Genomic DNA, 72,089 nt, shown 5'->3' on the forward strand with positions numbered 1-72,089 from the left:
CTTTTATTGTGGCATAAAGACAACCAGTCATGACGTTTTCATCTGATTGTCAAATGATCACTTCAAAGGGTTCCTTTACTATGCTACCCGCGCACGTTCATTCACACGCAAAATATTTCCAGCTTCCAAACAGTGGCGAATGGAATACACAAAAAAAAAAATCTCATACACAAAAAAAAAAAATTGTTATTATATTTGGCAATTGTAATTAGGTCAGAATGTACGCGTCGACTGTTGTCCGCGCGTGTCTCGGGTGTTGGCCACTCATTTCTGACTTGGCAAAATGTCAGTGTTCTCGTCGAACCACATCGCATTTTGGAGCGTAGGTTACACCACTGGTTTTCATGTCCATTCGCAAATTTTTTCATGCCTTTGACATGCGGTAATGATAAATAATGGTATATTACCCTACCGTTTTCTTGACATTTTGTTTTAATTATTGTGATAGGCTCATGTTTAACGTACCCCCACTATTTATTTTGCCAGGCCACATACCAGACGGCACCACCTTAGTTTCACCCCTGTTTAAATGGAATGTGAAACCTTTGCAATCTGATTAAGTCTGTGTCAATGATGTGATAAACCCCAAAAAACCGAGGTGCTCAAAAACCCAAAAAAACCGAGGTGCTCAAGAAACACCTGACAATGGATAAGTAGGCCTACACATGTTGTCCTTTGCTTTCATAACCAGCCTTGAAGCAAAATGCAATGTGTGTGTATATATACAGTGGGGAGAACAAGTATTTGATACACTGCCGATTTTGCAGGTTTTCCTACTTACAAAGCATGTAGAGGTCTGTCATTTTTATCATAGGTACACTTCAACTGTGAGAGACGGAATCTAAAACAAAAATCCAGAAAATCACATTGTATGATTTTTAAATAATTAATTTGCATTTTATTGCATGACATAAGTATTTGATCACCTACCAACCAGTAAGAATTCCGGCTCTCACAGACCTGTTAGTTTTTCTTTAAGAAGCCCTCCTGTTCTCCACTCATTACCTGTATTAACTGCACCTGTTTGAACTCGTTACCTGTATAAAAGACACCTGTCCACACACTCAATCAAACAGATTCCAACCTCTCCACAATGGCCAAGACCAGAGAGCTGTGTAAGGACATCAGGGATAAAATTGTAGACCTGCACAAGGCTGGGATGGGCTACAGGACAATAGGCAAGCAGCTTGGTGAGAAGGAAACAACTGTTGGCGCAATTATTAGAAAATGGAAGAAGTTCAAGATGACGGTCAATCACCCTCGGTCTGGGGCTCCATGCAAGATTTCACCTCGTGGGGCATCAATGATCATGAGGAAGGTGAGGGATCAGCCCAGAACTACACGGCAGGACCTGGTCAATGACCTGAAGAGAGCTGGGACCACAGTCTCAAAGAAAACCATTAGTAACACACTACGCCGTCATGGATTAAAATCCTGCAGCGCACGCAAGGTCCCCCTGCTTAAGCCAGTGCATGTCCAGGCCCGTCTGAAGTTTGCCAATGACCATCTGGATGATCCAGAGGAGGAATGGGAGAAGGTCATGTGGTCTGATGAGACAAAAATAGAGCTTTTTGGTCTAACTCCACTCGCCGTGTTTGGAGGAAGAAGAAGTATGAGTACAACCCCAAGAACACCATCCCAACCGTGAAGCATGGAGGTGGAAACATCATTCTTTGGGGATGCTTTTCTGCAAAGGGGACAGGACGACTGCACCGTATTGAGGGGAGGATGGATGGGGCCATGTATCGCGAGATCTTGGCCAACAACCTCCTTCCCTCAGTAAGAGCATTGAAGATGGGTCGTGGCTGGGTCTTCCAGCATGACAACGACACGAAGCACACAGCCATGGCAACTAAGGAGTGGCTCCGTAAGAAGCATCTCAAGGTCCTGGAGTGGCCTAGCCAGTCTCCAGACCTGAACCCAATAGAAAATCTTTGGAGGGAGCTGAAAGTCCGTATTGCCCAGCGACAGCCCCGAAACCTGAAGGATCTGGAGAAGATCTGTAGGGAGGAGTGGGCCAAAATCCCTGCTGCAGTGTGTGCAAACCTAGTCAAGAACTACAGGAAACGTATGATCTCTGTAATTGCAAACAAAGGTTTCTGTACCAAATATTAAGTTCTGCTTTTCTGATGTATCAAATACTTATGTCATGCAATAAAATGCAAATTAATTACTTAAAAATCATACAATGTGATTTTCTGGATTTTTGTTTTAGATTCCGTCTCTCATAGTTGAAGTGTACCTATGATAAAAATTACAGACCTCTACATGCTTTGTAAGTAGGAAAACCTGCAAAATCGGCAGTGTATCAAATACTTGTTCTCCCCACTGTATATATATATATATATATATATATATATATATATATATATATATATATATATATATATATATATATATGTGTGTAGCCTAATGGAAGGCTACCCTAGATGGATGGCACCTTATTAAAAAGGATGCATTCAACCACATAGATACACTAAAGCAGACGCCTGGGACAATATAATGCAGGTCAGACATGGTTAAAAGGCAACAAGGCAGGTATATAGCTGGTCATAAAAGCCGTCCACTTGGTATTCTTGTTTGTCGGCTACATACCGATAAACTATTCGAAAAGACACTATTGGACCGAAAGTGGTGGGACGCACAAAGACTGGACCGCGTCAATAATTGATCGCTCTCTTTCGGTCAGAACGTGGGACGTTTCAGAAGGGAGCTCTACATGTGATTCAGTGAGTTGCTTCATCAGCAGCAGGCAAGGCAGCTGCAGTTCCCCTCGTAAACACACTCATATAGCCAGTGTGCAAGAAGGAGCAAGGACATACCTTTTTGCCAGGAAACAGGAGATGCTAGGCGTGTGCACTTAATATCATCGTCTGCCATTGAAAAAAAAAACTTCATTTTTGAGAGTCTTATTGTCGTTTTTGATAGATTCCAATCGCCGGACAGGTAATTATTATGAGCGCTGAAGAAAACCTGGCTGTCGGGTTTAACTATGTTGAAGGTTGAGGTAGGAGCTTTCCACCAGCAATGGTGCTGAAACCTGCCTTTGATCGAAAGGAAGTGTTTCTGTATCACCGCAATCATTTCCATGTTGCTTTCACAAATGCAACGCTTTTTATTAATCAGTTTTATGTTCAAATTGACTGATCATCTAAATACATACGCTATTTTTGCAATAGGCTACATACAATAAAAAAGGCATGGTTATTGTTCATGTAACAACATCGCAGGTTATGGGAATTAGGAACATTAATCGTTTCTAGATGGGTTGACAAACATTTGGAATCGTAAAAATAGAAATCTTCTGGTTTGGAAGTTTTCAATATGAGGAGGATTATTGTGTATTTTGGTCATCACCCTTCACCTCTGCTACTCCCGGGAAATGTGGAGACCTCTAAGAAATAGTTAAGTGTCGGTGACATATTTTAGACTTTGAGTAGCCTACCAATAAGAACACAAGTTTCGATATAATTCTCAATAACAAACCAGACATAATCAAATGTGATGTTTTAGGCTAAAGATTAACATACTGATAAGTGTGTAGGAAAAGTGTACAGCACCATATTGTTATTTGTGCTCGTGAAAAACGGTACATGCATGATTGTGCATGCGTCTGCGTTTAGGTTATGAGGTCTGATATATTGACGGCTGGTGTCCTTCCTATGGGCCCTAAACAGTCAGTCTACCTATGAGCTATTACCTGCTTATTTTTATTGGTGCTAAGAGGCATATTCAGTTACTTACATCAATGGATTCCTATGGAAATATGGCTGAGTAGTGTTTTAAAAGTTTCTTCCGAGTAAAGGGTTTCGGTCAGGACAAGTTACACGTTTCAGTGGGAACTCAACACCGACTGTTTTTCTTTTGACTTTAGATCTGCCAATAAAGGACTATTTATCCTGCTGGACCTGAATGTAAGATCGCGAGGATAAAGAAGTCAGGAATCAAAAGCCATCATCATGGATTTTGTTATGAAGCAAGCGTTGGGAGGTAAGTTGCTAACCTTATGCTACCACTGCCTGATGAGATCATGCAGTCTTAGGCTGTTGTCTCTATGGGGAGATACGGGAGCGTCCGAGTGTCTTCCAGTCTTCCAGACTATAGGTCATGACGAGGTCCGTTAAGGCGACTAAAACCACTTTGTTTATATTGGTTAATGGGTTTTTGGAGATACACAACTATCATGTTATTCTGTTACATTTATAGTTATGTATATATTCTGGGAAAGTAAACTTGGAATATTAGCTATGTCAGTTCATAATTGTAGGCTATATTTTTCTTGGTGAAATTTGAACACGCATAATTTATATATTTAGAATGTTTGGATGTTTATTGATCGATTATGTCGAAAATATCATAGTATTTTGAATATCCACTGTTTTGGTTGTGCGCAATTGCGCACTGCATCTCCAGCAGTTAGTCAGTCCCTTTGTTGCGAACTATTGGCAATTTTGCGCATTTCAGTATATGCACAGATGCATTGCACATGTTTTAAAGCCAGAATCCTTAAAGAGCCATTTACTCTTCCATGATGTTCATCTGGAGCGTAGGGGTTGAACAATTGTCCATCCCAAAAAACGAATACAGTGTAAGCCTACCTGTAGCTTTCTAATGAGCACCATTACAAACAGTATTACTGTGCAGTAGCACATCTTGACTCTGTGTTACTGCTCCTTATCTTCCAGCTGCAAAAGCCTATCAACACTAATTTCATCTTCAACAATTTTATTAGTGCACATTAAATACGCATGATTTTATTTTCATAATTACTTGAGCTGAGATGTCCCTATGTGGGATTAGCATATAAAGTAATGCATTCTTTAATGAATGTAACAAATTGATCCTATCATCAATATGCAAATCAATCTCGTGGATGGTGAAGTAAGTGTCTTATATGGAGAGGTGCTAAACCTAGAGATAGACTGTAATACAGTAAACCTTCTCAAATCCTTACACAGCCTCCTCCCTCCACACACACACACAACCTTGTCCCTTGCCATAAAACACGTGACTTGCCATGCATCCCTGTCATTGCTGGCTTTAGACAGCTGTGTGTTCTGAGACCCGATGATGGATACGCGGGAGAAGCCAACACTGACTGATTAGGGAGAGCAAGGGCTCAAAGAGGAAGAGATGGGATTCATTTCATTAAACAGCTGCTAGATAAGGCAGTTTGTCAGGGCCTGTGGTCAGCTGTACACAGCTACATCGATAAAGAAGACGAGTAGAATCCACTGAATTGTGTGCAAAGGGATTTCACACATGAGGAAATTGAGCTGTGGTGCCAAGGTCCTAACCTTCAGCAGTTTGGAGACATGTTCTTGTTTATTTCTCTCCTATTGATGTGGGAAATGTGTGTGTGGAAGAAGATTGCCTTTTGGTTAATGAAGTTTGGCTTGCTTCCCCATTGTAGCGCGTTACACTGGCGGATTTGGACACTGATACACGCCTAAATTGGAACGCAGTGGCTGTACAGTAACATGTTATACATTACGCCAGAGCTCTGACTCTGCGCTTCACAGCGATGTATGGGTTTTGACTGACAGTCGCGACAAGAAGTTGCCTCCCTCCCGCTAATTAGGCAACTTCAGAATTTTTTGTTGTTGTCTCAGTGAGGGAAATGCTGTAAAGTAAGAGGACACTATGTATTTTGAAAGATGAGAAGTTGAGGAATATAATAAATACTGCCTTGATGTCATACAAGCAAGCCAAACACCCATGAGACCAAATGTGCACTTAACTTTTCCATTTCATAAAACGCATGTCAAATAAAATAAAATAAAATTGTATTTGTCACATGCGCCAATACAACAGGTGTAGACCTTAGAGTGAAATGCTTACTTACAAGCCCTAACCAACAATGCAGTTTTAAAAAAGAAGAATAAGAAATAAAAGTAACAACAAATTGAAGAGCAGCAGTAAAATAACAATAGGGAGGCTATATACAGGGGGTACCGGTACAGAGTCAATGTGCTGGGGCACCAGTTAGTCGAGGTAATTGAGGTAATATGTACATGTAGGTCGAGTTATTAAAGTGACTATTCATAGATAATAACAGAGAGTAGCAGCAGTCTAAAAGGGGGGGATGCAAATAGTCTAGGTAGCCATTTGATTAGATGTTCAGGAGTCTTATGGCTTGGGGGTAGAAGCTGTTTAGAAACCTCTTGTACCTAGACTTGGCGCCCCGGTACCGCTTGCCTGCGGTAGCAGAGAGAACAGTCCATGACTGGGGTGGCTGGAGTCTTTGATATTTTTGGGCCGTCCTCTAACACCGCCTGGTATAGAGGTCCTGGATGGCAGGCAGCTTGGCCCCAGTGATGTACTGGGCTGTACGCATTACCCTCTGTATTGCCTTGCGGTCAGAGGCCGAGCAGTGGCCATACCAGGCAGTGATGCAATCAGTCAGGATGCTCTCAATGGTGTAGCTGTTGAACCTTTTGAGGATCTGAGGACCCATGCCAAATCATTTCTCCTGAGGGGGAATAGGTTTTGTCGTGCCCTCTTCATGACTGCCTTGGTGTGCTTGGACCATGTTATTTTGTTGGTGATGTGGACACCAGTTCTTAACCTGCTCCACTACAGCCCATCTATGAGAATGGGGGCGTGTTCGATCCTCCTTTTCCTGTAGTCCACAATCATCTCCTATGTCTTGATCACGTTGAGGGAGAGGTTGTTGTCCTGGCACCCCATGGCCAGGTCTCTGACTTCCTCACTATTGGCTGTCTCGTCGTTGTCTGTGATCAGGCCTACCACTGTTGTGTCATAGGCAAACTTAATGATGGTGTTGGAGTTGTGCCTGCCCGTGCAGTCGTGAGTGAACAGGGAGTACAGGAGGGGACTGAGCATGCAACCCTGAAGGGCCCCCGTGTTGAGGATCAACATGGCGGATGTGCTGTTACTTACCCTTAACACCTGGGGGCGGCCAGTCAGGAAGTCCAGTATCCAGTTGCAGAGGGAGGTGTTTAGTCCCAGGGTCCTTAGGTTATTGATGAGCTTTGAGGGCACTATGGTGTTGAACACTGAGCTGTAGTCAATGAATAGCATTCTCACATAGAGGTTTATTTTATCCCGATGGGAAGGGCTGTGTGGAGTGCAATAGAGATTGCATCATCTGTGGATCTATTAGGGCGGTATGCAAATTGGAGTGGGTCTCAGGTTTCTGGGATAATGGTGTTGAAGTGAGCCATGACCAGCCTTTCAAAGCACTTCATGGCTACAGATGTGAGTGCTATGGATCGGTAGTCTTTTAGGCAGGTTACCTTAGTGTTCTTGGGCACAGGGACTATGGTGGTCTGATTGAAACATGTTGGTATCACAGAGTCAGTCAGGGAGAGATTGAAAATGTCAGTGAAGACACTTGCCAGTTGGTCACCAATGGCATTGTGGTGTACTCCTCAATGGCATCGGAAGAATCCCGGAACGTATTCCAGTCTGTGCTAGCAAAACAGTCCTGTAGGTTAGTCATATACAGTGTCAACGTTTAGGATCACTATGTTTGATGTACAGTTACAAGATGACATGGCGTCATACCCTGGGTTGTTCTGAACAGAATGAGCCTATGTTTGTTGATTGTGAATAAAATTTGCCATGTCACATGCACAGTGGTGAAGCACAGTTTCGCGGCCCCTGCAAGGTCCGAGCAAGGCCCCCCCTCCAACCCATGTTTAATATGATACATATTTCTTGCCATGGCGCCGAGAGAAACATTTGCAGTTTTATAGCTAATCTCATCCTACTTTACATATCTTGCCATGAGGCTGTGAGAAAATATTGCTCTTTTAGAGCCCAGCGATTCTTAAAAGACAGGACAATCTTCAATTTTTTTCTCACAAATATTTGTCTTAATATTTTGATAGATCAAAGTATCACCATGTAAAGGAACAACCTCCTATTTTTATCCATAAAATCCCACTAACTGAATTAATGTAAACTCCATTAGACACCATAAAAGGCCGTTCATTTTTAAAATTATTGTCCAACAAGTGTTTAAAAGCCTTGATTGTTTAATTCTAACACTCAAATATGTTATACAAATCTCCAAATTTCTTCTTATTTTGTTTTATAGCACTGTTAAATGCTTCAGGGCTAATTCTGTTAGCATTTTGGCTTGTTTTTCTAGATTTACAACATAAAACAAATTTCTAGAGCAAACATTATCCCTTAGGTGTAGCACAGCAAATACTTCAAATGTTTAAGCATATGCTGCAGAACAGTGATTCCAATATCCTAAGGGGGTTAGCCATCAGTGATGGTGTTGACAAGTCACTGACGGAGTTGACAACAGATACTCAGAACAGACATATTATTGCCTCTAAAAAGAAAAGTTCAATGCAAAAAATCCAACAATAAAAACATCAGATCTTTTAGCATTCTGACGGAGTGCAAGTTGGACACAAACCTGACATTGCTGTTTTACAGAGTTGACAAAAATGATTTTAATCTGTCAGGCAGATTGAATTGTCAGTTTATGGTTGTGACCACGGTGATTCTAATATTGTTTGTTTAAATCTATCAAAAGTAGAGAACCCTACAGGCCAAGAGTGATCTTGTTACACTAAATGTAATGAGGACATGAATAAGGGGTCCTTATGGTATAGCTGACCATGCTCATTCCTGATTCATTGAGAGTTTTATACAAATCAGACAGAGTTGACCATATCTCCAGACACATATTTTAGGAATCAATGTTTTGATAGAAATATTCTTTCACAGAGGGCCATTGCAAGAAACTACATAAGATCGGTTTTCTTTAATATCCATTATTGCCAGTTGTTAGAATTTTAAAAACTTTTTAGGATATTTTGAAAATGGGATCCTTTACTCCGGACAAGGGAATTTTCAGGCATAGAGCCGACATGGAAATGAATAATATTTAAACTATTTTGAAAATTAAAAAACATATATTTCCCCTTATAAAATTCCCCTAAATGTAAACTTTAACCTAAAAAATGCAACAAAATGCTTTTCTTTTTTTTTTACCATGAAAATATATATTCCTTGCCGGACAAGGATTATCTCGACTTTCAAAAATCCCTGAGCTAATTTCCTGCTATTCTATGTATTTTGCCAAGAGGCTGAGAGAAGATGTTGCAGTTGTAAAGCTAATTTCCTGTCATTCTAAAATATTTTTTCATGGTTTATGACATATTCATATGCTATTTGGGGTCCCGACATGGGGGGGACGAGCTTTTGCGAGCCCCCAAAGCTCGTGCCCCTTCCCCCATGGGGGTGTGTGCTACGCCAGTGCACACGCACCTGAATGAACTCATGACATCTTTCTATGCGTGTCACGTATACTCCCTCTCCGGCGCTCGAGGTCGTCAGGCTGCTCGTTATTATGCACACCTGTCACCATCGTTACGCTCATCAGCGCCTCATCAGACTCACCTGGACTCAATCACCTGCCTGATTAGCTTCCCTATAACTGTCACTCCCTTTGGTTCTGTCCCTAGGCTTTATTCACTCTGTTCGTGTTTCATGTCTGTACGCTACTCGTGTTTCTGTGTTGTTTCATATTTGTTTATTTATTAAATAGTCACTCCTTGTACTTGCTTCCCGACTGCTAGCGTACATGTTACAATGCAGATCAAATTATGATCTGTTTCCCTGAATTGCATTGTGAAACACTGTAATATAACATAACTTTGCTAGTCATTTTGGCAATTAAACAGGCTTTCAAATGATGCCCACTGCGATTTATAATGGACCGTTTTTGGATTGCGTAAACAACAACAGTAATTGTGTGAGGGCGGGGATGCAGGGTTGTGTTCCAAAAGAAAAACAGCTACAAGTGTGCTTGCTCTAGCTCCTGAACGGCACAGCTAGGAGAGCTCAAAAAAGCCCCTTATAGTTGAAGACTCTTCTTTGAGTCAAAAAAAGTGCATTGATATTACTTAATAACTGTGCACACTTTGGAGAGATGTACTGTATGGCCACTTGGAGACACCAGTTAGTACTCTCACTCAAACCCTTGTAATTTGTTTGTCTTATGTTGCACTTACCCCACATTTCCAGGAATATTCTTATCATGTTACCGAATGTATCCAGAGTATTTTCAGATTTCGTTAACAAATGCGGCGAAAAGTACAATAAATGTCAAATGCACATAAAATCAACACTGTTCTGTTTGGATTCAGTCTTGTGTCAGGTGAACTGTTGTGTCCTCACCTTTGGTCAAATAATTTCCCCATGATCTCCAAACTGTTCCCTTTCAATTGTTACCATGGTTACGCATATGCTTTTCATATTTCTTCTGTAAGAAACATTTCAATTTAGGGCAGCAGGTAGCCTAATAGTGTTTAATTAGGATTAAATGCCTGAATCCCCTAGCCGACTACGTGAAAAATCTGTCAATGTGCCTTTGAGCAAGGCACTGAACCTTAAATGATCCTGTAAGTCGCTTTGGATAAGAGTGTCTGCTACATGACAGCATTTAAAAAAAATTTTTTTTGGGCCCTATCCATATACAGTGCCTTCGGGAAGTATTCAGACATCTTCCATTTTTCCACATTGTTACGTTACAGCCTTATTCTAAAATGGATTAAATAATATTTAACTATTTTTCCTCATCAATCTACACACAATATCCCATCATGAAAAAGCAAAAACATATTTTTTTTTTTATGTTTGCACATTTATTCCAAAAAATAACAGAAATACCTTATTGACATAAGTATTCAGACCCTTTGCTATGAGAATAGAAATTGAGTTCAGGTGCATCCTGTTTCCATTGATCATCCATGAGATGTTTTTACAACTTCATTGGAGTCCACCTGTGGTACATTCAAGTGATTGGACATTATTTGGAAAGGTACACACCTGTCTATATAATGTCCCTCACTTGAAAGTGCATGTCAGCGCAAGAACCAAGCCATGAGGTCGAAGGAATTGTCCTTAGAGCTCCAAGACAGGATTGGATTGTGTCGAAGCACAGATCTGGGGAAGGGTACCAAAACATTTCTGCAGCATTGAAGGTCCCCAAGAACACAGTGGCCTCCATCATTCTTAAATGGAAAAAGTTTGGAACCACTAAGACTCTTCTTGGAGCTGGCCGCCCGGCCAAACTAGCAATCGGGGGAGAAGGGCCTTGGTCAGGGAGGTGACCAAGAACCTGATGGTCACTCTCACAGAGCTCCAGAGTTCCTCTGTGGAGATGGGAGAACCTTCCAGAAGGACAAACATCTCTGCAGCACTACACCAATCAGGCCTTTATGGTATAGTGGCCAGACGGAAGCCAATCCACAGTAAAAGGCACATGATAGCGTTTTGTCAGGCCCCTAAAGGACTCTCAGACCATGAGAAACAAGATTGAACTCTTTTGTCTTTGAACTCTTTGGCCTAAATAAAGAACTCTCCGGGAAGAAGAAGGGTGTATTTTTCATGATGAAAAACTCATGGTGTGATTGTGATAACAAACAGAAACTCAAGTCCTTTTGTTCACCTGACCTAGAATACCTCACAATCAAATGCCGACCGTATTACTTTCCAAGAGAATTCTCTTAAGTATAGTCACATCCGTGTATATTCCCCCTCAAGACGATACCATGATGGCCCTCAACGAACTTCACTGGACTACTGAATCTGGAAAAAAATTGGACCACTGCTACTCAACTTTTAGAAATGCCTACAAGGCCCTCCCCCACCCACCCTTTGGCAAATCTGACCACGACTCCATTTTGCTCCTATCCTTCCTATAGGCAGAAACTCAAAAAGGAAATGCCCGTGCTAAGGTCTAATCAACGCGGGTCTGACCAATCGGAATCCATGCTTCAAGATTGTTTTGATCACGCGGACTGGGATATGTTCCGGGTAGCCTCTGAGAATAACATCGACGGATGCACAAATACGGTGACTGAGTTCATCAGGAAGTGTCTAGGAGATGTTGTACCTACTGTAACTATTAAAACCAACCCTTCTTCCAGGAGAGTTCTTTATTCCTGTCTGCGCAATGTACTGAGAACCCAGATGGCTGTATGGACAAAGACAGTATATCCTGAGAGGGCCATGTTTCAGTGAAACAGAATAGGTTACAATCCCTGATGTCTCTCTGGAAGGAGATTCTCGACCTGAGCTCGTCTACTATATTATCCAGAGACTGGACATTAGCAAGTAATATAGTCGGAAGAAGTGGATGGTGTGTGCGCCTCCTGAGTTGGACTAGAAGTCCACTCCAAATACCTCTTCTCAGCCGGCTGTGTTTTGGATCAGCCTCTGGAATCAGTTCAATTGCCCTGGGGGGTATATTCCCGGAAAATGCTGGTGAGTTACCTCCCCTCTGATATCCAAAAGTTATTTCCGGCTGTATGTAATAACACGAAAAATTATTATCAAAATGATTACAAAAGGTTTTCCTACTAATTATTTGCCTCCTTTTGAAAATGTCAATGTACACTACATGACCAAGAGTATGTGGACACCTTCTCGTCGAACATCTCCTTCCATGGGCATTAATATGGAGTTGGTCCCCCCTTTGCTGCTATAACAGCCTCCACTCTTCTGGGGAGGCTTTCCACTAGATGTTGGAACATTGCTGCGGGGACTTGCTTCCGTTCAGCCACAAGTGCATTAGTGAGGTCGGACACTGATGTTGGGCGATTAGCCTTGGCTCGCAGTCGGCGTTCCAATTCATGACAAAGGTGTTTGATGTGGGTTGAGGTCAGGGCTCTGTGCAGGCCAGTCAAGTTCTTCCACACCGATGTTGACAAACCATTTCTGTATGGACCTCGCTTTGTGCAAGGGGGCATTGTCATGCTGAAACAGGAAAGGGCCTTCCCCAAACTGTTGCCACAAAGTTAGAAACACAGAATCGTCTAGAATGTCAATGTATGCTGTAGCATTAAGATTTCCCTTCACTGGAACAAACACCATACCCAAACCGGGTGCATGCATGCGTCCACGTGCGCCATCGTGCTCAAATTGATTTTGTCCCCCCACACGAAACGCGATCACGACACACAGGTTGAAAGATAAAAACAAACTCTGAACCAATTATATTAATTTGGGGACAGGTCGAAATGCATTAATTTGTCCTATTTAGCTAGCGTGCTGTTGCTAGCGAATTTGTCCTGGGATTGAGGCCTACCACTTCACGGCTGTTGCTTCTAGACGTTTTCACTTCACAGTAATAGCACTTACAGTTTACCGGGGCAGCTCTAGCAGGGCAGAAATTTGACAAACTGACTTGTTGGAAAGGTGGCATCCCGTGACGGTGCCACATTGAAAGTCACTGAGCTCTTCAGTAAGGCCATTCTACTGCCAATGTTTGTCTATGGAGATTGCATGGAGGTGTGCTTGATTTTTATACACCTGTCAGCAACGGGTGTAGCTGAAATAGCTGAATCCACTCATTTGAAAGGGTGTCCACATACTTTTGTATATATAGTGTAATAACAAGCCACTGTAATGCACATTTGATCAAATTTAGAACGCTCAGTCGGGCATCAGTCCTAAAACGAATATTAAAAAATATTGTGACAAAACATGCAACCCATGAATAAGAGATTGGGCGATGCATAGTCCTTAAACCCTGCCACTACAAAGGTATAGCTACAGGAGCAATGGATTGGGTGGAAGAGAAACACTGCAATCTCTAAATGATTGATGTATTGGCATCTGCCCTCATCAATCCTGTGAGGTCTGTCTTTGGCATGTCCCCTTAAGGTCACTATGTGTTGTCCGTGCTCATGTTATAATGATGATAGATTCCTTCCACTGTAGTGGGAGAGAGGTTAGATTGACCAATGACCACTGGAGGTATAATCCCAAGAGGGGTGCGCTGCGGACTGCTGTCAATCAAAGCTCGTAATCTGGATTCCTGGTGTTAAAATCTGTTTGTTTGGTTAGTGAATATCTGAACCTCGGATTGTGCATCTATGTATAAATAAATACAATTAGGAAGTAATGTACTAAATAGATATGCAGAAACACAATAGCAGTGGCATTATTATAATTGCTGTAACCACAATCATTACCATCATCATTATTACAATAATCCCACTTCTCCGAACCCACGCTCAGCAGACCGTGGAGTCAAATAAGATTTTCTTATCCTAACTACTGTACAATAACAAAACCGCTTCCTGAGCTTCCGTGCGGCTAATTATGTTTCCAAATGGCTCTTTTCTTTTAGCGTGGAGTTGGAATCAAAACAGTCTACCTGTGACTCCGGGGAGTCGAGTGTGTGTGTGCCGCATGAGCGCTGACGCTTACTAATTTAGAAACAGCTAATAGTGTATACTATTCAATGAGTGTGTGTTTGTGTGCGTGTTTGTGTGCGTGTATGACCAGGAAGTTAGCGGCAGTATCACAGGGGGGTGACAGAATCAATACAGCATCCATGACGAGGTAGCCAGGAGGGGATCCACATGCACTGCTGTGGGTTCAATGGAGAGATGAAATGGAGAGGTTGGGTTACTGGGAGATAATGGTGACATCCTCCTTTAATAATGAATGTTTATTCTCTTCTCTCAACAGGAGGGTTACTGATGTAGCACGTCTACTCTCTATGAGGAGTTATACAGCACCATCAGGAGGAAATAGCTGCTGAAATGAAAGGGAGATAGCCGCTAAAATGAAAAGGAGATAGCTGCTGAGAGGAAAGGGAGATGGCCTCTGAAATGAAAGGGAGATGGCCGCTGAAATGAATGGGAGATAGCTGTTGTAATGGAAGGGAGATAGCGTGTGAAATGGATAAATGGTTTAATTTGCTCTGAATTTATCGTACCTTCTCGTACACTCACTCACTCCCCCCCTCTTACACACAGACCTGCAGCATATTACAGCATATTGTCTGTTTTACCATGATGCTTCCCAAGCCCTCTGTGCAGTCTGTGCAGGCAGGCGGGCCGAGGCGGATGTGTTGGGTTGAAGTTCAGACAGGCTGTGTCCAGCATGGAGAGTTCTTTAGGGGTCAGCAGCTGTACATTCTACTCCTGGCCAGCCCACTTGGCAGTGCTGGCCCTTGTTGGCTGTAGGCAGTAGGGATTACGACTGTGCTGTAGACCCGTCATGCCATCATGCCTCATACGAACATGCACGCGCACACACACACACACACACACACACACACACACACACACACACACACACACACACACACACACACACACACACACACACACACACACACACACACACACACACACACACACACACACACACACACACACACACACACACACACACACACACACACACACACACACACACAAACTGACAAAGCCATTATTCATAGAAATACAAAGGGAAAGTTGAACATACACAATTAAAACTAATAGCTTGACACACACACATTACTCTCGCACATATGCACGTCACAGATGGGCTAACTTTCCTCTGTTGCGTCTGAGCGTGCCGTGTTGGAGTGACTAATTTGTTTGGCCTGGATATTTGAACCTATATTACGGCAATTCAACACAAAAAGCTCACTTCAGTTTAGGTCATAAAGCTGCTTCAGTGAAAAAAGCATACAATGCTTTTTCACACAGTTCCAACAACTTCAGAGCTTGGTATAGATTCACTTAGAGTATGAACTGATCTCATACAGATGTAGGATCTTAATTTGAGCCAGTTTGCTACAGCAGGAAAATAATCCTGCAGCAACAGGAAATGTGAATTATTATGTGGATTATGATTAATGGACATTTTTGAAGGGACTGATAGATTTTTCATTTGGGCAAATCAAGTCATTGTAAATTACAAACTTAAAGTTTTAAACTTAAATACACTACAGTTTTGCAATTCCTTCTGTGCAGGAAAATTCTCAGCAACAAAAGAGTGATCAAATTAAGATCTTACATCTGTACACTTACTGTACATATTTCTGATTTTGGGAAGCAATTTTCCAGTTATTTTGAAGCCACGTGTTTTTGTCTCATTTGAATCTGCTTGACCTTTCATGAAGTTGAAATTATCATCATCATCATCAATTGCCTGGCATTGCCCATTAAGTCAACAGAGAGCCAAGTAGTACTTCAGACTATCCAAATATAATCGTCATTTTTGGGAATGCTTTCAAGTGGGCTCCCAATTGGCACAGCGGTCTAAGGCACTGCATCTCAGTGCAAGAGGTGTCACTATAGTACCTGTTCGAATCCAGGCTGTACCACATCCAGCTGTGATTGGGAGTCCAATAGAGCGCTGCACAATTTGTCCAGTGTCGTCAGGGTTTGGCCAGAGTAGGCCATCATTGTAAATAAGAATTTGTTCTTAGATGACTTGCCTAGTAAAATAAAAGCTCAGAATCAGCAAAGGGGAATGACTATCAATGGTTTAGAGCAGAGCACTGTAGTTTAAAATAACAAAACAGTTTTTTTTATGAATCTTAGAATTATTTATTTATTGGAATCAGTTAATCTTTGTGTTATCTCTGCTGAAATTTGGACAAAAATGTTATTTGTGGTCACGTAGCATTGAAACACTGTTTATCCTCTTGGTGATGTAAATCGCTTGACCTAATTTAGCAAAAACTTTTTTCCACTAAAATAGACACCCAGAGTAGAGTACATGCTGGGCCGTTCTTCTGTTCCCAATACTGAAAGTGAAACGTTGAGCAAAAAGTGAAAAGTTCAGTCAAGAGACTTAAAATCCTAGTATCGGGGCTGTTGATATAAAGGATCTACTTCTGTCAAAAATAGGCCTGTGACGTTGGCCATTAGATAAGCTCAAATTATCCGCTTGGGTCTCTCCGATACAGTATGCTACCCTACACCACCCATAGAGACTATGTTACTGGCTGGCAGTATGTTAAGGTCCTTTGGCCGGAGCATCGGTTACCCTCACTGTGCCTCCTTGACCACCTTCCAAAATGGCCACCTCTTTCGTATGTCATCTTGGCAGAAAATCCTGGTCTCCCTCTGCCAGGCTTTAGCCAACATCAATATAGTAAAGGTGAGATGTGGTTCCCTTAAGGTTACAGGCCATTCTGGTCTCTCCACACGTTCCCTTTTCCATTACCTTCCTCCCTGCTCCCTCCCTGAAACTTAGTCAAACATAATGTAGGCTCATCAATTATGTCAACCAAACTGACTTTAAGGTCTATTAAACAGCCTGGTCCTGTTTGGTGTGCTAGGTCATTTATCATGTACACTTCTGGTGTCTGGTACTTCTGGTGTGTGTGTGTGTGTGTGTGAGAGAGAGTGTTTGTCTTTGTGAGAGAGAAGGAGGGGCAGATAAGGAGAGTGGGTCATAACAGCCCACTCGGTACAGTATCTTTCATTCCATTAAACACAGCTTTTCACCCTTGCCACAGGATGACAAAATGAAAGGTGAAAGGTGAAATTGTGGTGTTACAGTCTAGCATACAGGTTATTATCTCAATGTATTGCTGTAACCAAATAAAATCCCTGAAATCAAGATTTACGATGGAGAGTTGGCCTCGCATTTCCCTCAAATAATTTATTCAGTGGGGAACCCAAGGTTCAGATGAAGGTCAATGAGTCAGCGAATTAATCCACCAATTACCAAAGCCCGTATAATCCAATCCACCAATTGCTCTGCTCTGCTCATTATATTGTGCAACATTCTACACGTAACTCCATATGGTGCCCTGTGTGCATTCTACTTCTAGTCAAGTAGAGCACAAGCAATGTGCCTGGTTGGTCACTTGTGTGCAGAGCAGGCCTTTGGCCCCATAGCTTTGAAGGCTTGGGGAGAGGGACATGTGGACTGGGCTGGGTTCTGCCGGTGGATGCCAGAGCGGCCAGAGCAATGCCTTGGTCTCTGCTGATAATGTCGGAGGCTGCGTCATGCTCCATCTGTCCAAGGGAGATTCCTCTCTTTCCTTGCTCCTGAAAAGGGTCAATTGGGTTTAGGTGTAATTATTATTACTTCTTTTTTTACCGGATAGCATTTTAAATGTGGCTGGAGGAATGCTCAGTTGGCCATCAACTGTAGTGAATGGGAGGGTCAGTTTCAAATGACTTTAGGAGTTAGGTGTATAGGGAGCGGGAATCATTGAGGAAATTGGATTTTGTTATGATTAATCTGGTGTGATTAATCTGTCTCATGGTAGAGATCTGAGCGGATCACGTGCTTTCTCCAGAGTCAAAACTCGCCTGTTTCCATAACTAACTCCACCCGTCGCTTGAGAGAGGTGCTGTTGGATTGGGCATGACGGATGCATCGGCAACCTGTTTATGAGGCAGCCAGTTCCTATCATGCATAATAAGCAATTTGGAGGCCCTACTGTGTTTCTTTAACGGAATGTGAGGAAAATGTGAAAATGAGCCCTTCTGCATTCTGTGCCTCAGCCTCACTTTGTCAAATATGCCCTTCCACAAATCTGCTCTCTGAATTGATACGCTCTCAGAGAGAGGGAGAGAGAATGTTATTTACCCTTGCTGTTTTTTTAATCAAAATTCCATTCCACCTACAGTGTCTTCTGAAAGTATTCATACCCCTTGATATATTTCATATTTTGTTGCGTTCAAAATGGATTACATTTGTTTTATTCTCACCTGTCTACACACAATACCTCATAATGACAAAGTGAAAACGTGTTTGTAGAAATTAGTAGACAACCATTTTTCAGGTCTTGACATAAATATTCAAGTAGATTTAAGTCAAAACAGTAACTCCGTCGCTCAGAAACATTCACTGTCTTCTTGGTAAGTAACTTCAGTGTAGATTTGGCCTTGTGTTTTTGGTTATTGTCCTGCTGAAAGGTGAATTCATCTCCCAGTGTCCGGTGAAAAGCAGATTGAATCAGTTTTACCTCTAGGATTTTGCCTGTGCTTAATCTCCGTTTCTTTTTATTCTGAAAAACTCCCCAGTCCTTAATGATTACAAGCATACCCATAACATGATAAGGTAATTGTATGTGTGGGGTACAGAGATGAGGTAGTCATTCAAAAATCATGGTAAACGTTTAAATGTAACTAAATGTAATCGTAAATGTAATCTACTGTACGTAATCCCCAAAAGTCATTATTTATCATGAGAGGTCCATAAACCATAACTAGTGATGCTGCATACTCAAAGAAATGTTTAAATCTCACCTTTCTGGTAAAATAGTTATAAATTGCTGAGGTGTAGTCACTTTTGAAAACACAAGCTCAATTACACAGTACAAATATGATAAAAATATGAAAATATTAAATATTTTATATTATGTATTTCCTATTCAACAAAACTGTATGAATAAAGCTTGAATTGACTTACACTACCGTTCAAAAGCTTGGGGTCACTTAGACATTTTCTTGTTTTTGAAAGAAAAGCTACTTTTTTGTCAATTAAAATAACATCAAATTGTTCAGAAATACAGTGTAGACATTGTTAATGTTGTAAATGACTTTTGTAGCTGGAAACGGCTGATTTTTAATGGAATATCTACATAGGCGTACAGATGCCCATTATCAGCAACCATCACTCCTGTGTTCCAATGGCACGTTGTGTTAGCTAATCCAAGTTTATCATTTTAAAAGGCTAATTGATCATTAGAAAACCCTTTTGCAATTATGTTAGCACAGCTGAAAATGTCGTGCTGATTAAAGAAGCAATAAAACTGGCATTCTTTAGACTAGTTGAGTATCCGGAGCATCAGCATTTGTGTGTCGATTACAGGCTCAAAATGTCCAGAAACAAATGACTTACTTCTGAAACTCGTCAGTCTGTTCTTGTTCTGAGAAATGAAGGTTATTCCATGCGAGAAATTGCCAAGAAACTGAAGATCTTGTACAATGCTGTGTACAACTCCCTTCACAGAACAGCGTAAACTGGCTCTAACCAGAATAGAAAGAGGAGTGGGAGGCCCCGGTGCACAACTGAGCAAGAGATTGGTTTGTATTTGAGCTCAAATTCTAAAGGGATTGATTACCTTTCAATATTGAGATTATGATTTTATAGCATTTCAATGCTGGAACTATTCATTGTATAGGATAAGAAGTGACATTTTGGGAATGTTGATTAAAGCATGTTAATACACAACATCCAATTTAGAAATAGGCTTCCTGGTTTACAGCTTCACTACTTCAGAGACTATATCTCCAGCTTCTTCTGAGATGAATAACAGCACTACATCTTTGTAGGCGAGTAAGAAAAGACTTGCCGTGGGCGAGTGTGGGGACCTCTGCTGACCTGCGGAGGGTTGATGGATTCCCGAAAGCTCTCTGGTTTACAGCAATGCCATGCATCTAAGCAAAACAGCTTGAGCCATTACTGAAGGCTGGAGAGGTCAAAGTGTGCTTTACTACGTTTTCCTCACCTGCGACGCCGATTGGTTCATTTTCAAGGCTCACTTGGTATTTACTGCTGTTGTTGCTTTCGCTTCTGAAAATAGTTCCGCAAATCCCTCTTTAATGCAAGTGAAGGGAAAGGGCTCTTTGAGGCGTTGCCTTTTGATACGTGTGCTGGCTCTCACGCTTTCACAGCCAAAGAACATTTCATGAAGTCCATGTTCTCAGCTTAACGCTCACTGTGCATATAGCTCATGTGGAAAACAAATAGATTGACTATTTGGATGAGTCTGCACCATCAAAAAAGGTGGTGCAGCCATTGGACACAATAGAGTACTAATTAGTTTGCGGATGAGAATTGGTAAGCAAATGCTACACCTGCTTCAATTTAGGGATTGTTAATTTTGTCAGTGGCTTGGGATGGAAAGAGGATGGAATTGACTTACATCCTGGCAATGAGTCATGGAAACCCATTCAAAATAAGGTCTGTTTTAGCACGGACTGGAGATTCTCCCCTACAAAACAACAATAGCAAATCAGATCTCTTCATCAACTGGATTGACATTGCAGCCCTAACTTGTTGACAGATGTTTTAGGTTGGGGGTGCTGGGGGGGTTAATGTATTTTTTATTCATCAGGGGGTGCTGCAGCACCCTTGCTTCCCGCGGCTATGGAAGAATCCGGAGAGGATGAAAGAACTGGGAGGTTCACATAAAAGGGAAGGAAAGAACTCGAGTTGAATGAGAGAGTTTTGCGACACAAGCCAAATCAAAGACAGCGTTCACATCCAATTGATCACAGGCCTTTGTAAATTGTATTTGTGGGACATGATAGAGGGGATGGCAGACAGCGGTGCATACAGAGCTGCTCTGCTCTGACATAGAGAGAGACAGATGACTTGATCCATTCTAGATGTGAGGGGAGACCAGCCATTGGCGTAAAGGTTATCTACTAGACTCCACCACAGGGCAATCCACAACCCGATTGCCTCAGCACTCTCACCTGACAGACAATAATGCTTATTGTTAGCTTGACCTGGCTGGATGTCACGCTCGCACATTGAATCCCGGGTCTGACAAAATGATCCAATCGATATCAGCTTTAGGGCCCAATGCCTTTGAGAATGGAACGTCTTTTGGATCAGGCAACAGCGATCATCTGGAGAGGGAATTGACAGGTTGGCTATCAGGAGGCTGCACAGGTCAGACATCAATAGCAGGCTTTGTCCTGGAGGACAACAGCACTGTGGTATCTCTCCAATCCATAACCTTCACAAAGATCCTTGGCCCTAAAGGCCACATGAGTTGGATGAAAGCCGTTTGTTGATGAGGTATTGACGAATTTGGGTTAGGGTTATGGTGTTCTGGATGTGCTGCCGACAGCACCTACGCACAGCCTGAAAGATGACGAGACGAAGCAGATCAAACTTTGTTTATGCCTTTCATACTCTGAACGTTGTCCAGCAATGGCCAGAGGAAAAGTATGTACGTTAGGCACAGGAGGCTGCTTAGGGGAGAACGGCTCATAATAATGGCTGTAACGGAGCAAATGGAATGGCATGGACCACCTGGAAACCATGCGTTTGATGTATTTGATACATTCCTCTCATTCCGCTCCACAATAAACAGTGAATTAACGGTTGGTAGTACCTAAATATAGAGCCACGCCAAATTGCAATATAGATTTGCAATACTCTGACGAATACCATGACTACGTACACTAAGAAGCAGCTGAAATATTTGAAGTGCTACATAGATATATATATTTTTAAGCAGTAGTTGCAGTTTATAGGGATTCTCACTGAAGTCAAGGCAACTACAACAAGTGAAATTCAGGGTGAGCTTGACTCACAAGGTTTCACTAAGGTTATCCGTTCAACACTAATGCAGACATAACAATGTGGTGAATCCAGATGAAGAGTGTCTGTTTGAGAAAGATGAAATGAACGATTCATTAACAGTGGAGTTGGCTCAAGGCGAGTGTGTCAAAATGTCAAAGTGCAACGACGAGCCGTTTTCAATCAAGACAGCATTGGACATCCCATTAATAAAACGTTGTGTCATTTGTAACCTTTGTCTTGTTCTTCCGCTCAGTCCATCATACTGTTGAGGTAACGACTTTCCTTAAACATGTCATGATAAATATATTTAGTGAGTGCTCAAAATGATGAATGATACAATTATAGACCCAACAAGACAAGATGAATCATTCAAAAGCAGCCATGTGCTTCAAAACGAAAGGAAAACAATACAGGACAAAAAGTTGCTAAAAATGCTAAAACAACAGGACAATGTACATGATTAAGTAGTATCATTAGATGAAAAGAGTATACACAAGATACATAAATAATGAATAGAACAATACATATTTTCGAAGAAAACGGGACTAATTTGGAATGTGGCGGAATGCAGGCTAATCTTAAAGCTGCTAATTACTTATGGCTTCAATTGGGTTGCAAACAGAGAGTATGTGATGTGAGGAGTGCTGAGTAGTTAGTGTTTATTCAGTGCTGAGGCGAGAAAAACAGCACCTGGAGTGCTATGTGTTGAATAATCTTTTATGGGCAGATTCTGAGTGTAGACATGTATGTACAGTCCTAATAGATAGACTCCTCCATGAGCTTTCTGGGTACACAGCACCAGCCAGTTGGAGGGGGAGTCTTATCTCTACAGCCTGGGCTCAGATAACCCTTCTGGTGTTCCTCTTGGGGTTTTATCACCAGCGAGCTGAGCATCTAAGCAGCTTTGATACCAGATCAACCCACATCTGACACCTTCCAGTTCACACAAAAAAACCTCCAAGGGTCAACACGAACTGCCATTCCCCCAAAAGGATAAAAGGTACATTTTCTGAGCGAGTAACTCCTGTCAGATGCATTAAAATAATCATTCATAGAATGGGGCAATGTTGGCTATGAACACTCAGGGCGGCGCGTCTCTCCCGTATCGTGACTCACTGAGTCACAGACGACGCCGATGCCACCGTAGCCTTTGAGAACGCACAAGGAGGCCATAAAACTCATCCGAATGCCTGAGTGATCGCTGGCACGGACTTGCACGGTCTCGGAGAGCAGAGGGAATCGGGAGGGAGTTCAACGGTGTGGTGAGCCTCGACGATGAGTACATTGCGTGTGAGTGACTGCAACACCTGATGCTCACTCCAGCCCTGAGGCCAGTCCTCGAGGGGGACTGAGTAATCCCTCTTAATGGTCTACGAGGGGACAAGGAGAGATTTGTAATCTTCTCTGGTATTGTCCCACTTTCTCATGCTGAGGATTTGCTATTTGCTTTTGGAGATCAAATTGAGTGTCCAGTACAGAGGACGTTGTGTTTGTTAGCATGACCAGAACAAAGTCAGGTACATTAGGACACAAAACAGGAAACAAAACCGAAGCTGACACACAGTAACTAGAGTTCCTTCAAAAAGAGTAACTGCCATCGGTGCACACTTCTCTGTACAAAGTGTTCTACTACTATCAATCCTCTCTCATTTTGTTCTAATTTGAGTGTATATGATATTGGGGAGAGGTATCATGCAGTCATGTGCAACCTAGGACTTCAAATGACTGCCAAAAAGCTTGATCTTGAGTGCTCATGTGAATGGCACCCATCCATTTGGGATGGGTTATCTCTGTAGGTAATATTCTGCATAACGACTAGCTTTCTTCATCATGGGCCATGTTTTGACTCATTTCCCACGCTCTAATCTAACTATCGGGTAGAAAATAAACAGTCAGGGAGCTGTAAAATCATGGAAATTGATATGCTCCACCTGGCGTTGGTTGGAAGGCGAAGATCAGTGGCTGAGGATGAGTCAACGTGCACTCTGCTCCACTCCTCTCTGCTCTGCTTCCTCTCTCCTTTCTATTGTCTCCCGTCTCCTGCTTCATCTCTCCTGTTTCCTGCCTTCTCTCTCCTTTCTCCTGTCTCTGCCCTCCTCTCTCCTCTCTCCTCTCTCCTCTCTCCTCTCTCCTGCTTCCTCTCTCCTGCTTCCTCTCTCCTCTCTCCTGTCTCCTCTTTCCTGCTTCCTATCTCCTTATTGTCTCCCGTCTCCTGCTTCATCTCTCCTGTTTCCTGTCTTCTCTCTCCTTTCTCCTGTCTCTGCCCTCCTCTCTCCTCTCTCCTGCTTCCTCTCTCCTGTCTCCTGTCTCCTCTTTCCTGCTTCCTATCTCCTTTCTATTGTCTCCCGTCTCCTGCTTCATCTCTCCTGTTTCCTGTCCTCTCTCTCCTCTCTTCTGTCTCCTCTCTCCTGCTTCCTCACTCCTCTCTCCTGTCTCCTCTTTCCTGCTTGCTCTCTCCTGTCTTATCTCTCCTGTTTCCCCGCTCCTCTCTCCTGTCTCCTGCTTTCGCTCTCATGTCTTCTCTCCTGTTTCCCAGCTCCTCTCTTCTATCTCCTCTCTCCTGCTTCCTCTCTCCTTTCTCCTGTCTCCTGTCCCCTGCATCCTCTCTCCTGTTTCCTGTCCTCTCTCTCCTCTCTCTTGTCTTCTCTCTCCTGTTTCCCCGCTCCTCTATCTCCTCTCTCCTGCTTCCTCTCTCCTTTCTCCTGTCTCCATGTCCCCTGCTTCCTCTCTCCGGTTTCCTGTCCTCTCTCACCTCTCTCCTGCTTCCTCTCTCCTGTCTTATCTCATGTTTCCCTGCTCCTCTATTCTTTCTCCTCTCTCCTGCTTCCTCTCCTTTCTCCTGTCTCCTATCCCCTGCTTCCTCTCTCCTGTTTCCTGTTCTCTCTCTCCTCTCTCAAGTCTCCGCTCTCCTCTCTCCTGTCCTGTCTGCTCTCTCCTGCTTCCTCGCTCCTCTGTCCTGTCTCCTATTCCATGCTTCCTCTCTCCTGTCTCCTCTCTCCTGTTACCCCTCTCCTCTCTCCTTTCTCCTCTCTCTTGCTTCCTCTCTCCTGTCTCCGCTTTTCTCTCTCCTGTCTCCTCTCTCTTGCTTCCTCTCTCATGTCTTCTTTCTCCTGTCTCCTGCATCCTCTCTCCTGTTTCCTGTCTTCTCTCTCCTCTCTCCATTCTCCTCTCTCCTGTCTCCTATCTCCTGTTTCCTCTCTCCTGTCTCCTCTCTCCTGTCTCCCCTCTCCTCTCGCCTGTCTACTCTGTCCTGTCTCCTCTCTCCTGCTTCCTCTCTCCTATCTACTGCCTCCTCTCTCCTTTCTCCTTTTTCCTCTCTTATCTCTGTCTCCTCTCTCCTCTCTCTTGTCTACTTTCTTCTGTCTCATGCTTCCTCTCTCCTGTCTCCTCTCTTCTCTCTCCTCTCTCCTGCTTCCTCTCTCATCTCTCTTCTCTCCTCTCTCCTCTGTCTCCTCTCTCCTGCTTCCTCTCTCCCATTTCCTGTCCTCTCTCTCATCTCTCCTGTTTCCTCTCTCCTGCTTCGTCTCTCTTCTGTCCTGTCTCCTCTTCCCTGATTCCTCTCTCCAGTCTCCTGTCTCCTCTCTCCTGTATCCCCTCTCCTCTCCCCTGTCTCCTGTCTCCGCTCTCCTGTCTCTTCTCTCCTGCTTCATCTCTCCTCTCTCCTGTCTTTTCTCTCCTGTCTTCTGCTTCCTCTCTCTTGTTTCCCGTCTTCGCTCTCCTCTCTCCTGCTTTCTCTCTCTTCTCTCCTGTTTCTTATCTCCTGTCTCCTCTCTTCTGTCTCCTCTCTCCTGTCTCCCCTCTCCTTTCTCCTGTCTCCTGTCTCCTGCTTCCTTTCTCCTATCTACTGACTCATATCTCCTGCTTCCTTTCTCCTCTTTCCTGTCCCCTCTCGACTCTCTCCTCTCTCTTGTCTCCTTTCTTCTGTCTCCTGTCTCCTGCTTCCTATCTCCTCTCTCCTGTCTCATTTCTCCGGCTTCCTCTATCCTCTCTCCTCTCTCCTGCTCCCTGTCTTTTGTTTCCTGTCTCCTCTCTCCTGTCTCCTCTCTGCTCTCTCTTGTCTCCTTTCTCCTGTCTCCTTTCCTCTGTCTTCTCTCTTCTGTCTCCTCTCTCCCAACCCCTCTCTCCTCTCTCCTGTCTCTTCTATCCTGCTCCCTCTTTCCTCTCTCCTCTCTCCTGTCTCCCGTCCCCTGTCTCCTCTCATTTCTCGCCTTCTTCCTCTCTCCTGTTTCCTCCTCGGCCAATCCTCTTTACCAGCTCCTGCTTGATATTTAGAGCAAGAAGTCCTCTCAGCTACTGCAAACTGTTACAGAAGCCAACGGTGACCTCAATTCTCAGCTCCCTCTCTCCCAGCGTGGCACTTCAAAGAAGAACTCAGCCCTGGTGGTATTCTAACGTCAGCCCTGGTGGTATGCTAACATCAGCCCTGGTGGTATGCTAACATCAGCCGTGGCATAAGAGCTTGTTATTATGACACTGACTTGAGATAATCGCATGATGGTTCGTATTGATCATTTTCAGTATATATTTTTTATTATATTAGAAGAAAAAAAATACTAGCCTCCGCCAGGGGTTTTGAAAAAAATGTGTTTAATAACACTTACAGTATGTGCAATCAAGTCAGGCAATTTTGACTTGCATATTTCAGAAATATTTCACATGACATTAATGTAAAGAGGCTAGAATCTGCAATTGTGACAAAGCTTTCAACAATTCAACGGGCCATCAACCCTTGTAAGAAAGGAGATGTTTTATTATACAGTTTCCCACCATTACAATAGGGTTTGTTGGCGCTGTGGGAGAATTATGGATTTAACCTCCATAACAATCAAATGCTGCTAAATGAATGTTCTTGAAAATGCATTTCCTTTTTCAAGTCACTATTTGTCATTTGCAGATAAATGGACCAGGAGAAATAGTTTTGTGGTGCTTTAGCTGCCATATTGGAAATATTTGATCATTGTTGAAAGTCTCAGGCTTTATGACCACTTGGGTGCCTTTCTCAAAATCTGTGGCGTTCAACTCAAGAATGTACTGTGGGTTGAACTTGGAATTTTTATTTATGGGAAGCAGTTCCTTTGGGATATTTGTACTCCTTTGTAATGTTTAATTTGAGATATTGCTGCATTTTAAGTTATTGACAGGCCTGTTTTTAGAGGGAAATTGTTATTTTCATCAGGGATACATGTTTAAACCACATTCCATTTTTTACAGAACAAATCTAAGTGTAATTTTAGCAAAGTCAACTACAGATCAAGGGAAAGCTGGGCATTTACACCAAATCCAGTCTATGGTTAACACAAAGCACACACGAAGACAAAGGAGATGAATTTAGCCTTAGTTTTCTCAGTATACCAAAGCAGCTGATATGTTCTATGTGATTGACTGTAAACACTCAAGAGCCTAAGAAAACAGCACATCAAATGAAGGAAACTAATTTAATCAAATGGTGTGGATTCTAGAGTCATACGCCTGGAATGCATAGATGCAACAACCTTCAGAGATCTGCAGTGACACTCGTAGTGCTCCCACATAGGTGACATGCTGTGAAAGGGATTGGCATGAATTGGATTGTCATATATCACATGCTTAACCGAAGCCATACGAATTCAGCCCATGCATGACAGTGAGGGAAAAGTCATCTCATATTTGAACGATGGTATTAGTTATCTAAGAGATCAGATTGCCTGCGTGATCGATGAGTGTTTCTCGGGAATGGCAGCGCGGATGGGGAGATGTGATTATGCGCAGAAGGGAGCTAATGATTCGCTGGACTAATTAGCGTCTTCCAAAGCCATGCAAGCAGGGGATAAGAAAGGATTGAATCATACCATCTGACATTAGCGTGAAGCCAGGGAGTAAGATGGGAGCTGAAGGCAAAGCCACCAGGAAGAGACTGGGGGAAGGGATTAGAGCCCCAAGGCATACAATTCAATGTGCATGAATTACACTGAAAATACTGTAAATACCAAAGTATTAGAGAGCCCTCCTAGTGCAGCAGAGATCTTAGGATAATGCCCAAGGTGATGGCAGCTTTGTAGGTCAGACCTCATTTTAAAATCTGTTATATACCAGGAATAATATGCTCATTCATCACAGGCTTTCATCCAAAGCGATTTACAGTAAACATATTCAAAAGGCATATGAGACTTATGCGGGAATCAAACTCACAGCTCTAGTCATGTCGCAAGCAACACATTCCAACCAACAGAGATATTGAAGAGCGCATCTTTACATGTTCTTACAAGGACATGGGCTTTTCATGTCGCGTGGGTAATGGGTTTGAGATTCAGATGTTCTAACACTATTTGTTGTCTTGGTCACTGGAGCCAGGAAACACTCAGATGCTTGTAGGCCTACATTGGTCTTGCATCGCTACCTTTACACACAGTATTTTCTCGTCAAGTGAAATATTTCACATGACATTAATGTGAAGACGCTGAAATCTGCAATTGTGACAAAGCTTTCAATAATTCAACGGGCCATCAACCCTTGTAAGAAAGGAGATGTTTTATTATACAGTTTCCCACCATTACAATAGGGTTTGATGGCGCTGTGGGAGAAAATGAGGAGAACAGGAAGGATGGTAATTATTTTAGGGCCAAGCCCTAAAAATGCCCCAAATGCTTTCAGAATATATGAATTTGTCACAAATGGTACCTCTTGAAATATTCCGTACTCCATGAAAACTATAGCAAATGGCTTTATGGATTTAACCTCCATAACAATCGAATGCTGCTAGATGAATGTTCTTGAAAATGCATTTCCTTTTTCAAGTCACTATTTGTCATTTGCATCAGTAAGCATTAGTTAACACAAAGCACACATGAAGACAAAGGAGATGTAAACTAATTTCTGTGCTTGTAAACATTGCCGCACGAAGGCAACGCACGCAAGGACACGGGGTGGGGGGGGGGGGGGGATTCTTACAGAATGCCAGAAAAAAAAGCCTCTGTTTACATGTTGCTTATGAGTGCATTTCACACTACTTGTGGATTACGATTGTATTTTAAGGCGTGTATGAATGTCCTGCTTAATATAATGTTTGTGTCATCAATGCAAATCAGCTGCACTATACTTTTAAATTAAACACGTAAACTTCAACCAGTAAAATGGGCTCTTTGGCTAGCTTTTGCTACAGCCTATGTCAATGAGCGTTAGCATTCTAGCTAACAACTGCTGCATCCAAAATAGTTATTTTGCAAAGATCACAGCCAAATATAATCTTATCAACTGTTCAAGCAAAAATCAAAACATCATTGTAAGCGTATGAGAACCCATAAAGTTTATTTGGTTTCGAAGTAATAAAAATGGCGATGGTTTGCTTACTGCAGCCAAGAGTCGCGTGCATAAGTGCGTGACGTCAGTGTGTCGTTTACTGGAAAAGGGTCTATACAGAGACTCCAATAAAGACCCATACCTCACTCATATTCTGAATGTTCTTGAAAACGTATTTTCCTTTTTCAACTCAATATTTGTCATTTGCAACAGCAAGAATTAGTATTTAATTTTGAACACTAACACTAACCCAGCCCCCAATAACCAGTCTCTGGAATGATCACCACTGAGAGGACAATTGATGCTAATCTGATGCTCTAGATTCTAGGGGAATTCTTTGATGTTACCTGACACCATTGTGGCTCTAGTTGATTTAGCACGGATTGCAGTGATATGTACCCTACTGTATATCTTGCTCACGTTTCAGCTTCACATGTGACTTCCTTTCAAACAGAGAAGAATGGCATTAACAGAGAGCCGGAACCATCCACTTAAGTAGTTTAGCGATGGCTTTGAAAATACTGAGAGAGGAATGCTACCTCAGAGGATATTGCAATTGTCCTCCGTGTGAATGGGGTAGTGCAGTTGTCAAAGCAAGTAAACGGTTGTACACAGAGATCTCATGCAGAGCTGTGCTGGACTGGGAGCAACGCCACCACTTCCACTCACGTAGAAAACATCATTACAACGAATGCCAATCTCCAAGGGAGGGCTACAGACCTGAGCTCTTGGTTGCCAAATTCACAATGCAAGCTCAAATAGATACTGTAGATATAACAGGTGAAGCTATTCTGAGTAATGAAACATAAAACCTTTATGCTAGTTAATCAAAGTAATGCGATAATTGAGACAATGACGTGTAGATGTAGAGTTGTTAATCACAGAACAGTTGTGAAATGTGTTTCACAGGTGCTAACTTCACAGGTACTGATTGGGAGGTGTCTATTCACAAGGTGTGAGGTAATAGCATATGTGCAGGTGACATGCAAGTTCTGCCTAGGACGGTTATGGGGTTATAGTCCTAGACACAGTAGTGAATCTATACGTCTATGTAGATCTTTAAAAGCCAGACACAGTGGTGAATCTATGTCTATGCAGATCTTTAAAAGCCAGACACAGTAGTGAATCTATATGTCTATGTAGATCTTTGAAAACCAGACACAGTGGTGAATCTATACGTCTATGCAGATCTTTAAAAGCCATTTTCCATCACCCTCTTTTATCTTGCAATTTAGTTCGTATGGATTTGATTACCTGTCATTTTAATTAAAAAGCCTAATTCTCTTTGCCCTACTTTCCAAACGAATCAAGTCATGTTTCAGAGGCAATTATATGGAAGCCCCGAAAAGTATGAGTTGTGCAAAATATTCCCGGAGTGACATCAGCTTAATTCCTTTTAACCACCACACCTGGCAAAACAAGAGAATAGGAACACAACTACGCTTGCACAAGCAATTCATAATTAGGACCTGAATAATTTGTAAGTTGACTGCGTGACCCTGGGAATCATCTAATGCATAAACAGTTTGGCGTGGGCGTCTATAACTAGCTACATCCAGATGAACCCATCTGAATAGGTCTTCTAATTGACAGCTAGATTCCCGAATTGGGGATATGCTAATGTAGTGAGCTTGATCTAATGACAGTTACACTTATTTTACCTCCTCCATCATAGGGCGATCAGTCCTCAAAACAATATTGGTAACTTAAACATATTTTAAACTTTTTCTATTAATTATTCTACATAAATTCAGGTTGAGCAAGTTTTCAAAAAGACAGAGGCACGCAGAGGATGCTGATAATGGTGGAGAACAGCTACATATCAAAAGCATAGAAATTAGCTGAGGTGGCAGAGTCTAGGGAATTAAAAGAGCAAAAAGCAGCGGAGCAACAATTGAACCTTGGGGGATGCCATTTCTTCTTTAGTGCAAGGGCTAGGATGAAGTACCTTTAATGCCTTTCGCTAGCCCAGGCATGACGAACGCAGTTAAATACTGTGTTTGCTTTCTCTGGGTCAGGAGGAGTCCTGGCAGATCCACTCAGACAACATACCGGTCAAAAGGGGTGACTGACTCTGGAGGGGAGAATGTTCACATCAACTCAACATCCATTTCCACACTATTGTCCTCCTGAAATTCAAGTCTGGTATTGTGTCTGAAATATGCAACAGAAATGACATGCCAACTTGTCATTATGTTGATTTGATTAAAGCATAGATGATAGAAACGTCTTTCTGTATCAAAGTAGTATTGGATTATTTGATACTTGGGGCACAAGTCAGACAGGAATTGTAATTTAGTTATTTTAAAATAAAAGTACACGATTCTTCCTAGAAGGAAAGACATTCTGCAGACCTCTATTTTAGGTTAATTAAGTCTGGGTTGTCCTTCATATATGCTTTTAATGTTTACCTATTATCTCATTGCAGCATGACACGTATTAGCAGCAGACTGGCTGATTATATCTAGACCTTGGTACCAAAATGAACGTTGAGGGATTTAAAGGTTCTAGCTGTGCCCTTTAACAACCCTGGAGCATTGGACTAAACAGATTTCTCTTTAGAATGAATACAAAGGAGAAAACTATGTTAGCACACAGCATTAGATATTAATACATTTTGTTAATGTACGCTCTAATCTGTACTATACTGCTGTTCTCTGTAGAGGGCTACTTTATGCCCCATTTGAGTTTGGAAATGTTTTGTCTAAAGGGTATAGTGCCCTTCGGCTGCAAAGTGTCTCGTTCAGTTTGGCTGAACCCTCTCAGCTTCCTGCATCTCCTCAGAACTGAAGGCTCTTGTTAAACACAAAGCTTGTAAAAGTCACAGAACACAGACTTTTATTCAGCATTTACTCAGCGTGGTGTTTAATTTTATCTTACATCCTGTGAAGTGGGTCCTCTTGACTCCTCAGTTACCTCAGTATCAGCGGGTTGGTGTTCTCCGCCTCGCTGCCGTCCGTGACCGTTTACCCAGTGACACAAGCATTATAACTTATGAAGCTCCGCAATGGTCTTCTGTGATCTCTGGCAGGCAACCAAGTGAACCACCCCGGACTGCCCATGGTAGCTACAGCACGCTCCACTAAAGACAGTGCTTATCTGAGGAAGCAGAGAAAATCCATCAGCCCTAAACTCTATTTAAAGGCAGCTAGTGGTACTGTAGGCCTACTCCTCCTATGATTGTGGCGAAAAGAGTATACAACTGTCCAAATGACATCATCATTGTGCGCCATATAGATTCTGTCTATATGCTCCCTCCGACAATACTAGATGTATTCCCCTACACACTCATACCACTGTGGGTGAATTCTACTTTATTGCAAATGTGGCTCTTGGTTGTGGTATACAATGGACCATGGGTGATCTGCGTCCTCTGCAGGTAGATTAGTGTGAGCCTCACGGTGGTACATGCGTTCGGTCCGGCTCGCTCATCTCCACGCTGAAAGTCTGTGAGCAGCAGTCCAACGATAATGACAGAGGATGGGTGATAAAACGCAGCAACGTTGAACCTCCTGCCTCCGTTTTCCATCTTCCCACGGGAGATTTACTTAGATATGGTGGCTGTGGCTCCAGCTTACCTCAGCCGCCCTATTCCTCCCCCAACCCCCTTCACCAACACATAACCCCCCCCAGTCTCATTACCGCCTGTCTGCAGGCCAAATCCCTCAGCCTTTGGGGCCCTTTTATATTGTCACCCCCCCCCCTTCACCCACCACCGATAGATATATAATTCCAGATTATAGCTTCGCACGCTGTTATGGTTTTGGGAGCTGCATCACTGGGTGGGAAATGGTGGATGTGTGTGGGGAGGCAAACTATTCTGCTGGGGAGTAGAGATTAAATGGAGAATTGATCTCGCTCTTGCAATCCATGTGAAAAAGCAAACTACCTCCCCGTGGTCAGTGTTTTTTTATTTATTTAACCAACCAAGCTATTTTTAGGTTGTTTGAACAAACTGCTGTGTACTTTAGGTTGGTGCCTGCTATGTGTCTAGCTATGCAAAGACTGTTGCTTTCACAATAACCTACCACCTGACCCTGCTTGAGAGGTAGCTTGAAGGAACAGCACAGTATTGCTGCACCCAAAGTATGACGTTCTGTGGAAGATCCTTACCGTCATGGTGGTGTCTGTCACTATGTAACAATGAACCACCTTTTGGAAGTAGCAAGACTCTCTGCAGGATTCCTACTGTTCAAATGATAATAATAATAGATTTATACAGTTCTTTTCATTACAGTACATGAAGAATCTCAAAACAAAGTTCATGTGGGGCTAGATCGAGGGTCATGTGATGGGTGACAGATGGAGGAGAAGGAACACACAGTCCTTGAGCTGGTCCCGCTGCTCCCCGCAAACACCACCTGTGTCTGGGCTCGGCAGGGGCCGCCGTCACCGCCCTCGCAGTCCTTCAAAAAGGACAGCAACCTTCTTACACACACACACACACACACACACACACACACACACACACACACACACACACACACACACACACACACACACACACACACACACACACACACACACACACACACACACACACACACACACACACACACACACACACACACACACACACACACACACATAAAAGAACACACAGAAATGTTTTATATTTAACCTTTATTTAACTAGGCAAGGCAGTTAAGAACAAATTCTTACAATGACGGCCTACTGACACAAAGGAACACACAGACATAAAGGAACACACAGACATAAAGGAACACACAGACATAAAGGAACACACAGACATAAAGGAACACACATACATAAAGGAACACACAGACATAAAGGAACACACAGACATAAAGGAACACACAGCCAAAGGTGCTTCGACCAAGTACTGAGTAAAGGGTCTGCATACTTTTGTGAATGTAATATTTCCGTGTATATTATTTTTTATAAATGAGCAAAAATGTCTAAAACCTGTTTTTTCTTTGTCATTATGGGTAGATTGATGACGGGAAAAATGGTTTAATACATTTTAGAATAAGGCTGTAACGTGACAAAATGTGGTAAAAGTCAAGGGGTCAGAATACTTTCTGAATGCACTGTACATGGACAGGGGTGCCATTGGCAGGAACGGAGAATCCCACACAACCCACTCACAAACACATACATAGTCACATACTGACAAGAGTGGTACATTTTGTTCTCTGCCAGTAACACCCACACGGAGCCACCTCCAAACACCCACACACAACAGGAGGTTGGTGGTACCTTAATTGGGGAGGACGAGCTCGTGGTAATGGCTGGAGCGGAATTGGTTGAACTGTATCAAATACATCAAACGTATGGTTTCCATGTGTTTATTCCATTCCATTTTCTCTGTTCCGGTCATTATTTTGAGCCGTCATCCCCTCAGCAGCCTCCCCTGCCACACACACACACAAGCAAAAGACACACACACACACACACACACACACACACACACACACACACACACACACACACACACACACACACACACACACACACACACACACACACACACACACACACACACACACACACACACACACACACACACCCTGTCAAGTGTGCCATTTCATCCACTCTTCCAATCACTCTCACACTCTCACACTTTCCACCAAGTCCACTGCATGCCTTTACGTAACACGGCACATTTTAGGCCAACACGTGACCTTGCTCATCCACAACTTCAAATTCTCCTGATCCCTTTCAATTTCAACTCTTTGTGCACGATGCACACTCACTCCTTTCACCGTTAAAAATTGTCCCTCTGGACTGAGCTGAGCTGAGGAGACCCTTTTAAGCTCTGTTGAGTTGGCGCCCGTTAGCGCCTGTTAGCTAGCCGCTACACAAACTCCTCTCAGTAAATGTGGCCGAAGGCCTAAGCAACCAGACCATTTCCATTAGCACTTAGGCTACACAGCTGGTAGGGAGTGGCACCACTAAGACTAAAGGGATGGTGGCTGTCTCATGCTGTTCCGCTGCAACTTTGTCACAATCAGATGAGCTAATTGGCCTGGGGAGTTGAGATTAAGCGTACGGTGTGATGGGATAAGAGGAACAGAACAGCGTTGCCAAGAGAAAATGGTATTAATTAAAAGCAGATAATGTTCAGATGCAATCGTCAACAGTAATAAAGGCAAGCAAGGCTGAGAATATACAGTATACCTATGAAAGTTGTTTTGTCGCAAGCCAGGGTTTCCATGTAGGTTTTCTGACTTATTAACAGCCAAGGGCCAGGAAAGGGCCATATTGTGTGAAATAAATTCTAATTACAACATTGCACACACTGAGATGGTAAAACCATGACAAAATAATGTATTTAGAATTTAATTTGACTGTGTAATAGAGTTGTCTGTCACTATGTAACAATGAACCACATGTTGGAAGTAGCAAGACTCTCTGCAGGATTCCTATTTTTCAGATGATGGTAATAATAATAATAATAATAATAATAGTAGATTTATATAGTTATTTTCATTACAGTACATGAAGAATCTCAAAACAAATGTGTGTGCAAGTTAGAAAAATCTTCCCAGGCTTCTGGCAACCACGGAGAGTGTTCACTCAAACGTCTGTGGTTCCACACACGCTGGAGGGAAATCAGTGACAGTGGCTCTTGCCTTGTAGAGAAGTTCAATAAATTGTTTAGACGGGATATTCTTTATTCTGACCTTGAGTGAAAATATTAGTTCGAGTAAAATAATTGTTCCCCACGACGCCTCAATGTTTTTTTGTCCGTTGTAGAATGATCTTAGTAGAAGTCACTGCAATGAGTCTGCTCTTCAATACAGCTAATCACAGCCTTGCCTTTCATCAGTTCTCGAAAAGTATCTGTTTTCTTCAGCTGTGAATTTATTACATTATAAGGGTTTTGTAAAAAGGTCAATAGTAGTTATTGTCTCATTCAGATTTAGCTTTGTATTCAGCTTGCTTCCAAATGGCTTACATTTAAAGACACAATGTAACATCACATCCCACTCATTATACAATGAATACAGTGGACCATAATTGGAAATGGAAGCATCTAAGTGTTACAATATTATAGGTGGGGGGATTGTGCAGTTTTAAACAGATCATTTTTCATTACAAATCTATGTGGTCTCCAATACTAAGGAGAGAAACTCCATTTAATTTAATTCACCCCTATTTCACCCCTGCGTGTAACGTATCATCAAAATTGGTGTTCAATGGCACGTTATATGACATCCACTGTAGAATGAAACTGTTAAGACTGATGTGTAAAGCAACGAGGAGACCTCAAATGACCCTTTGTGAGATGTCGACAAAACCTAGTCGTAGTCGTTTGTTTGCTATGCTAACTCGCTAATGACACACCAAATAGACAGTGTGTTTATGAATGAACGTTCTCTTCTCAGGACGAGGTGCTGTAGTTTTGCCTAACTCCTGCTTGCCAGCATCAGAATGCAAAGTGGAGAGTAGCCAGCGACCACGAAGGTCATGGCGGGTGATCTCATACCAGATGGCCATGTGTTCTCTTCCACCTCTGGAGAGCTGGGTGCAGCCTGGCTTGTCGGAACTTTGCACAGATTGGATCAAGACAGCGGGTCTAATGCTGAAAGAGTAAGCCTTTTGGACCGGGAAAGGCTCGTGAAGGATGGGGTGTGGTGGAGCCATCTCCACTGCATCTTCCTCTGTCATCAGGGAGGCCCAGTTCTCATTAAAATACATTTCCAGCGAGTTGGGGCATGAGCGGTGTGGTGTGTGAGGGTGTCTGGGTATCCATGGGCGGCCGTGAGAGAAAGAGAGAGAGAGAGCACAGGCATGCGTCCAGCTGTTGGAGGAGAGTATGTGAAGTTTCCGGACTGAATACACAATGTCTCATGCCTCGACACGCTCCGTGTCAGACCTCGATGTGAGGAGAATACACATTGGAACAGCCCTCTGCAATCTGACTCTCTCTCTCTAAATGTAGTATTTGACTTTTACATCTTTTAAAGTTATGTAGACATTCTTTAATCTATTATTCATGAGTGTATTTTGCTGTGTGTGGTCTTGATTTTAGGAAAATACACAAGCATCCTTCTCAGGGACATCAAAAAGGTAGCAAAGTGGATTTGTTGAATTTGACAGTGTACGTGATCTGATTGTCCTAGTGTGATTTTTTGTCATAATGCTCATAGCCACTGGCATAGTGTCAGTTTTGCAGGTTAAGCAAACCGCTTAATTATGACGAGGTGAACACTTTCCAAAAAGTTGGGAAGGAAAACATGCTCACGTCCCAGATGTGATCTTTATGACCTGTCACCACTTACAACTACTTCAGCCAGATTTCTGCACTGAATAAACCATTAGATGTTAATCAACTCCCCTCTTCTCCATTTATAATAACTGCCTGCGTTTTTGTCTTCATGTTCTCTTTTCCTTCCCAATAGTCCAACATTTCGACATACAGTATGTAAATGTCCATCTGCTTGGTCAATGCAGAGTATGTATGAGCAATTGGTCTCTGAGGTAATGCCTATTCACTTGGTTTTTGGCAAGTCTGTACAGCCTCTTTTCACTTCAGAATAAAAGTGATCCAGTGACGCACTCAAGGGCTACGGTATATTCCGTAATGAAATTCAGATGTCATTGAACAAGCCTTATCTTTTCTGTGCTCTTTTTTCTAGCATATCTAACAAGCCCGGCCAGAGGTAGAGACCAATGAGAGGATGTACTATTATCTGCTATCTTCAAATCCTGCCATAGAACTCCAAGCCATAAAAAAGCCCTTTGTTCTCAAGTCTTGACCCAATGTCCAGTTGGAACATTTGTGTGTAGCTCAGCCTCTGACAGAGATAGCCATGGCCGAAGAGTCCAACACAAAGCCCATCAAAAGGAAATAATTTAGAGGGTCTTTAATTGGGTCCACGTTCGGAGTTGTTGTTTCCTCTGTTGTTCAATACTGTACTGTGGGTTCCCTCATAACAGACCCATGACTGACATTTCTTCCCCCCTTTCGTTCACCTCTAAAGGAGCTACCAAAGACATGGGGAAAATGCTGGGTGGGGAAGAGGCTGAGAAGGATCCTGATGCGGAGAAAAAGGAGGAGGAAAGACAAGAGGCACTTCGGCAACAGGAGGAGGAGAGGAAGGCAAAATATGCAAAAATGGAATCGGAGAGAGAAAACGTCCGACAGGGCATCAGGGATAAGGTAAAAATGTAATCCTGTTAAACAATGAATCTTATTTAAATATATTCAATCCCATTGCAAGTTTCATACTCACATGTGATTGCCTCCCGAAGCAAAACTCATGCATACATTATCATATGTAATGTCGTTGTGTGTGTGTGTGTGTGTGTGTGTGTTTATGTGTATGTCTGTCTGTCTGTGCATAAACAAACAATGCACTATGCTTGTTAAATTCCTATTTGATCATTATTTCCATGTCATCCAATGTTGAAAATCTGGTAGCTTGGTTCAGTAGCGGTGTCTTTTGAGCCTGGCAAGAAAAGAGTGACTTGATATAACCTCAGAGAAACATGCTTTAGAGTTGGAGAATTAGCCGTGAGCTTTAGTGAGTCATGAGAGCCCTTGCTTTGGAGAGAGACAGAAATGACAGTGCAGATTCAGCAAGTGTTGGAAACTAAAGACTGTGGAGACTGACTAAATGTCTTCTTAGCAAAGGCTAATTTCTCAAGCCAGAATTTATCTAGGACTGTCTGGGAATGGTCTGAGTGGGGAGGGGAAAACTGAAAACTAGCTGTTTTTGGCAGAGGTTTGGAACTATTTCTTATTGGTCAACTAAAGTGGAACTGACAGCATTTTAGCAATATGAAATCTTATTCAAATCTGTTCATATAGACCCCCAGGAAGAATATGACAAGCAAGCACTCATGGTCATTTTCATGTATTTCAAAATTCATTGAATGTTAAAATGCTCTAGCAAGATAGACTGGGAAAGCGGCCATGTGTTAAGACAGTTAATAAAACCATCAGTCTTGTCCAGGAGTCTACATGGACCGGTGCGCCATAGCCAATCAGAGCTACAGTAAACCTATATGAAAATAACCAATTTGGTACAATGGCCATTTATTTAACCAGGTAAGTCACTTATGAACAAATTCTTATTTTCAATGACAGGCTAGGAACAGTGGGTTAACTGCCTTGTTCAGGGGCAGAATGATATATTTTTTACTTGTCAGCTCGGGGATTCGATCTTGCAACCTTTCGGTTACTAGTCCAAAGCTCTAACCACTAGGCTACCTGCAGCCCCCTAACTCACTTTGAACTGGACTGTGTTTACAGGCAGTAGCAACAGGGTGACTTTAGATCATTAGAACGCATTCGCCAAAAGCCACAAAATATTTCTGCAAATATGTAGACACCACGGGAGTCCTATTCATCAAACAACCAAGAAAAAGGTAGGCTCTCTGTTCCTCGGTTGCCTATGCACATCAACAATAACAACAAGATCAACAAATAATGCTAGCCAGAGCAAGATTAGCTCAAATCGAACGAGGGAACATTATTTAAACCCTCAAACCTTTTTTTTATCTAGTTGGCCTTCAAAATTGCACAGATAAACAATGGGGAATAGTAGACTGCTCGTCCTTCTGCAGCTTGTCTGCCAAGGCATGCTTGTCTCAACCCACCTTTTGACAACTGAATGGGAACTTGACTGCCCATTTGATCGATGTCAAATACATTTGATTGACAACAAAGAGATATGCTAACTGTGGATATCATTCAAGTTCAGCATAGCAAGCTGCATAGCAATGACACCTGCATCTCTAGCTGTAGCAACTGAAAAATGATGACATCCTCCCAGCAGCTAGCTAAGTAATGTTATGCCTGGTGTTTTTAGCTTGCTAAATAAATAGATATGCTATTCCAGGAGTGTCAAACTCAATCAGCGCAAGGGCCATGTTGAAAAAAACTCAACGAAATTGCAGGCCAGACATAACCTATTTGATTTATAATGTCCACTTATGTACATAGGATGCTGTACATAGCATTTTAACATTAAAATAAAAGATAACTTATATTTGTCCAGCCTTTGCTGCTATGCTTGCAGATGTGCATAATATGCTGCAACTCTAATCAAAAAGTATTTAATAACTCCAAATAACAAAAACGTAGCAAGATTGTTGCAACATTTAAACTTAAAACTAGTTTTATTTTTTTGCACTGCTCCGGTGCGGCCAGCCTAGGCTACTGATCAAATGTTGCTGTAATAGGCCTCCGTGTTTCTCCTTTGCATGGTGTTTTGTTGCAGGTTTAGTTTTTAGATGATTCATTGTCAAGCTTTAAAATACGAAGACAGACTGCAACATTTTAGTAGCCTAGCTAGGACTGTGGCATGTGTCTGTACACTTTCCCTCCGCTGCGCGCTGTAAACGGGACACATGGAAGCAGTGCAATTGAAGTTGAATTCACCAATGTGAGCGCATCAGGCTGTAATTTAATAAAGTACATGACTCAACCGTTGACTCATTTATACTCGCTTGTGTGTCCTATTCAGCCCACTGGCCTTGTTTGACACATGTGCATTAGCTTATTAGCCACGTTATGACTGACTTGTGTTCATTGCCCTTGCTAGTTTGATTGTATTGACATTTCCAGCCTTAGTCGTCCATTTTTGTTAAAACAATTTAGTCAATAAAACTGAAACAGTGCATGCCAAATGGGTGGAGGCAGCAAGCAATGTACCAGGCCAGCTGTGATTTACAACCTGATAGCAATATTTCTTGGACTACCAATAAATGTATTGTGGTGAATTATAGTAATCATGCAGTTAACTGAATCCATCTATTCTGCCAACAATGCCTTAATGTACATCATGGACTTTTGAGTCAAATATAACCTATATTTAAACCTCTTATAAAGTTGGTTTTGAAGCATAAACTGGTAATTTGATATTTTGGACTGATATGATTGTCTGTTTGTTTCATACCTCCAAAGTAGTTGAAACGCTGTCACCAGGCAGGCCAAAATTCCATCCCACCAAAACAGGCATCACTTTCAGGCATTATCATTTTAACAATTTCACAGTATTATTACAACCTCATAGTGTGAAAATATACGCTGAATGTACAAAACATTAAGGACACTTTCCTAATATTGAGTTGCACCCCCACTTTTGCACTCAGAACAGCCTCGATTTGTTGTGGCATGGACTACAAGGTGTCAAAGCGTTCCACAGGAATGCTGGCCCATGTTGACTCCAATACTTCCCACATTTGTGTCAAGTTGGCTGGATGTCTGATACATTATTGATACACACGGGAAACTATTGAGCATGAATAACCCAGCAGTATTGCAGTTCTTGACACAAACCGGTGCGTCCAGTACCTACCCAATTCAAAAGCACTTAAATCTTTAGTTTTGACCATTGTTACGAACCGGCTCGTAGCCCATAACAAAGAGGGAGAAAACACGGAGATTAATAAATAACCTAAATATATTTATTACACAAAGTAAACTATATACAAGTAACAGTGGTGTGTGTAGTGGATGCATGCATAGATGGTGATAATGAGGGGTGTTGAGAGGTGCCAAAATAAATGAACACAAAGAAGCCCCAAAATGTCACAACAAAAACAACAGTGTGTCTGCATGGAGAGAGTCTCCTTGATGTATGGGGGGAAAAACAAGAGCAGAGAGAAAGAATACGGCAGACAGAGTGGGAGAGTCGTCAACCCCCCCCCCCCCCCCCCTAAAACCGGTGACCACCAAGGACCCCGGACCACCACACAAACATACTGCCCTGGTTAAAACTGCCCCACCCAACCTCGTCCTCCCCAGACCTCAGCAACCTTTGTGCACAGGAAGCAACCTTTAAGAGGAAAGAAGAAAACTAGGACAGCAAGGAACAGATGACAGGAGCGATAGGACAACACAAAATAAACTGTGGCTGGTCACATGGATGACAAGCATACGTCACAACACTCGGGGAAAGCGCGCATGAGAAAACGCTTGTCCACCTGTATCTGCATAAACCATTACCCAGTCCAAATAAACAGAGCACCCGACCGGAGACGACCCTATTCATAAGGCTCTGAAAAGTGACAGGTGCTTTACGTAGGTCGAAACTCATAACTGAATATGAGTACAGACCGAAGGGTGTAATAAAGGCAGAGGTTTTGTGTGCCCTACACATAAGTGGCACCTGCCAATAGCTCTTTAACAGGTCAAACTTGCTCACAAACTTCGCTAATCCGAACTGATCAACGCAGTCCTCCATCCGAGGAAGAGGAAATTAATCTGGCTTAGTGACACTGTTTGCCTTACGGTAGTCTGTACAAAATCTGTTTGTCCCATCCGGTTTACTGACCAAGATACATGGAGAAGCCCTGCTGGAGAAAGAAGGCTCAGCAATATTCATCTCAGCATCCAGACAACTGCGTTTCTCTGAAGAAACTCTATACAGTGCATTCGGAAAGTATGTAGACCTCTTGACATGTTCCACATTGTTACGTTACAGCCTTATTCTAAAATGGATTAAATAAAATACAAATCTACACACAATACCCCATAATGACAAAGTGAAAACAGGTTTAGAAATGTTTGCTAATTTATTAAAAATAAACAGAAATACCTTATTTACATAAGTATTCACACCCTTTGCTATGAGACTGGACATTGAGCTCAGGTGCATCCTGTTTCCATTGATCCTTGAGCTGTTTTTACAACTTGATTTTAGTCTACCTGTGGTAAATTCAATTGATTGGACATGATTTGGATAGGCAGTTGGTCCCACAGTTGACAGAAAAACCAAGGCCATGAGGTCGAAGGAATGGTCCGTAGAGCTCCGAGACAGGATTATGTTGAAGCACAGATCTGGGGAAAGGTTCAAAAACATTTCTCCAGCATTGAAGGTCCCCAAAAACACAGTGGCCTCCATTCTTAAATGGAAAAAGTTTTGAACCACCAAGACTCTTCCTAGAGCTGGCCACTTGGGGGAGAAGGGCCTTGGTCAGGGAGGTGACCAAGAACCCGATGGTCACTGACAGAGCTCTAGAGTTCCTCTGTGGAGATGGGAGAACCTTCCAGAAGAACAACCATCTCTGCAGCACTCCACCAATCAGGCCTTTAGAGAGTGGCCAGACTGAAGACACTCGTTAGTAAAAGGCACATGACAGCCCACTTGGAGTTTGCCAAAAGGCACCTAAAGACTCTCAGACCATGAGAAACAAGATCCTCTGTTCTGATGAAACCAAGATTGAACTATTTGGCCTGAATGCCAAGCGTCACGTCTGGAGGAAACCCTACGGTGAAGCATGGTGGTGTCAGCATCATGCTGTGGGGATGTTTTCCAGCGGCAGTGACTGGGAGACTAGTCAGGATCGAGGCAAAGAGGAACGGAGCAAAGTACAGAGAGATCCTTGATGAAAACCTGCTCCAGAGCGCCCAGGACCTCAGATTGGGGCAAAGTTTCACCTTCCAACGAGACAAAAAAACAAAATATTCCTTTCATCCTCACCTGTGAAGATGACAGCCCCTCTTCAGCCATCCCACTAGCGGTGCACAGGCACTGCCGGAAACCACACACACATAAGACAACAGGGACTGAGGTGGCCTGGAAGACCCCCAGTCATCACAGAGCACTGCCAGAAGTCCGTGCACACCATGTCCAAACACTAGGTCATTTGGAATGAAACCTGTGAAACCTAACCATGGCAACCCCTCCTCCCAATCCTTATGCATTTCTGTACAATAAGCTTTCAAAGACTTAAGGGCGCTCCAGCGCTCCTTGACTCTGCGTGTGATAGGCCCTAACCAAATTGTGTTTAATATGGAGCTGTTGGAGAACCTGACGAAACAGACCATCTGAATATAAACTGAGTCAAAGCTTTTAGCATGAACTTAGTCGTGATAGACCGGAGACGATAGGCAGCAGGAAACCTAGTGGTCTAACACGTCACAGTGAACAGGTAACTACTACCATTCTTAGAGCGAGGCAGAGGGCCAGCACAGTGAACAATCAGATACTCAAAAGGCCGGCTGACTATGGGAATAGGAAACAGCAGTACCGGCTTAATATCTTGATTAGTTTACCCGTTAATTGACAGGTTGATGAATGTAGAAACATCCCTCTTTAACTTAGGCCAAAATAAATGTCTAAGTATGCAATTGTAGGTTTTCCTCATGCCCAGATGTCCAGGAGCATTGTCCTCACAAACACCAACTCACGAAACCTAACTGGTACAGCAACCTGACTAATAGCCTCCCCCACGAAACTACTATGAGGCACCCATTCTCTCATCAGGACATCATCCTGGAGAAAATAGCCATGGGTGACATCTCCTAACTGTTTCACGGGCACAATTTGGTCACACAACTCTGTTCAACCCGATTCCCCAAATTAAAACACTATTCCCTGAATCAGTCTCAGCAGAGAAGGGTAACACAGACTAACACAAACAACCCAGAGGCACCTGTGTCCCTCAGGATCTTCACTGGCACTGGGTTGTTACTTCCTAACAGAGACACAAAACCCTCCCTAATGAAATGTAAATAATCTGGGTCAATTGGGACTTTCACATGTACCTGGGCATGAGACCGAGTGAGAGGAGTGAATGGATGTCGGACAGGCGCTGCTAACGCCGTAGGCTTAGGTTTAATATTAGCATGAGTACTACATTTACCCTTAGCCCTGAGAACAGGACATTTGTTTTCCAATGACCTAGATGAATGAAGCACTGCCCGTGAACCACAGTGTCTCAGTGGCCCCCACTCACTCGGAATACGGGGCTCTGCAAAGCCACTATTGTGAGTCCAAACAAACTCGTCCGCCAAAACTGCAGCTTCAGAGACACTCTTTTCGTTCATGTACGTGGCTATTCGATCAGGGATCATGTCCTTAAATTGCTCTAGCATAATCAGATTACACAGCCCCTGGAAATTCTTAACCGCAGAGACGGAGATTAAACTGTAAAGAACTCTCGCCTAAAATCAACAGAGTCTGTTTATCAACCCTTTTTAAAGTTCTAAATCGTTGTCGGTATGCCTCAAGGACCAATTAGTACATCTGTAACAGCGATTTTAACCTTAGCATAGCTGACACTGTCGGCTACACCAAAAGCTGAATATGCTTCCTGCACTTTACCAGTCAACACAATGCAAGTGCGATCAAAAATCAGGCCAACTCCTACCATCAGCAACGCGCTCAAACGAAAAAAAACATCTCAGATTCCTTGTCATTACATTTTGGCAACGGCAGTAAGTTTCAAACGTGCCCGGGGCACGTCCGAGAGAGGAGTGACCCGTAGGTAAATCAGGGTCACCTAAGCAAACTCTCCCAAGCGCTTTCCTTTCCTTCCCTAACCAGTTCCAGCCACTCTTGTTGCAGCTTGATTTTTTGCGCACTCCAATTCCTGTTTAAATTCCAGTTCCTTATCATGCTTAACACGATCAGCACGATCCAATTCCAATTCCTTATCACGCTTAACACAATCAGCACGCTACAAATCCTGTTTAAATTCCAATTCCTTATCATGCTTAACATGATCAGCACGCTCCAATTCCAATTCCTTATCACGCTTAACACAATCAGCACGCTCCAAATCCTGTATAAATTCCAATTCCTTATCATGCTTAACACGATCAGCATGATCCAATTCCAATTCCTTATCACGCTTAACACGATCAGCACGCTCCAAATTCTGTTTAAATTCCAATTCCTTATCACGCTTAACACGATCAGCACGCTCCAAATCCTGTTTAAATTCCAATTCCTTATCACGCTTAACACGATCAGCACGCTCCAATTCCAATTCCTTATAACGCTTAACACAATCAGCACGCTCCAAATCCTGTTTAAATTCCAATTCCTTATCACGCTTAACACGATCAGCACGCTCCAAATCCTGTTTAAATTCCAATTCCTTATCATGCTTAACACGATCAGCACGCTCCAAATCCTGTTTAAATTCCTGTTCCTTATCACGCTTAACACGATCAGCACGCTCCAAATCCTGTTTAAATTCCTGTTCCTTATCACGCTTAACACAATCAGCACGCTCCAAATCCTGTTTAAATTCCAATTCCTTATCATGCTTAACACGATCAGCACGCTCCAAATCCTGTTTAAATTCCTGTTCCTTATCACGCTTAACACAATCAGCACGCTCCAAATCCTGTTTAAATTCCTGTTCCTTATCATGCTTAACACGATCAGCACGCTCCAAGTCCTGTTTAAATTCCAATTCCTTATCACGCTTAACACAATCAGCACGCTCCAAATCCTGTTTAAATTCCTGTTCCTTATCATGCTTAACACAATCAGCACGCTCCAAATCCTCTTTAAATTCCTGTTCCTTATCATGCTTAACACAATCAGCACGCTCCAAATCCTGTTTAAATTCCTGTTCCTTATCATGCTTAACACGATCAGCACGCTCCAAGTCCTGTTTAAATTCCAATTCCTTATCACGCTTAACACGATCAGCACGCTCCAAATCCTGTTTAAATTCCAATTCCTTATCATGCTTAACACGATCAGCACGCTCCAAATCCTGTTTAAATTCCAATTCCTTATCATACACGATCAGCACGCTCCAAATCCTGTTTAAATTCCAATTCCTTATCATGCTTAACACGATCAGCACGCTCCAAATCCTGTTTAAATTCCAATTCCTTATCATGCTTAACACGATCAACACGCTCCAAATCCTGTTTAAATTCCAATTCCTTATCATGCTTAACACAATCAGCACGCTCCAAATCCAAATTAGCCTTCAATATCAACCTAACAATTTTTTGGGGCGGTTATCACTAATCAAATCAAATTTTATTTCTCACTTGCGCTGAATATAATAGGATGCTTACTTACAATGAAATGCTTACTTACAAGGCCTTAACCAACAATGCAGCTCAAGAAATAGAGTTAATAAAATATTTACTAAATAAACTAAAGTAAAGAAAATCTAATCAATCAATAAGGTAACACAATACATTTACATAACAATGAGGCTATATACAGGGGGTTCAATGTAAATCATCTGGGTGGCCTTTTGATTAGTTTAGTTGTTAAGCAGTCTTATGGATTGGGGTTAGAAGCTGCGCCGCCAATAAGACTGATACCACTTGCCATGCGGTAGAAGAGAGAACACTATGACTTGGGTGACTGGAGTCTTTGACAATGTTTTGGGCCTTCCTCTGACACCGCCTATTATATAGGTCCTGGATGTCAGGAAGCTTAGCCCCAATGATGTACTGGGCCGTACGCACTACACTCTGTAGCGCCTTACGGTCAGAGGCAGAGCAGTTGCCATACCAGGCGGTAATGCAACCGGTCAGGATGCTCTCGAAGGTGCAGCTGTAGAACTTTGAGGATCTGGGGAGCCATGCCAAATCTTTTCAGTCGCCTGAGGAGGAAAATGTATTGTCGTGCCCTCTTCACAACTGTCTTGGTGTGTTTGGACTATGATAGTTTGTTGGTGATGTGGACACCAAGTGACTTGGTGAAACTCTCGACCCGCTCCACTTCAGTCCTGTCGATGTTAATGGGGGCTTGTACGGCCTTCCTTTTCCTATAGTCCACGATCAGCTCCTTTGTCTTTCTCACATTGAGAGAGGTTGTTGTCCTAGGTTTCTGACCTCCTCCCTATAGGCTGTCTCATCGTTGTCAGTGATCAGGCCTACCACTGTTGTGTCGTCAGCAAACTTGATGGTGTTGGAGTCGTGCTTGGCCACACAGTTGTGGGTGAACAGGGAGTACAGGAGGGAACTAAGCACACACCCCTGAGGGGCCCCAGTGTTGATGATCAGCGTGGCAGATGTGTTGTTCCTTACCCTTACCACCTGGGTGCGGCCCACATCCGATCCCAGGTGTGTCCCATTTCACTGACGACCCTCCCAGCGCCGCCCACCGACATCTTATTAAGGAAAACTAGAGCAGAGAGAAAGAATACAGCAGACAAAGTGGGAGGGTCATCACACCATACACCCTCTTAATGGCGCACATACACAATCTATGTCTCAATTGTCTCAAAGCTTAAAAATCCTTCTTTAACCAGTTTTCTCCCCTTCATCTACACTGATTGAAGTGGATTTAACAAGTGACATCAAAAAGGGATCATAGCTTTCACCTGGATTCACCTGGTCAGTCTATGTCATGGAAAGAGCAGGTGTCCTTATTGTTTTGTAAACTCCCGTTTTTTGACTGCACTGGGCTTTTAACATCCAACACAATAGGTGCGATCAGTCTTTAAACCAGACTTAAAGGTTTCCTCGCTGTTTGTAATCTGTAGATGTTACTGTTAGTAAGCGTGGAGTAATGTGTGGAATCATCGCCGTCTGTGAGATAACCAACTTCCTATTTAATGCCAATCAATTGCTATGCAAAGAGAAGGCATAAAGACGCAGCGTCTTATTGGCGGCGCTGGCGCCTAGCTGATCTCACCAGGATTAAGACTTCATCTCCATGTTTCACTCAAGATGTGACTGAGATGCACTAACATCTCTGTTGATCTTCTCCAACATGCACAACCACACTATTGGCATCAGCAAAATGCTACGGCTCTTCCAGTAACTTCTAGCAAACTTGCGCCGCCTCTATTGTGCCGTTGTGTAAAGCAGTCAGGAATTGTCTTGGAAAATCGAGTGAGTCAGCTTATTTCATTGTTTAAGCCTCGAAGATGAAAGAACGCTTTTTCTAGCAGGCCTACCATGAAAGAATCATGAACAATTAGCAAATTCACATTGGAACATGAAATATGACCAGTGTGTTAGAAAAATGATGTATTTACCTGATTTATTTGATATTAATAGTTAACAATTATACACTTAACAGAAAGTAGGACATTTCTGTTCTGTTTAATTCTGTGTTCCTATAAAGAGATGGTTTCCACTCTAGCTTCCTGCAGTTAGTCTGGGCGTATGGTCAAATAAATGGGTTTTGCTAGAGATAGCTTGAGCTGACAATGACTGGGTGCTAAAAACCTAAAGCTGGCATTCCATACACAATATGTGGTGTGTGTGACCTGAGATAGAGAGAGCCTGGAAGAGTTTAGAACAATCCCTCATTGTCTCATCTTCCTGGCATCTGGGAAACTAAGCCAGGTTGTGGGTAAAACAACATCCCATGCAGATAACCAGGAGATAGACCAAGGTGGCTTATGGGAGGGGTGGAACCAGCCCTGACTAAGCATTTTTAGGTCCTATATATGATCTCTATTTTTTCATTATGAGTTAGGCTGCTCGGCCAGTTGACTAGTCTCATTATTGCATTAATTAATCGATATTGAATAAAGATGATTGTTTGAAGAAATAACAAAGTCTCTCACTTGATTAGAATATTCCACGATACCAGTCTGATGCATTTTAATGAATGTCTTACACACTTTTGATTTGCGTTATTGTGACAAAATGAGCGTTAGCATTTCTATACGCCTCAGATAGTACTGAGAGCACTCCCTGCATTGCCCTCTTCTGAGTCCCTGTTCACAAACTATATCCTCTCTGTGCTAAAGCCACGAGATCCATCCTCCTTTAAGATGTTTACTGGCTGAGAATCACATTAATTTCTGCTTGGGAGAGCAGCAAAGTGTCACAAGAGAGTCCGACTCATTTTCCGCTTCCGTGCCCCAGGATGGTCCATCAGTCAGGTAGGCTGTCGGCCCTCACTGTGGCCCTACTCCCCTCCTCAGCATCTGACAGTAACTCACCAGAAGCTCTCTCAGCCAGAGGTCTAATAGAGGCCCAATCCTCCCTCGCATAGTGGGAAGCTCACCTGGCTGATCTCAGAGAAAGTAGTCCTGTTTTGGTCCTACTGTGCAGTATAATGGGCACTATTGTTGTAGATCATGTTATACTGAAAATCACGGGGCGGCTGGAAGCTTAGTGGTTTAAGAGCATTGGGCCAGTAACTGAAAGGTTGCTGGTTCAAGTCCCTGAGCCGACTACGTGAAACATCTGTCGATGTGCCCTTGTGTAAGGCACTTAACCCTAATTGCTCTGATAAGAGCGTCTGCTAAATTATTTAAATGCATGGTGATTGATTGGTTAATATATTGATTAATTGTTATTTATTGTCCGGCAAGAGGAAATGATTTCCACTTTCCGTAATGTGTTTTACACTGCTTGATCAAAGACAGAAGAAGGTTGAGATATTTTGTAACGATAATGGGTACATACACAACCATTGAGATATGTCTCCAGAGGAACACAAAATTCCCCCTCAAAAATGTATCACTTGAAGTATGAAGTGATCCATTATTTCAACCTGAATTGAATGTGGAGGAAAGACAAGTGAAGTTGTTGAAATGATTTTACACTAAAAGGATTTTCCGGCCAATATTCAGCTTAGTATTAAAATAATGACTTTAATTCAAGAACAAATCCACTTGATTTGAATGGAGAGGGGCACAAGGTGTTATATTACTATGCAAATTGTTGGTATTCAAGGAGGAAGATTGAGTGCCAGATGGCACAATGCCAAGTAACTGGCACAATGCATCTTGGCAGGTCATATCGAGACAAGTTCATTGCAAGCTCAAGATCTTGGTTGTGCATTCAAAAAAGCCCTCTATACTTTGTTTATTCCAGGGGAGGCTATTGCAAGGAGAAAAGGGAGACTAACCCCACCCCCTTTAATTATCATAAAATCAACCATAACTACCATCTTGTACTGTTATGTGTATTATATTGTCACATTGAGGTGCACAAAACTCTATAAAGACTGAAGAGCGCCACAAAATTGATAGAAAGTACAAAAGTGCATGTGTGATGTGAAATGTATATTTGTTCCCTAAAATGGCTGCCTTTGTTTGTTTTCTGTTCCAGTACGGCATCAAGAAGAAGGAGGAGAAGGAAGCCGAGGCCCAGGCTGCTTTGGATCAGGCAGCAGAAGGGAGTCTCACCCGCCCAAAGAAGGCTGTCCCACCCGGCTGCGGAGACGAGGAGGAGGAGGAGGAAAGTATCATGGACACGGTCATGAAATTCCTTCCCGGTCCACTTATGGATATGTTCAATAAAAAGTAACAGTGTTGGCGATATTAGATTGTTAACCTTCCAACACACATAACCAAGACCACCATCCTAACCAACCCTTCTCCTTCACCCATACATCCCTGTTCTAAGAGCCCTGGATGAATCAACGTGCCATAATATTTGTCCTTAACTTAAATGATCTGTGTTACATTGTCTTATTTGGAAGGAAGACCACTGATTGGTGATACTATGAACCTATGTAGCATCTGCATAGATCCAAAACATTAACTTAAAGACAAATTTGATGTCAGGTTTTCAAGGTGTCCAGGCCTTAGAATGTGATCTGAGATCAACCATAATCCAACCTTTTTGTTTGTAAATAGCCTCTGGTTTAAAATAAATATATGTGATTACCAGAAAATATATTAAGAGTCTAAGCCATAATTTAAACTTTTGAGAAATTCTCCAAATCATATCAAATTTGATAGAATTTTGCTGTTTATTGCTTCTCCATTGAAACTTCATCCATATACTGTTCTCTGTCCCAAGACATTCATAGGTTTTAATGTAAAAATAATAATAATAATGGTAATAGTAACATTGTGGTGAACTAGAAAGAAAATGGGTAACTAATTCAACAAGAAATGCTTTTCAAGCATGCAGTTGATATATTTTGTGGAGTACAGTACATGTACAAATTCCATTTAGTTATGATTAAGTGAAATACATTAATATTGAGGCAATAACTCTGGTTTTCAATTTTGTTTCAATGACACCACGACTAATATGTACAGTAGGCTATACATACACATCCTAACTGTTCTTCCTTGAGATGTCCACGATAAAAATGAAAATGCTCAACAATGAACCAAACAACATTGGCAACATTCCTGATGTACCTGTGCTTAGTACAAACCAATAGAGTTGTATGTCTTGTTGCTTCATCTGCTTCGCTCCTATATAGTAGGACTTGTGGGAATCAAATCCGGCAATTGAACGTAGATGCTTACTCTTCTTATTTCCATGTCTGTAAATATAGATTTACGAGATGTACTCATCATTTTCTCAAGCACAACTATGTTGTGAACACACTTTATGTGAACAGACAGTGACAATGGTGCAATATACAGTATTGTTCAAGGTTTTCCTGTTAACTAAATGGAGTGCAGTCCTGAATCGGCAAAAACAGACACTCTTCATTGTTATGTGTTGAGCTTAATACGTTTTGTGTATCAGTGTACAGACACATAAAGCGTTGTCTGACTAGTAACGGCAAAGCATACGAACTCAGTCTGAAGTGTGATGTGGGGAAAGAGGTTGGAGGATTGGCTTAATGTAGGGGGTTTGATCGGACAGCATTTGAACTGGTGAGGGTCCTTGTCTCTCAGTGGGATTTGGTTTGTGGTTCTAACATACTAGTAAATTGTGTTCTAAACTTTGCCGAGAATGCAGGACAAGACAGGTATTAGTAATAACTTAAGAGGCATGTATACACCATAGGAAAGAGTTGTCCTCCACTGAGTTTCTATATATGTTGTCCATTTTGATCCCAGAGCTTAGTTCTACCACAGAATTATTTGTTGAAAGTTATTCAAAGTTTATTCTAACTTTATTGAAAGTTATTTCATAATTTTCAATCAATTTCTTCATTTAAAATGAATTAAGCTGGACTGTCTGTTTCAAACATTCCAAATATTTAACACATTCCATAAGGCCACTGGCTTCATAGGATCATGGACATCCATATGGCCACTGGCTTCAAAGGATCATGGATATCAAATGACAAATTTGTCGCTAGTATGTGTAAAGAATGCCTTTGATGTTCTTATCTTACTGTAAGGAATTTTTGCTCGAAAATCCTTTTTAAGTGTTGAGGTAGATAAAGATTCAACACATGACCAAGTAAATGTCAATAGCTATCTAGCCTGCCATGTACAGAAAAAAAGTCCAACATGTAATCAAAGGGAAAAATGAAATGCATTATAGCAGCTAGATTGCTAACTTATAGATTGCTAGGTAACAGATAGCTTGTTAAGCCTTTATTTTGGAGTGAACAAGCTAGCTAGTTAGCTATCGAGCATTTGTCAATAATGCACAATCTGGGATAATAATATTTGCTTGCAAACCAATAAATGTTTAGTACACTAGACAAGTGCCAAGCAGTTAGGCGATGGTATTTGTGAAACTGCCACTGTTTATATCGGCCCAGTGTTGATGCTAGTTAGATTCAAGATTAGCCGTTAGAAACCTGCCAGGTGTGATTCTGGGGCCTTACTAATGTAGTAGCAGTGAAATAGAGAAGAGAAATTAGCACGACGTAAAACCTAGCTACATAGTACGCTCTCAAACTTTCCTGCCAATTGCCTACAATGTTTAAAGCTAGACATATGAAAGCCACAACATTGAGGTCATTTATAGAGCACATTTATTGAACTTCCTGTGATGTTTATGTACTTGTGAACTGCCTTCAGCCACTTATTTATCAATGTGCTAAAACTTAGCTGAAATGAACGACCAATACTTGTTGGTATTATACAATTACTGTATACTACTTTTCTATTTATTAGTTGTTGGCACATGCATTCATCGACAGCATTCAATTCATCATTGACATGTTTTATTCTATTAAAAACCAAAGAATAGTCTTGTTAGTGATAGAATGTCTCATATTTTCAATTTCTTTATCTCATGTTTTTCTTTATTTCAAATTCTCAGGTATTTTAGCTTTTCGTTTGTACGTTTTTATTCATATTTTGTAGTGATCATGTAATGACCACGACTTAGTTTGAAAATGCAGTATTTTGTTGTTAGGGACCAAGCACACCAGATCATTCATTGACGAGGATGATGGATAGATGGCATGGATCTGCTTTGCCCCTTATACATTTTTTTATAGAACCGACCTGACAAGGTTTTCCAGCAACTTACAGTTGTCTGAAATCCTGTCAAAGTTCCAGATTTCCTACTTGGAACACATTGTAGAATACTAAACAGTCATGAAAGTGCTCAGAAAGAAAAACAATCACCTTCTCCTTTCATCTACAAAATGGCATCTCTGCCTATTTGTCATCATCACCTAATCGCAAACAAATGCCACTTATTGACGAAATGGCTGAAAAACAAGTCACAAGTCTTTGTTTGCTATTCTAGTAGACACCATGCCAGATTACTGTTGATCCACTCTTTCTCACTCTTCAAGTTAAACCATTCTTTCATTTCACCCCTCAATTAACCATCGATATGATAAAAACTGCCTGACAAAAATCCCACTTAAAACATTCCTATGTTGTGACTTGAATGTAACTGTCTGATGTTTCTATCTTTGCATTGTCTTCGACTGTTTCCTCTGTGTTGAGAAGATGCTTATTCTGGTGCAGTTTTCTGTCTGTATCGTTCCTGTTTACGTCCACTGGTGGTTGTACTTCGAGAAATCTGTCTCTTTAGTATTTTTTGTATTGTAAAATCTTCTCACCCTTTTCCCTATTTCTCTCTCTCTCTATTTGTTGACAATTGTGTGCATGCTTATGGTGTGCAATGTACTGTAGGCAAGGTTGTTAAGATAATTGTTTGTGTCTTCTGTGTTGAAAAGCTCCACCTGACAGCCTCCCTGCATGCCATTTTAGGCTGATCTTTTAGTCTCTGTAACATTCCTGCCAAAATGGAATCACCGCACACTCTGAGAATAAAGTGATTTCATATAATTGTTCATCGTCGTGTGTTTCTGATGGCTCACTGTACATTATAATTCTCATAAATTATTCAAAAGCAGTGCAGTGGTATACACGTAGTTCTGTTATAGGGAAATGAGAAAAGATTTTGTAGGACTGTAGAGATTACTTCCAGAACCGCAATATGAAATCATACTTAGCTTATTTGAGTAAAGCAACGACATTACGTGTGCAGACAACAATGTATCAATTGTAACTGTTTCTGACGATCATTTTTCATCTCAACATGGTTGTTCTGCATCTTCACGTTTTCCAATAAATTTGACATCGATTCAATAAAAGTGAAAGGGCTGTGAACAGAATGTACTGTGTCATTCAAAGGGTGATTGGATCTAGTTTCCAGAAGATGTAACTGGTAATCATGTTGCAGGGTGAGTGGTAAAGGGACATCAAAGTAATGCAAATGGTGCTCCTCTCATAATGTCTGTTTGCCATGAGAGGGTCTCTGATATGGGTATCAGCAACCTTCTACACCAAACAAATCCACTAGAAAGATGATGGAAGTATGCCCAGCAAGGATTATAGACATACATTTTTTTTGTATTATGTTAAATGCCATGGCATAGGACACAGACACAGGATTTAAATTAATCGATTTCAATGGTGAGACATTTTCCAGCATTTTCACTGGGAGGGAGGAAAAGTACTGTTATGCAAACAGCCTTTGTTTTGATATTTAATGAACATTTAAAGGTTGCAGGCATTCGCTCTCTGTTTGTGCAGAGTTCTATTCTCACAAAATCTTGGTTTCAAAGATTTCAAACATGAAATCTTTAAAAAGACTTGCATCAATACATTTCATTTTTAAGGCATTAATAACAAGGTCTTAAGTGTTTGTGAGCATTAATTTAAAATAATTTACTGACAATGTAACACCTTTTTGAACATAGTCCTTAAAAATCTCATTACCGCAACGTCAAGACCATTAGGAAAGCTAATACATTTTCACATAAAAAAAAAATAGATTATTAACAGTCATGCACAGTTACTTGAAACTATGAATTAATATATAATTTTTAATTAACATTTTTAATTGATTTTGACTGATTTCTCTCATTACCGCAACCCCTTCCGCAATCTACAACCTAATATTTTTGATATTTCATGTGGCAAGCCTGAAAGAACGTAACGTATAGATTCTGCACATGCATTTAAAAGCAAACTAATATTTTTCCATTCATAAAATTAACATTAAATGAACACCTGTTGTGGTAATGATACATAGGTTCGGAAAGGAGGTTGATGATTTCGGTAATGATAATAAGTATACTAAGACTGAGGTATGGTTAAAAACAAAACGTTTAATGTAGAATATAAATGAGATATCGGCACAATCATGGATTCAAGTTCAATCAATTTCATTTTGCTGTGCTTCAAAAGTACATAACATACATAGGCTAAAAACAGAGAACACATAAAAACAACACATACAAGAACATTAGATGTTATCATGTTATCATCACACACTGGCCTGTACACTGTCCCTTGGGGATGATGTTTCTATGACCCCAAGCTGGTGCAGCTTCTTTATCTTCAAGCCAAAGTTTTCATGCGTTTTGCAAGAATGTTTCTCTGTCTGTGACTCTTCGCTGGCCAATCCAAAATGGCTTAAGTTTAAAGAATTGAGCCTTGGAAAGGTTGTGCCTTGGATTCTCAGACAGAAATCTTCTATGAAGATGTGCCATAGTGTGCGGTAAGGCTCTCTTACGGAATATCTGGCCCTTTTTCCGAATTTCTCTGGATATTTTTGGGGTGATTCCTTTGGGGTAGATGTCTTCATTGGTCCTGGTGTCTCTTCTTTTAGGAGTTGAGTTGATGGCAGGGACATTTACCTGCTGAGGTGAGAATGGCTGTTCTCTTGAGGAGGCTGTCTTGAAGATTTTGAATAACTTCTTCATTTTGCTTCTTGAACATGTTGAAGTGTATCATCTTCCTCGATTGATGGTGTTATGTCCAATACAGCTTTTAGCTGTTTCTTTTTTCTGTAAAACCTTTGAGTTTTCCCGCCACTGTTCTTTCTTCTTTTCATGTTGCTTCTTTGTCAGATCTTGAGTTTTACAGATTTTACAATTTTGCTTTCGTTTTTGATATCTGGAAATGGAAAGGAAGCATGACATGAAATGAGCATGTCTCAAAACATGGGAAAAATCTTACTGTTATGGACATGTCATCCTATAGTAGAGACGGAATGGCTTACTGACTGTGTGTGTGTGTGTGTGTGTGTGTGTGTGTGTGTGTGTGTGTGTGTGTGTGTGTGTGTGTGTGTGTGTGTGTGTGTGTGTGTGTGTGTGTGTGTGTGTGTGTGTGTGTGTGTGTGTGTGTGTGTGTGTGTGTGTGTGTGTGTGTGTGTGTGTGTGTGTGTGTGTGTGTGTGTGTGTGTGTGTGTGTGTGTGTGTGTGTGTGTGTGTGCGTGCGCGCAAACTTCTGAACACTGTAGGGTATTGACCTATAGACACTGTATGGGGCATAGGCTTCCTATTGACTATATATATGCTAATTACTCTTGCTGTAACCTCTCCAACCCCTAAACTCTCTCTCTCCTTCCTTCTGTACTCTTCCAGCAGTTCTGGGTTGGTGTAAATTTTTTCTCTCAATTTTGTCTGCCTTCGCTAAAGCTTTCTTTTTGTCACTTGCTGACTGTCTGCAATTAAACAGGACATAAAGCAAAATATCAAGAGCTAGTAAATAATATTCAAATTAATAGTTCATTATATATATTTAAAAATATAATCTGTATGATTAAATTCTCATTACCGAAACAGAAGTTCTCTCTACCGCAACTGGCCTTAAATTGCAGCGGTAAGTGAGAATGGTGTTGCGGAGGATGAGGGACCTTAGCATGTTTTGCTAACAATAGAGAAGACATGATGACTAAGCAATTTTTTTACTCATTGTACATAATTAGACATTAATGCAGTCTATTTTCATAGAACATTTTTTATCTAACGTTTTTCTAAATGTGGAAAACTACCTGTATCGGTAATGAAAATCAATACTGTCGTGTACACAGTCTGACAAGAGAAGATTTAACTTTTAACTGGAAAATTTTAAGAGATCTGCTTACCTGGTAGCCATCTTGAAGGTACTGGCAGATGTTTTGCTTCATTCAAAATCAAACTTTATTTAAAATTCTCTATGTGTGTGTTAACAGTCCTTTAAAAATGTTGCAGAGGATGAGAACATCAGTCATGGACACCTCATTTTTTCATTATTATTATACATGAATATTCAGATAATAATTTTTCTGTCATTTGAAAACTATTAGAACATCCATTCATTTTTTTCAGAGTATTTTCATTTTACTCTGTTTGAATTACAAGATAACATACATTCAGACAGAGCTGGACACGTTGTGGTAATGAGAATACTCTTTGTGCAAGGTAGAGAACACTATTATCTTTATTATGATATTTTGTTATATTACTAAATGACATGTTTTATATTTAAAATCATTACTGCTATGGTATTTTAATGGTTTCATGAGAATGACCCATATAGAGAACAGCAGGGCTTTTGATCACTTAGAAATTCTATTTAGTCATTTATCACCTCGCTCAAAAAAAGGTCTCCATTTGAGCAGTTGCCATTCCATCCATATCTTCCAATTTAATGGTCTTTGTGCTTCAATGCTCAACCCTCTTATGGGTTTGGAAGTCATTAATGTAACATTTTTACAGCGAAAAAAGATGAACACTTAACTCTGTTCTACAAAAAACTATAACTCTGAACTGTTGAGGTTTAGCATTTCAACTATAACATTTACAATCCAATACTTTCTATGGACATTTCACAAGTTGTCAGATTTGATTGATCAAATGTTTTGATTGTTAAAGCAGAATCCTTAGTTGCTACATTACATTTTGGACTTATAAATTACTGATATATACCCATTGATTCTTAAATGATATAATTTATAAATCGCTCATGAGATTAGTTCAACTGTCGTACCCCATCAGAACCCAAAATATACGTTTGTTTTACTCCAATGTTTGTAAACAAGCTAAATGTAAACAAACACTGTATACCTGCAAAACGTGGTTAAAACTATAATGTTGATATCATGGATGGTCAGTCCTTGCATCCATAGCTCTGTTTATGAATTTGAAAGTAGTTACATTTCTCCAGGCCCATCCCTCAGCTTTTTACCAAAACAGAGGTCGGTTGACTGCTTAGTTATTGTTTCAATTAAGGATTGTAGCTGATCATACCAACTACATACTGTTCGTTTAATGGTGGGACAACAGAACCCTCAGCAGTATCTGCGACAACAGATTTTTCATGGCTGTATGCTCTGCCAGCTATCATGAGGAGATTTCCCTCATCTTGAAAGGTTGCTAACATGTCACATGGCTCCTCATTTGGATCAAAGCTGTAAAAAACAACAGAGATTCACGGCTGACCTTGACAAAACCAGAAATAAAGTTTTACTCCTCACAATAATGTATTTATACCGATTTGAGAACTATCCACACTGTTATAATAATGATTTTTTTCCCTTATCACTATTCAGCAAACTGGTCTGTTTAGCACACAGCAGTCTCCGTCCACTCCTTGGCAACATTAGCCCTGAGGTATTGCTGCAGGACACAGGGAAATAAATCAATTCCATTAGCATTCCTACTCAGGGGTGGCCTTTTCATACCCAGCTGCCTTCCCAATCTCCAAACACCACTCAGAACCGTGGGGGAGCCAGGTCTCTATTGGTGTCCTGCAGACATGCTTAAGTCAATGTCAATTAACTGTTCTCCACTGGGCACTGCAGAAGCCAGCCCACAGAACAGCTCCCAAGCTTCTCCTCAATAGAAAAGGATTTCACTCCTGACGGTGGCCCTAATCTCTCAGGCTTGCCTGGGAATTCTCCCCACTCCAAAGGCAGGGGTTTACCCACAGACTCAAAAACAAGTTGATAGCGAAGCAAAGTTCCAGTAATGATCGTCATTTGTGGAATAACTACATGTAGGCTACATTCAGTTTAGTGTTCCATGTAGCAAGGATATTCCCTACAGTATACTGTATAGTAGACGCTCTTTATTCTAGTTTGGTCATTCATCTGTGCAATTATTTGGTTTAAGAAGAACATATTAGATGCTATTTTTGAGTCAGAGAGGAAAACAAAGAAATGTCAGTCGTCAAATATCGACATCTTTGTTCACTCATCAAAGTATCCAAATTGGCCCACAAGATAGGCTTAGTGTGCATGGGCACAGATTCTCCTCTGTTTTGCATATTGATTGCATGTCAATGGCAGATCGAGGGGAGCACAATTAATTTCAAACCCATCAGACATCCATTTAACTGTCATCAAACGTCCAGGAGACTCTTTCCCCCCGTAACTCTGAGCCGTGGAGCTAGACAGGTATCAGTGTGGCCAGGGAAGGCCCAGATTGACAACACCGACAACTCCATTGACAGGTGATTGGAGCAGCGGCGGCAGCTCAGATGAAGCTATAATGGGCCCAGTTAATGAGTAAAGTAGCCCAGAGACCTTCGCTGTATGAGGGACAGATGTGGGAGTCCTCCATCCAACAGTGAAAGCGGTCTGTCGAATTATAGGGCATTTAATTTCAGAGTGGACCCCTGGAGGACTTTCTCTATTTCATTTTGTTAAAAGGAGCAACAAAATACTAGGAAAGATTAAAAAGTCCTATTTGAGAGATCTAACCTCAATTAGTGAGTGTGTCCCCTCAGTTTTAGGTGCTGGCATAAGATGATGGCAGGACTATCAGGACTATGTCACCCCTCCTATGAAGTGCCTGGCCTGATTTAGATTTATGCATAAAATAACATCCACCATTACTAGACCATGTACACTAGGTGATATTACACCTTACTCCATTTGGAGATGCGGATTACAAACAGGAAGTGATCTTGCATACGGTGGATTAGAAACATATTCTTCTATAAATCTTTTTACGGTGCCTTTTCTGTTCTCTGTATTAATATAAATGGTTCTTTCTAAATATTGTATCAGAAGACATACTCTGTCACATGCATTTAATACTACATGTATGGATATTCAGCTGATATTGTATAGTGCAGCCTCTTTGGCAGACTACTTAGTTAGTATCTAGGTAGTATCTTAAATGCATAACCTGTATGCTTCTGTTTGTCTTATTTTTTCACATCAATTTATCACTTACAAATATATGCAAATGCAATGTTATGTTGTAGAAGCATTCAATCTGAAATGTGGGTTCACAACCAAGATTGTGTGTATTTTCTGCACCGAGTTGTATTACCTTTAAACACAGACCACCTAAATATTGCAGTACATTCTCCCAGAGTAAATGTCTTGTCTTTACTTCTCGGAAAGCGGTGCTCGGGATTAAGCTCTGCTGAGTTGCAAAATGTAACTGTCAGCCATCTATGGAGATTTGATAACTGAGGGTAATGCTCTAAACCTGATATCTGAAATTCTACTCTAAAGCAGGGGGGCAGGTAGCCTAGTGGTTAGAGGGTTGGGCTAGTAACTGAAAGGTTGCTAGATTGAATCCCAGAGCTGACAAGGTAAAAATCTGTTGTTCTGCCCCTGTTAACCCACTGTTCCTAGGCTGTCATTGAAAATAAGAATGTACTCTTAACTGACTTGCCTAGTTAAATAAAGTTCTAAAAAAGGAATGCAAGTGCAGTCAGCAGCCTAAGCAGCATCCTTGTCCACAAAGGAAGGCCTTTGATATTTCATTATGCAACTGATTGATGAAACATCTGGGCCACTCAGTCCATGTTCCCTGCAACCCTCCATCCACTCACTCTTCCACTTCCACCCACCCAGGCCTAAACCAAAGCATTTCCATTCAATCAGAATACCAATTACTTATTGTTGGGAACCTAATTGCCTCAGATTCAATACAAGACATAATTTGTTCCGAAGAAGAGACTGGATTTATGCAAAGTTAAATTGTGCCCTATTCAAAGTAAATTAGTAGCTTTGAAATTGAAATTCAGGCTTTTGTTTCAGAAGTTCCCAATGTTAGCCTGAGTTTGTAATGTCACATCTATAGTTTGTAGTTACAAGACAGCTATTGGAGAGGACATTGCCTTCAAATTTGTCTACCAATCTCTTCAATGCTCTTTGTTTTTTAAGCGTATAATGAGTATATATTATTTATAGTTTAACTAATTGTGGACATATTTTTAAAGTGCATACGTTAATAATTATCCTGCCTTATATGGCGACAGGTAGCCTAGCGGTTAGAGCGTTGGGCCAGTAACCGAAAGGTTGCTGGTTTGAATACCAGAGCGGTCAAGGTGAAAAATCTGCCGATGTGTCTTTGAGAAAGGCACCAAACCCTAATTTGCTCCAGAGGCACTGTACTAAAACAACATATTTCACTGCACCTATCCGGTGTGACAATTAATCAGGTACTATTATACTTTAACAGAATCAACACATTATTTTAGGAAATAATTTTAAATATTATGCGTAGCATACATATATTGTCATGTAGATTTGATTACATTCATTAATTCAGTGAGTCAGAGAGAGCTGACATTCAGTGAGTCAGAGAGAGCTTACGTTCAGTGAGTCCGAGAGAGCTTACATTCAGTGAGTCAAAGAGAGCTTACATTTAGTGAGTCAAAGAGAGCTTACATTACCTTGGTAATACATTAGCCTTAACACAAACAATTTTTCTCAACAGGCACCACAACAATACTATTTCTCGCCATCCAAATTGATTACAAAAATTGCAACAAAGCAAGAAAAAGAGCACGGGAATACTGTACCAAATTAGAAAGTGAACTCAAATAAAACAGCTGGGTTGACAATCTTGGGGTAAAGAGGGCATGAAAAACGAGCATGCTCCACTTGTTAACGAGACACCAAATCAGTGGAAGTGAGCAGCATGACTTGAGGATATAGAGAAAAAGAGACAGGAGAAAAGGAGAAGCTTTACAGTCCCACAACCCCCTGGGACCATCAAAGAGCACACACTAGCCCTTATAATAATTTAACATAAACCCCAGAGCGTACATAACAAGGAACGGGTAGCTTAATATTCCTTAGTGTATTTTTTTTAATGGAATGGCCTCGTTCTGAACTCGAGTCTGCTTCTTCTAAAACTTAATTGTCACTGATTTCATAATTCCATTCTCAAGATGGCACTTCGAATGAGGACACAAGTGATTCATAAAATGTGACAGTTTTCTGCATGCAATTAAAGTAAATAAAATACAATCGGTTGAACTTGATATACGGTTTGGTCGATAATGTCTGGAGGTAACCATGCAGATTTACAGTAGAGCTACAGAACACACTTTTGTAAAAAAAAAAATCGCTAATCAAATAAACTTGGTCCTTATTTGTGTGCTATAAGAGAGAGTTATCTATTGTCCCACAAAACCTCCACTATTCCATGGGCTCTATACCAGAGAAACACCTGGCCACAGATCACATTCTGTACTGGGGTTGTCTCAGTTTGCTGTAGTGCCATCTGGCCATGTGTAAATTAAGACATCATACTGAGGAGTTCAACTTGGTTGCCTTCCAAACATTCCAACGTTTCTGCAACTACCTCCCCCTAACAAGCAACGATTGAAATCTGATCTACCCTCTTGTTGCTTTGAGTCAGTGACTCTTATCGTGGTGTGAAATGTACCATGTACAATTGTACATGCATTTCCCTTGTACAATTTTCCTGAATACATGAACGTCTGTCCAACACTCAACAACTTCCAGCTATAGTAGCAGTGTACACAGAACACACTGCAACACTACTCCCATAATGTACCCCCTTTCACAGAGGCCAGAGGCTAATGCATAGGGATAGCTCTCATGATCTCTACAGTATACAAACAAATACTATAGGCTTATCCAAACGTTGCTGTTTGTCATTCTACTGTACTAGTCTGGTACTGTGTGACATCAGGGCTAAGTCTGCTACTGTGTGACATCAGGGCTAAGTCTGCTTCTGTGTGACATCAGGGCTAAGTCTGCTTCTGTGTGACATCAGGGCTAAGTCTGCTACTGTGTGACTTCAGGGCTAAGTCTGCTTCTGTGTGACATCAGGGCTAAGTCTGCTACTGTGTGACATCAGGGCTAAGTCTGCTTCTGTGTGACATCAGGGCTAAGTCTGCTTCTGTGTGACATCGGGGCTAAGTCTGCTACTGTGTGACATCAGGGCTAAGTCTGCTTCTGTGTGACATCAGGGCTAAGTCTGCTACTGTGTGACATCAGTGCTAAGTCTGCCACTGTGTGACATCAGGGCTAAGTCTGCCACTGTGTGACATCAGGGCTAAGTCTGCCACTGTGTGACATCAGGGCTAAGTCTGCCACTGTGTGACATGTGACATCAGGGCTAAGTCTGCTACCGTGTGACATCAGGGCTAAGTACTACTAGTTTTTATTTTGGTATTATTTTAAATGTACCATGGTATCAGATATCTTCACGTGTCACCTCTAGAGAAATAGTGCATTGATTGTGGCCCCTGGAAAATAAACCGATGAAATAAGCACATTTGGTATGTATCACATTTACCACAGTGCAGCCAAACTCCACATTTCCTGTTATTTTTAGTGTTAGCACAAAATAATATCATACCCCAATAATAGCTAAGAGGATTCAGTCTTATTTCTCTTGGTAATGAGGTGAAAAAATGCCTTAGTGAACAGAGAGAACACAAAGCATCCCCTGCAAGTGTCTGTCTCTTTATCTCTGCCGTTTTAATTGATTTTTTTGAAAGTTTAGATGAATCTCGCAGTGCACTCGTCTCGTTTGTACCTTCACACCCGGATTCAACATGTTTTTCTGTAGATTAAATCGCAGTGTGTTGCTTGGGGGGGGGGGGGGGGGCCTCATCATGTTGAGGCCCGCTTTGATTGATTCTTGTTTCACAAACACAACACATCCAACCCATCAAAACACATGGGAGATCTGAGCATTTGCATAGATATATTTCTTCACATACATACTGTTAAATAAAATTGCTGATTCATAATATTATTATGTCGTTGTCAAAGGATAACTTTTTACTTAAACGCACAGAGGAACAGAATATCAGACAGTAATTAGTTTACTTACGTCAATTAAAGCTAGAATCCTTCATTTAAACAACAACAAATAGCTTCCCCGCCTCTGTTTTGCTAAAATGCTGAGGGATGGGAGAAATGTAACCACTCTCAAATTCAGAAAGAGCTATGGATGCAAGGACTGACCATCAAATGTATAATTTTAACCATGTTATGAGGCTATATAGTGTTTGTTTACATTTATTTGTTTTCAAACATTGGAGTAAAACAAGGTTATATTTTAGTTCTGATGGGGTACGACAGTTGAACTAAGCACATGAGGCATTTATAAGTATATTCTTTTAAGAATCAATGGCTAAATATTATTAATTTATAAGTCTAAAAAATTATGTAGCAACTAAGGATTCTAGCTTTAAATCAACCTAGCCATCATTTTACTTGTCTCAACACAGGTACGTATCAAGCTTGATTAGTAAACTAATCTGTGGTTCTGATGCTCTCACAATCCTGAATGATAACCCATATAAACCCTTATAAATATTCATCTCATCCATGATTATCTTAATTATAATCAAGTGTTAAACACTTATATGTAATTAACACTGCAGGGTGTGTGAATCACAGTGTATCTTAAGCTACAGTGTCTACAGTACTGTTCACGTTAACACTGAAGAATGAATCTATTTATCAATTGATTAGATGTGAAATAGCATTTTACAGGGTGCTCACTGTTTGAACACAGTGGCAACAGTGAACAAGGCTATCAGTTTCAAAATGAAATGCGTTGTTTGTCTGTCTTTAGGCCCCACTTCTCTCAATCACAGACGAACTGAACTGCACGTTCAATTGGAACGCTTGCTAAGTTTTTTGAAAATGTACTTTCAATTTGCAATTACCATAGCAACAGCTTGTAGGTTATCCGTTTTAAAACAGTTAACACTTCTGATACAGTGTAAAATAAACATGATTGTGAACCAGCTGTTTTCCTGGCTTTGAAATGTAGCCTTAGAGTCTATTTGTCTAAACCTGTTTCTGTGAGACTGAGATCACCTGATGCAGTGCAAACCTGATGCATGCATAGTAAACTAAAAATACTTTTACATGCCACTTGAACACTATTGGTTTCCAGTGCACTCTGTCTTTAAAACCTTACAGTAGAGAGTGAGATCACCAGAGCCATGACGCAGGAAGGAGGACAGCCTATGGTGTTCTAGTCTCCCGGGTGGACACTGGAGAGAGCAGATCTTTAAACATTTATGTGACACACACACACACATGCTCGCTGTAAATCACCTTCAAACAAGGCTGAAGGATAAACGAGCTGTCAGACCAAGCCATCACACTCAATAAATCATACCACAATTGACTATTTATCCTACTTCAAAACAGAAAGCTATCAAGATTTTCTGCAGAAAAGACACCATACCTCTAGCGAAAACTTGGTGGCCTCTACAGGTTTTACAGTAGATCTCTATATCCCAATATTCTTGAAACATATCAATATTACACTGTAATAGGCACATCAGGAGAACTTACAAAACAAGGTGTAATGCAAAATGTATAGCGCCTTCCTCTCAGGGTGACTTCACAAAACTGCTGGTGGGATCACATCTATCATTTTTCAGGCCCTGGGTAAAAAACAAATTTGTTTTATTTGAATGAAGCGAGCATAGCTGTCTCAGCCATACTGATTAGTTTCCAAATAAATTATCCCTTTTTGGGGGACACTAATCCAGACTCTTATAAGAAATCCAGCAGCGACCTCGTACGAGCGATCAAACAGGCAAAGCGTCAATACAGGACAAAGATCGACTCCTACTGTGCTGGCTCTGACGCTCGTCGGATGTGGCAGGGCTTGCAAACTATCATAGACTACAAAATTATTATTCAATTATTATCACCCCATGGCACTCACATCTGTTGCCATGAAATGTTTTGCAAGGCTGGTCATGGCACACATCAACACCATCATCCCAGACACCCTGGACCCACTCCAATTCGTATACTGTCCCAACAGATCCACAGATGACGCAATCTCTATTGCACTTTACACTGCCCTCTCCCACCTGGACAAGAGGAACACCTATGTGAGAATTATGTTCATTGACTACAGCTCAGTGTTCCTGAGACTGAACATCTCCCTCTGCAACTGGATCCTGGACTTCCTGACGGGTCTCCCCAAGATGGTGAGGGTCGGCAACAACACATTAGCCAACCTGACCCTCAACACGGGGGCCCCACAGGGGTGTGTGCTTAGGCCCCTCCTGTACTCCCTGTTCACCCACGACTGTGTGGCCGCGCACAACTCCAACACCATCATTAACTTTGCTGACGACACGGCGGGGGTAGGCCTGATCACCGACAACGATGAGACCGCCTGTAGAGAGGAGGTCAGTGACCTGGCAGTGTGGTGTCAGGACAACAACCTCTCCCTCAACGTCAGCAAGACAAAGGAGCTGAACGTGGACTATAGGAAACAGAGAGCCAAGCAGGCCCCCATCCACATCTACAGGGCTATAGTGGAGCGGGTCGAGAGCTTCAAGTTCCATGGTCCACACACATCAACAAAGTCGTGACGAGGTCACAACAACGACTCTTCCCCCTCTTCCCCCTCACCATTGAGAGAATCTTGACTGGCTGTATCAACTGCTTGGCATCCGACTGCAAGGCGCTACAGAGGCTAGTGCGTACGGCCCAGTACATCACTGGGGCCGAGCTCCCTGCCATCAAGGACCTCTATACCAGGCGGTGTCAAAATTATCAGACTCCAGCCACCCAAGTAATAGACTGTCCTTTCTGCTATTGCACGGAAACTGGTAATGATGCACCAAGTCTGGAACCAACAGGACCCTGAACAGTTTCTACCCCCAAGCCATAAGACTACTAAGTAGTTCATCAAATAGCTACCCAGACTATCTGCATTAACCATCTTTGCCTTTTTTTGACTCATCACATACGCTACTGCTACTGTTTATTATCTATCCTGTTGTCTAGTCACTTTACTCCTACCTATATGCATCCATATATGTATCTACCTCAATTACCTCGTAGCCTTGCACATCTGGTGCTGGTACCCTGTGGGTATAGCCAAGTTATCATTACTCATTGTGTATTTATTCTTCGTGTTAATATTTTTCTATATTTTTCTCTCTGCAGTGTAGCAAAGGGCCCATTAAGAAAACATTTCACTGTTAGTCTACACCTGTTGCTTACGAAGCATGTGACAAATAACATTTGATTTGATTTGAATCTCTCTGCATCTGCCTCCAGGCTCTGAGCAATCGCCACATTCCAATGCACCATGGTTAGCCGTCATTGCAGACATTACATGATTTGATTACCATAGGAAAAGATCTGCATGATGCGAGGGGTGCTGAACCCCCGAAAGTCCAACTGTGAGAAAACCTGTCGACATACTGTACCTCCGACAAGACTCCACAATCTCATTAATTTACCATCTCCGTGCGCTATAGAGATTTGAGATATTCAAGTTTTCTTGTCTGATCGCTGACAATGTTTCTCCCTTCAATGAAGAAAGGAATTCCCTGTGCAGGAGAAACAGTTTTTGTTTGCAGAAAAGTGAGAGGTGAAATGTGTTACTCATGTTTCAGGGCTGAGAAAACATGCTTGGTGATCTGTTCGTTTTTAACATGATTACCACATTAATCAACATTATTAACATATCACAACATACAGTGCATTCGGAAAGTATTCAGACCCCTTGACTTTCTCCACATTTTGTTACATTACAGGCTTATTCTAAAATCTATTAAATAAAAATATTCCCTCATCAATCTAAACACAAAACGCCAGAAATGACAAAGCAAAAACAGTTTTTTAGATGCACAGTTGACAGTGCATGTCAGAGCAAAAACCAAGCCATGAGGTCGAAGGAATTGTCAGTAGAGCTCCGAGACAGGATTGTGTCGAAGCACAGATCTGGGGAAGGGTACCAAAAAATGGCCTCCATCATTCTTAAATCGAAGAAGTTTGGAACCACCAAGACTCTTCCTAGAGCTGGCCGCCTGGCTAAACTGGGCAATCTGGGGAGAAGGGCATTGGTCAGGGAGGTGACCAAGAACCCAATGGTCATTCTGACAGAGCTCCAGAGTTCCTCTGTGGAAATGGGAGAATCTTCCAGAAGGACAATCATCTCTGCAGCACTCCACCAATCAGGCCTTTATGGTAGAGTGGCCAGACGGAAGCCACTCCTCAGTAAAAGGTACATGACAGCCCGCTTGGAGTTTGCCAAAAGGCACCTAAAGGACTCTCAGACCATGAGAAACAAGACTCTCTGGTCTGATGAAACCAGTATTGAACTCTTTGGCCTGAATGCCAAGCGTCACGTATGAAGGAAACCTGGCATCATCGCTATGGTGAAGCATGGTGGTGGCTGCATCATGCTGTGGGGATGTTTTTCCAGCGGCAGAGACTGGGAGACTAGTCAGGATTGATGGAAAGATGAATGGAGCAAAGTACAGAGAGATCCTTGATGAAAACCTGCTCCAGAGTGCTCAGGACCTCAGACTGGGGTGAAGGTTCACCTTCCCAACAGGATAACAACCCTAAGCACACAGCCAAGACAACGCAGGAGTGGCTTCGGGACAAGTCTCTGAATGTCCTTCAGTTGCCCAGCCAGAGCCCGGACTTGAACCCAATCGAACTTCTCTGGAGAGACCTGAAAATAGCAGTGCAGCGACGCTCCCATTCAACCTGACAGAGCTTGAGAGGATCTGCGAAGAAGAATGGAAGAAACTCCCCAAACACAGGTGTGCCAAGATGTAGCGTCATACCCAATAAGACTTAAGGCTGTAATCACTGCCAAAGGTGCATCAACAAAGTACTGAGTAAAGGGTCTGAATATTTAAGTAAATGTGATATTTAAGTTTTTTTTAAATGTTTTTGCTTTGTCATTATGGGGTATTGTGTGTAGATTGATGAGGGAAAAAACAAATGTAATACATTTTAGAATAAAGCTGTAACGTAACAAAATATGGAAAAAGTCAAGGGGTTTGAATACTTTCCGAATGCATTGTATAACTTCAGACTCAGAATGATTGTGCATGCTAACACCACACTAACAAGCAGAGACACACAAAAGGGTCACTCAATTCCTTGCCACAAAATACGACTGCACAGCTCAAACGATTCTTTACTTATTGAACAATCCATTGAACCATGCTGTTGAATATGTCATCTTCAAAGAACAAAATAATAAACAAAACCAAAAACTATAAGTTTTGAATGAATTAATATGCCAAGGAAGGTGCAGTCTAATACATTTGATAGAATTTCCAGTGCCATGGAATGGTGTTTGGCTGTGTAGTCAGACATGTTGGCCTAGTTACACAAGCTTGACGGTTCCTCATATCCCAGAGGAAGGAGTGTGAATAAATTATTTACCAGCTAGGCGACTGGAACGGTGCAAGAAGCCGTGCATTCTATGAATCTAAATCCACACATCCCACTGGGCACAGAAGTCAGTTCAACGTCTCGTTTTTTAAATATATTTGGTTGAGTTGTCAATTCAATGTGAAATTAACAAAAAATGATTTAGATTAAAAGATGGGTAAAAAAGAGACGAAATTCACTGACGTTGATGACTTTTTTCAAATTCAATCCGTTTTTCACGTTGATTCAAGGTCATCACATTGAATGTTTTTGTTGAAATGACGTGGAAACAACATTGATTCAAGTAGTTTTTGCCCATTGGGATTTCCCTTCTCTATCCAACCTCCACAGTGTTTACTGACCATATATCACTTTGAATGTCAATATTTCCTTGGCGCAAGACTGATCTGCAAGTAGGGCACCCAAAAAGGTGACTGCTGTATAACTCATGCCTTCCCAGCAGAATACCACCCACTCCTCTTTGGCAATGATTACATTTCTGCACTCCAAAAAAGGGACACTTCAAAAGCCAATAAGCTCTCATCTTATACACTAGTCATACAGGTTGTCAGTAAAGTCGTTGTTGCTCTGCAAGACTTTTAACAAGTATAACCCTTGTTACTTGTGCATTTTATGTAGTTGGCAAAGAAACTTCTACAAGTTTTTGGAAAAAATAAGATGCTTTGAAATGCTAGTGTGAACTGCTTTAATCAACCGACTGTTTGATTTAAATTTCTGAACAGAAGTCCACCAACCCACACCCTACCAGAGAGCAAAGAGTTCTACTCACAATTAAAAAAGATATGAAGGAATTTATTACACATGATAAAAAGCCATGTTACAGTGGCCACTTCCGACCAACAAGGGACCATGCTGCTTTTGCAGTTGACTACCCATGGTGCCTTAAAGGAAATTGAATTATTTATTTGGATCATAACAGGATCATTTAAAGGGGGAAATTAATTATGGGTACAACCTTTGGTTCGGTGCATCAATTTGTTTCCCGTTATATTATTTAAGTCATCCCCACAGCGCAACGTTCAAACCACTGTCAGGAGGATAAGATTGAGAAACAATCACATTTACAGTTGACCATTTAAAAGTTGAGATGTGATACATGACTAGAATAAACACCTTGTTCTAAACCTTTTTCTCATATTGTCTTTTTGGTAGGTAATATACTCTCTTTCTCTCTGTCTCTGTCTCTGTCGGTTAAAGTGAGGAATCTAATGAATGACTGCCTAACAGTCCATTAGACTGCATTGGGAACGGCACTATATGAATTTATTGTACATGATATCCAACCATAACGCAGGCATTATTAACTGAGCACAGAGCAGCAGATGCTGTTAAGTCCCTGGAACTGCAGAGCAGAATGATTGTGGTCTTACTGTAGTTGAAAAGCATGTTGGTCTCCTGCTGTTGTCCAGGTCTGCATGTCTTTGATGGGGAGGATTACCGGTGAGGCGTGCAAGGCAGTGGAACATGAAGGACAACAGTACATCAATCTTTCCTGTCTTTTATCCCCTGAAACAATGCCTGGGGGAGGCCACACAGTGTGAGATGGGTACTAAACAGGTAGTACTCTGAAGTTGAAGGGTAGCCTATGTTTGGCAGTCCTTCATTAACCTCACCTTGACACCAGCCAAACCTTCATACACTTTGAGTGGTCTGACATTCACACATGACCTTCACATATGGCTGCCACCCTTTCTGATTGTGATCGTTGTTGCCCTAGAATGGTTGTCTCTGTAAAGGTAAATAACTAATGCATGAAAGGTCAACTGAGAAGTTAATCATTCCCATTTGTAGATGGGAGAAAGGTTAATAAACATAAACTTCAGGAGGAAACCCAAGTGAAAGA

The 72,089-nt window shown here is 41.7% G+C and overlaps 1 protein-coding gene across 2 annotated transcripts; it reads left to right on the top strand.

The window, feature by feature from the left end:
- The first annotated feature begins 2,543 nt into the window (after positions 1-2,543).
- On the top strand, positions 2,544-54,845 carry LOC139574385 (complexin-1-like). 2 transcript variants are annotated; one of them, XM_071398910.1, is made up of 4 exons: positions 2,544-2,729; positions 3,875-3,990; positions 38,238-38,416; positions 50,993-54,845. In XM_071398910.1, exons 2-4 carry the CDS (start codon positions 3,960-3,962, stop codon positions 51,188-51,190), a joined length of 408 nt encoding a protein of 135 aa, XP_071255011.1. In that variant the 5' UTR covers positions 2,544-2,729; positions 3,875-3,959; the 3' UTR covers positions 51,191-54,845. The 2 variants fall into 2 exon arrangements, with proteins under 2 accessions (XP_071255011.1, XP_071255010.1); XM_071398909.1 differs by having other exon boundaries at positions 2,718-2,946.
- The last annotated feature ends 17,244 nt before the right edge of the window (positions 54,846-72,089 follow it).

This window comes from Salvelinus alpinus, chromosome 4 (genome assembly GCF_045679555.1).
Source record: "Salvelinus alpinus chromosome 4, SLU_Salpinus.1, whole genome shotgun sequence".
Taxonomy (NCBI): Eukaryota; Metazoa; Chordata; class Actinopteri; order Salmoniformes; family Salmonidae; genus Salvelinus; species Salvelinus alpinus.

What these genes read in the sequence shown, in the direction of transcription:
- LOC139574385 (XM_071398910.1), top strand. Translation starts at nt 3,960, where the DNA reads ATGGATTTTGTTATGAAGCAAGCGTTGGGAG. An exon ending in TATGAAGCAAGCGTTGGGAG is followed by an intron (nt 3,991 to 38,237) that starts GTAAGTTGCTAA and finishes TCACCTCTAAAG; the next exon opens with GAGCTACCAAAGACATGGGG. An exon ending in GACAGGGCATCAGGGATAAG is followed by an intron (nt 38,417 to 50,992) that starts GTAAAAATGTAA and finishes TTTCTGTTCCAG; the next exon opens with TACGGCATCAAGAAGAAGGA.